Below are 72,089 nucleotides of genomic sequence, written 5' to 3'. Positions count from 1 at the left end.
ATTCATGGCCGCCTTTTGACCCATGAAGTCCGAGCTTCTTCGGCTGCCACCGTCGAAACTAAGCCCGTAACTCTCTCTCTCTCTCTCTCTCTCTCTCTCTCTATCTCTCTCTCTGTGACTCACTCACTTCGTTTTTCAATTTATGAATCTTTACATTCATTGAAAATTTTATGGTTGTGCTTAATTTTCCTGCAATTTGTTGTCTTGGTGAAGTGGATTCAAAATATAGTTTAGGCGCTAAAAAGTAAAGGGCTTGGACCGACTAGATTTCGGAAGTTCCCAGAAATTAGTTGGGAATTAGTTGTGAGTTTACACGGTTTCATGTGAAATAATTGGAATTTGAACCATATAACTTGGTGCTATGTTTATGATGTGAAGAAATGCTGATGGTTTTTAGAAAATAAAGGTGATTGCTTTAAATTAAGATTGGTGTAATGCTGCTTCTGTTGTTGACTTGAATCATTTTAGTATGTTGATTGTTTCTTATTTGGAAAACTGGGTTTTATGTTGGGTCATCAATGTAAAAACTGCTGTGTTTGTGTTTCCTTTTCTGCAATTGGAGTTTTCATCTTCTGAAGATAGTGTGATTCGACCTAGAGCATGAATGCCAAATGTTATCGCGTTGTTTCTTTAGAAATAAATGTGATTCTGTTAAACGTGGGAAGGAGATGATTTCCAAGTCATAAAGATAGGAGGGAACTTTGAGAATAAATTGGTTGAGATATTCATCAATCATCTGATTGTTAGGAGATGAGCAATTTGGTTTATTTTCCATTACATCCGATGCATACATGCAGTTCAGTCGAAAGATTTAAATAAATCACGATTGTCCACATTTTTCCAGAGAGATGAGGGGAAACTGTATATGCTTCACATAACAGGGTTCTGTAACCAAGTTGTGTTGTTAATTTCAGGATCCCGTTGTTAAAGAGACAAAGTTGAACATCCGCAAGAATATTTTAGCTTGTCCTATTTGCTATGAGCGACTTATTTGGAATGGTGATCCTGACTTATCTTTGTAAGTGGTTTGTCTCTTGATCTCCGAGCATGTTCTGCATCACATTATATTCACATATATACTTTATTTCATCATCCAATTAAGACAGTTTTATGATAGTTCCTGGGAAATTGCAAAGATAAATGTCCATTTTCTAATATGCATTTGCAGGGAATCTGTAGCTCGGTCTACTTTGCAGTGCAGCACCTGCAGGAAGACATACTCTGGTGAGGGTTCGCATCTTGACCTGACAATAACCGGTCGTGGCAAGGTGTATGGTGACCCTGTGGCAGCCTCTACTGAGATTTTCAGGTAGAAGATATGCTTCTAATTATGATATCTTATAACTCTGTTACACTTTTAAGCTAATGTTTCTACTGCTTTGCATTTTAAAACTCTTGAATAAAAAATAAGAAGAGTTAAGAATGCTAAGTTAGAATAGAAGCTCATATTGTGAATGAAGGTAGGAGTACTGAGCTTAGTCAGCTAGTTAGTTAAGTTATCTAGCATTGAAAGAGCTTGTTGCTCTTCACTCCCAACTGTTCCTGGGAAAAGTCGAAGAAATACTTGTAATAGCAGTTGACTGGGAGTAACGGGTTCCTCCTTCTCACTTCACAAATATTGAAATTCTCAACAATTAGTTTGAGTTTGGATAAGCATAATGTAGTATCTTAAGTTGAAGTATCTTGAGAGTCTGTAGCCAACTACACTGGTGAAAAAGTTTGCTTGGTATTGTCATTTCCAAAATATTATCCCTTTTAAGGGCCTATCGTCCATACAACATATTTAGAAAAATCCCAAGAATCTATAATAAAACTACCAGAAAACAAGCAAAGCTTTTGGAGAAAACATAAATACTTTTCCGTTAGTAGTATTTTGCTGCATCTAGTATTGTTGATGAAGTTGCAATAATTTTTGTCAGCATTCATGGTCAAATTAGTTGGAAATGCATACTCTGACTAATAGCACACTTTCTAATTCCGCATATGCTTGTAATATTAACTTTGCAAATCGAATTATCTTATTCCTACTCAACTTGAAAGTAGGTGTTTGTTAAAACAGGTCGCCTTTGGTATCCTTTCTCTATGAAAGAGGTTGGCGACAAAGTTTTTCATTTTGGGGTGGTTTTCCTGGCCCAGAGAAAGAGGTAAACGTCGATTTCACAACACTAACATTATCCTCTTTGTTTCATTGGCAGTATGTTGCTTTGCGCGAATGATTGTAATTTCCAGTTCACAAGAACTATATACAACACACACTCACACACACACACATATATATATATCATAGTATGTGCTAGTACTCGAATGATGGAGATGAACTGAGGGAGGATAGTACTATGGTATATTACAAAAGCTAAATCAATCATACTTCTGTTAGTTGGCATCCATTTTAAAAGCTAGAATTTTCTATATGCATCAAAATTGTGCTAATATGATCTCAGGAATATAGATGCAATTTCAAGTTTTGAAACCCTAAATTAATGTTTATTGATATAAAGAAACATCATTGTTTTTCTCAGATGTGCTTTACCCTTAATTAGTCACCTAAACTCCTGATACCAACTGAATCCCATAGGTCTATGATATTAGTAATTTTACCGATTTCACTCCCCTATTGATATAAATTCTATGCATGACGGTATTGTCCTGGCTAACTTGTTGCCTGATGACACTGAGTGCAGTTTGAATTGATCAAGGAATACCTCAGTCTTAGGTCAAGGAATACCTCAAGCCAGTCTTAGGTGGAAATATTATCGATGCAAGCTGCGGCAGTGGTATGTTTTCAAGACTTTTTGCCAAAAGTGGACTATTTTCCTTAGTCGTTGCTTTGGACTTCTCTGAATCAATGTTACAGCAATGTTATGACTTCATTAAGCAGGAGGATAACTTTCCTGAAGAGTATGTTCCTCTTACAAGAATCTTTCAGTTTCAGGACATCTGTGAAATTTTTGGAAATTTACTATAGTTGTATAAGTAACTTGTTTTGTTGCAGGAACTTAATTCTGGTTAGAGCTGATATCTCCAGGCTTCCATTTGCTTCAAGTACTGTGGATGCTGTGCATGCTGGTGCTGCTTTACACTGCTGGCCTTCACCGTCAGCGGGGGTAAGCATAATGCAGTGCCAATGCTTGTTGCTATTCTGCAGTCATTCATGGACTGTTTGCTAACCCTGTAACCAATTGTTGTTCCGTTGCTGTTGTTAAACTTACCTATTGTAAAAAAAATTGCAGATTTACTAGCAGGGCACAGATTGTTCTCCCCCTTAGCCTTGCGTACTTTGTTATTTCTTTCTTTCTGAAATTATGTGCTGGAATATACTGGAAAACACCTCTTAATCCCTTTTGTTTTTGGCAACACTCTAGTATATTCTCACTCAATCACCTCTTGTCGTCTTTGTCTCACTTTATAACAGGTTGCAGAAATAAGTCGGGTGCTGAAACCTGGAGGGATGTTTGTTGCTTCAACTTACATTGCAGACGGCCTCGTTTCATATATTCCCCTACGTGGAGCTCTACGTCAGGTAAATGGTTTTGTTTTGTGTGTGTTTGATCCCTACTCCTTCATTAATAAAATCTCAAACAAGTACAAGTAATTTAATGTAAAGAAGTTAACAAGTAATTTATCCTTGTTGAGGAGGCAGCAAAACATAACACAAACAGATGCTTGAATTTAATTGATACTGGAAAAAGTTTTGAACAAAACAAGAGAGTTACATCCTATGCAGCAGGTGGACTAAAATTTGGGTAAATTATATTGAGCTCTCCTAAGTTTGAAGGAAATGTGAGCTTTAACCTTGGAAAATTTTGTTGTTTTAAAATTATACAATCTCCCATTTTAGGTCCATATAAGTTATGATGTTGTTAAAAGGTCCAAAAGGCATTTCAGTTCATAAAAATATTTTAAAAAATATGTAAAATTACAATTCAAGGTATCAAAGGACATCTTTTGGCAATTCAATACAACATCTTGATGTAACCGTAACTTAAGTTAACAAATGAGTCCAACGTTGGACGAATGTTGGTCTCAGAGAGTATCAATAATTTTTCAATTAATGAGAAGGTATTGCAATTGCATTAAAACTTGGGGGAGGTTGATCGATGTAATTTACCCTTAAAATTTTGGAAAATATGAAAAGACAATTCTACCCGTCCCATTATTGAAATTTTCTTGCGGATGCTACGGTTATCTTTTCTGTGAATGATTTTCTTTGCTGATTTTGCCTTTGTGCAGAATATTGCACAATTCTCCGGCAGCCATGTATTTCTATCTGATACAGAACTGGAAGATCTGTGTAAATCTTGTGGGCTTATCGACTTTACGTGCACTCGAAATAGAAGGTTTGTGATGCTTTCAGCCATGAAACCTGTATGATTCAACCTTATCGATCCCGTCTAGTCGAGGTTTCCTGTATAGAATCTGCCTGGAACGACCGATACCTGATGTCAAACAAGTAAAACAAGCATACCAACTGTGATGAACAAGAAGTATTCTTCGATTATTTGTTGTAAGAAATAAAAGAGTGACTCTCTTCTTCCTTGTGATCTAGCTGCAATCCTTCTGTACCTTTGATTTTGAGAGATTGTTGCTGCCCGTCCTACACTTAAATCTGGTGAATTTTTTATTCTGATTTATACTGCTTCGTCTATTTCATTTATCATATATAGGTACACCACTTGTATGTAATTTACTCTATTTAAAAAAATATTTGTAAATAAAATAAAAAATGTAATATAATTTGAAATAAGAGAGTATATATGTATATATATAATTTATTCAAATTTTAAAATAAAATAATTTATTTCATACAATTATTTTTGAGTTGAAGCTCAAATGTACTCATTATGACTTATAGATAGAGATAATGATACGAGCACAATATGATACAGATATGACGTTACGTAAATTATAAAAAATTCAGGATATGACCTTGTTATGACACATTTATTGAAATTTTACATACAAAATTAATAATAGTATACACATTTACATATATATATATATGTAATTAGTAAATCATTTATAAAAATATAGATACACTATTATGAGAAATATGTTAATTTCAATTGCAGAATTAGATGTAAGCAAATGTCAGTTATAGATTATCATATTGTTGCAAGGAAAGAAAAGCATAAAAAACTATAAATGAAAAGGAAAATGAAGTAAAGTAAAATAAAATTGAATAGGATAATACTATTTTTTAATTTATTTTAGAAGCTTTTAATATAGTATAATTGGTTCATTCATAATATACATAAAAAAAAAAATAATCTTGTACAAAATGCATCGATACATATCTCATTTTTATCGTTTGTCTGTCGGATTTATAAAAAAAATATTATATAACACATTCAAAATGTATTATTTATATCTAATACGTGTCAAACACTGAATGATACAAAATTGAAAAAATGGTGGATTATATACAGTGAAGAGGACAGAGTGATGATAGAGATTGGAAAAAATAGGTTTCATCATTTAATTCTTATTCTCCGAAGTGACTGTGGCACTTGTCATTACAATCTTTCAAAATCCCCTCACTAGTCATAATCTTGTGTTTAAATTCATCTTGTCGCCATCCATCTTCACTATCACAAGCAAGCGCTAGCTGTCTAAGAATCTTGCTTTCTATGTTCTTTTCTTTTTCTTTTTTTCTTTTTAAAAAAAAATGTGATTTATTATAATATTATATTATTAATATATAAATTTTAAAAATAATTTTATAATTAATCATTCAAATTAACAAATGTGTTGAAACGAGGTTAAGAAATAAAAAGCTACTATAATAATGAACATGAACTCTTTAGCATTCAAGTAATGTCCTTTGGTTTCATGTATTTTAGCCGGTGCTTTATAAATTGCTTCGACACTAAATAAGAAATGATCTATCCAACTCATAAAAGGATAAGATTTCACGATCACATTATTTTTGGTAAAATCAAGTTCATCATGAAGACATTCATAAACTGCTCTACCTTAATTTTTAGCAGATAATCTCATTTTAGATTTAATAGTACATTCCAACATAGGACGATCATATTTGTTCAATTTATGTCTCTCAACTCGAATCCCATGAGGTGGGCCTTGGAAAGTTTTAATATAAGCAAGAGGGATCACAGATATTCCAGCCGTAGAGCACGTGGGTAAGACTTTGAATCAAATGCATTTCCTACAAAGGAAGTAAATATATTAGTAACAGAACCTTATTAAAAAAGGTCTAAATGATAAATTATACATCAGATATATTGATATTTTTCTCTAGGAATCAGCTCAACGTGAATCATCGTCCTTTATAACGATCAACATAGGTAAATTCATGGGTCCACACAGTTGTCTCTATACCAATAGAAGATTCGCCAGCACCACATTTATGTAATTCAAATTCACAACCTTTTAAATGTTAGGTCTCAACCTTACCAATCAAGTAAGGCTTCATTGACTTGCTTTCTATATTTGTTGCTAAACTAATATATTTCTATTATTCTCTATGTATTTGTGTACAACATATGCTTGAATGTGTTATTCGTTGTGATTTTAATTGAAAATCATTGTCAATGTACACTTATTTTGATACAAAAGCTCCGAGATACTGTGGATAATCATTTATTAGGAGACTTTGCCGCAATTTTCATCCAATTTTTATTGCAAATTTTACTTTTAGAGAGTCTTCATTTACAACAGGGTAGATTATATCGACACCCATTTAATTCAAATATAATTATATAAATATATTTTATTTTTGTAAAATTATAAATTCACCCATCAAAATTATAATTGTAATTCACATCGATATTTTTATAGAGACAAAAAATTATACAAATACTCCTGAGATAAATTATAGTGGCACCCCCAGAAGAAGGGTGTATTTATAATAATTTTATAAATGACGAGGGTTTGTAAAATTAGATTTACCCTTTACAATTAACCATTATGATATTTGGATGGCTCGAATTTTTTTCCATATAAAGTTGTAATTACATAATATTATTAATACTTCAGTAAATTGAATAATACATCAATTTAATTAATATATCAGTATAATAAAAATACTGAAATAAATTATAATAACACACATAAAATGAAATAATTATACACAAACATCTAGTGCCACTCCAACACATCATTTCAAATTGCAATAATCAATTTATCTACTGCGAATATATTGAACAATTTATAGCTATTCAAAAACCTATTATTAAATAAATAGTCAATTATAGAACACCCATTAATTAATTAATTTAAAGGACTAAATTTATAGAAAACTATCAATAGAGGACTAAATTTACAGAAAAAAATGATTAAATGTGATGTTCAATACTACTAAATTCATAAAAAATAACTAAATATATAAATAAAGTAAGTTATAAGATCAAAAATATAATTTTGTGATTCATATATTTATAATCTGGGGCGCACCATACAAAACCTGAAAACCATCGCTAAAATTAATCGGATTGACAAAATCAAACTGATCAAGCTCGACTTTTAAGCTTTGATGAGATGGACACGTATATCTCCCCACTTATCATAAGCATAAGTGGCATATGGTATATAATCTTTTAATAGTATAAGGTATCAACTTTGCTGCTAAAGTAAACCTAATCTATATGTTGTTGCATTGAATTATATAGTTGAAAGGACAAAAAAAAAAAAAAAAAGAAAGGAAAAAATGCTTCTTTCATTCTATAACTATGATGAGATAATACTTTCGATCCACTCTAATTCTAATTTTGTAATTGAGGATGCTTATTTAAAAAAAGTAGCATATTTTGTTCAATATGTCATAAAATGCCAATTTCATTGGAAAATTTGGGATTTCTAAAGCATTAGACCGTATAGGCTACTTTTCTTAAAATTATTTATATCAATTATAAAATTAAAATTAAAGTGGATCAAATGTATCATTCAAAAAATTATAGAACGAAAAATGCATTATCCAATGATCCTTTTAGTTGAAGACTAGACAAACAAAATATGCCTATATTACCAATATAAAAGAAAGATATAGCTGAACTAATAAAGAATTCATTTTCATATATGAGGCAAAATATTTTTTTAGTCGCATAAAATAAGGATATAATTTTTTTGGTATCACAATTATAGCAGGTGATGCTTTAGTTTTATAAAACTCAAAATCATGGCTTTTAGTCCCAAAAAATGTGATTTTAGTCATTTTTGGTCCCAAGATTATGTCTTTTTAGTTCCAAGCAACATCTTTTTAGTCCCAAACCTACAACCCACATAATTTTTTGGAACTAAAAATACGATAATGAGTTTTATGAAATTATATAAAAGTGACACCTGCCATAATTATGGTATCAAAACAAATTTTGCCTTTATTTTATGAAATTAAAAAAAATATTTCGCCCTCGTACATGTGTTCTAATTCATATTCTACGCATACATCGTAGTTAATTTAATTCACAATTAAACTACCAAAATAAGGAAAAACAAAAGAAAGAAAGAGTTAATCTATAGGACAAAGCCACGATGCATGATTACTATAGCTATTTTCCCTACCTTTCTCAGCAAGAATCAAACTGTAGCTACTGATGCGCTGCGAATCACACTACTGTTAGTTTTTCCATCAAAAGTTTTTCCTCAACCCCATCATTAATTTCTTACTATTTCTCCACTTATTCATCTTGTCAGATTATCACTATCCCGTACTCGTGCTGTAGCAGCAGGCGCAGTGATTTCTTCACTCTGAAAACCGCTAAGGTTGCCGAAGTTCATCGCCGGAGTTCCTCCCAGTTGATGAGGAAATGGATAATTGTTTGAGTTATTTGATGTGGAAAAGCGGAGACCGGCGCCGGCGGTTGTATTAGTGCTAACAATGTTTGTAGTGGGCACTGTGGAATCAACCATGTTGGAGTTCAGCAGCGATGGAGGAGGAGGAGAAGAAGAAAATGGGGATAAACCCTTCTGCGGTGAGGGCCTCAGAGGATAAAGCGGGCCAAGAGGGTCGAAACGGGTTCCAGGTCGTAGGGCTGAGAAAACATCGGGTCGTCGAGAATAATGTGAAGCCGAGAAGGGGTCGGCCGGGATGCCAGTGAACTCCTGCACCATTTGTCTGAAATTCGCGGTGTCAGTTTTTAGCACAGTGGTCGGCGCACGACGTGAAGCCCGAGTGCGTTTCTTGGGGTTCTTAATCACGACAGACGACATTTGATTGAGCCCCAATGAAGCGCGGCTCTCGGTTTCCGCACGCAGAGGTAGGGAAGGCGACGGGCTTGGGATCGGGAAAGGGCCGTGACCAGCAAGAGATTGAGCTCTCGATAATGGTAGTGATGCTGAGGAAGTTATATTACCAAATTCGGCATAATTGTGTTGAGATCTTAAGCTCCTAGACCAAATAAGATCACTGTTGTCATCATTACCATTCGACTGTCGGAAAGCATGATCAAGATTGTGCAGTACTTGATGTTGCGGATCAAAGAAAGTCGGGTTTTGATGAGTGACGAGAAAAGGGTTAAAATCCCCCCTGGAAGAATCAAACTCTTCATCACCTCCACTAGATGAATGTAAACTCCCACTATGTGCAGAATCCATCACCTCTTCTCCGAGAAATTAAAGGGATAAGACAGTGATTGTTGCAGAAGTTGGATTTTATGAAAGAGACAATCCGATCAACACACACTAACTATGAGAAAATGAGGGTTTTAAGAAGTAGCCATATGATCTGAAACAAACCCTAGAGTTTGTCTTCTTCAATTAGGGTTTGCAGAGGGGGAAGAGGAGAAGAAGGTAGAGGGTAAAAGTTGATAGATTATTATAGGTGGAGGCTCTGAAAGAGAGGCAGCTAAAAGGATTAAGTCTTGATCATGAAAGGTGATTACGGTGTCGTTTTAGTGGGTGGTGGGGGCCGCCGTGGGGGGCGGGAAGGAAGCCGCCGGTAGGTGGGGCGACGGGTCAAACTCAAACTCAAAAACACCCACATTGAAAGTGAGAGAAATGGTTGGCCATTTTGGTGTTTTGAGTGTGAAAGCAAGGAAAAAAAACGAGGGAGATAGCTAGGACGTGGAGTAAGAATTGAACACAAATTTAGTGGAAAAAAAGGAAATTATAAGTACAAATATTTTATTGTAATTATTTAACTAAATAAAAAAAGTAAGATGAATTATTTTTAAATATCCATAAATATATAGATAATTATTAATAAAATAAACTGATTAAAAATATAGTTTCCTTATATTAAAAAAGTAAGTATATTTAGAATATTTTAGTCAATTTTTAGAACTAGGATTCAATGCATTTTTTTTTCTGTGATTTGGATTATTTAACTTTTTTGTCCTTTAAATTTTTGAGATAGTATTTTTGATTCTATATCTTTTAAATTTTTACTATTTCTATTAGTTCTTTTGTTAAAGTTCACCTCCATCTCCAGAATGGGTAACTCTAGAGAAGAAATGGTTAAAATCATAAAAATTAAAATAATATAGAATCAAAATACTATTTTAAAAAATTAAAAAAATATATCAAATAACTTAAATTACGTAACCAAAACTGTATTTAAACCATAAGAACTATATATAGGTGGTGCTTTAAGTTTGCGTGAAATGAACTGCTTCACTCCATATCCGGGAAAATTTTAGTCCAATTGAATCGGCTAAACTCAAATAAATAATATGTCGCGTGAATAATATTTAATGTAAAATTGATATATAACAGAATTTTTCAGCTGGATTTCTATAAATAAATATATACAAGTCATCTTGCTTAATAAAATATGAAGTGTGTGATGAAACATTTGCATGTGGGATTTGGTTTAAATTAATGATAATAAATTAAATATAATCTAAATCGTGAATGGTGCAATGTATATAATATTGGCCGAAAATCACTAAAGATATTTGAGTTAATATTCACTGGAAAATGACTATTGACTATGGTTTTTATAGCTATAGATTAAAAATCATATCTGATAAATACTTTTTATTAACCACGGCTATTAAAATCGATGCAAAATATAGATTTTCACCAAAAAATTAAAAATTATTTGCTATGGTAAAAATATTTGGCTAATGTTTTACTCACCCTCTCAGATACCATGGCCAATAACCGATGCATGACTCTAATCAATGACTATTTATTACGACTATTTTGTCTTTAATCATGGCAATTAACCATGATTAAATATTGTATTTTTTGTAGTGATTGGAACACAAACAATTTTTAATGACCCCATGAGTTTATGATAATATTTATAAGATAATTAACTCTCATAATTTTATTTTATTAAAAAAATTTAAGATTTATTTACAAAATATTATTTAGCATCTTATAAACTGTTTATTAATTAAATATTTTACTAATTGCATGAGTTTATAAAATTGGAAAATGACAATTATGGGGGGAAACAAAAAGTTGAAAACCTACTGTACAAAATAAGCACACGCAACATATGTCGCAATTGCGATTATAAGTGAAGGAGTGAGTATTTTTTTTTTTAACAAATTAATTACAGTTACATTATGAATTTAATTATTAACAATCAATATACAATAATTATCAATATTAAATAGGTATAAGTCATCAATAACTAATATTGAAATTAAAGTTATGGGACCTCAAATTCGGCAATTAAATTAGACTTTATTGGTGTGAATGAGTGACTACTTGAATTCCCCATAATTATCACACGCGTTTGTATGACTAGTCATTGTATCATGTTGTCTCTGTATGTATATAATAAATAAATTTTCATGATTTAAGATATTTTATAAATAAGAATAAAATATACGAATCGACACATTCAAGGAAACAAAATCAACTAAAGTGTATTATTGACATATATAAAAAATCAATGACGTGGTGTCACAATCCGACATTTATGAGCGAAACAGACTTTTTTTTTTTCTTTTTTCATGAGTATAGATGAACGTATACCCAAAAATGTTAATCCAGCCAAATTCTTCCATCATCAAAACTAAACTCACTCCAAAGATATAGATAATAGTTATTTACATTACAAATAAACACAGTAAAAAAAAATCATGATGAAGAAATACTACTAACTACATGTAAACAAACTAAGTTTAAATTTTAAATTCTTATAATTATTAGCCACTATTTATTATTATTTTAATTATGGCCAAAGTACTTACCATGACAAAAATCATGACCAAAAATTAAAATTAAATGAAAACATTTGTCATGATTTTTAATCATGATTAATATTTTGGCTTTATCAGAAAAAAATAATAATAAATAGTCATTACACAACCACAATTAATTTTTATTAATCATAACTTTATAATGTATTACTAATATATTTGACACGTTCAAATATGCGTGCATATTTAATTTTAAATTTTAAAAAATAATTATTGTTTTAAAAAAATACTGTCGTGTAATAATAAAATATAAACCAGATTTGGTCCTAATCATGTTATCCTTCATGTGACTAACAAAAGTTTAAAATTAAAAAAAGAAAAGTAGGAAAAGTCAAAATTATCTGATGCGTGGATTTTGTTTTGTTTGAATAAATTTGTGGCGCATGTGAAGGTATAGAAAAATTATAGTAAATCATAGTTAGGTTCATGCACATTTATTATTGAGTCTACGCACACTACTTTAGCTGTCACACATGTTTGAATATTTCCTTCACAATCTTCACATCTTATTCATATCTACAATCTCCATATATATTTGAAATAATTACATATATTTATACCATCTAATTTATATTTTTCTAAAAAATTACACATAGATATATTGAAAATGTCATCATTTACACAAACTGTCCCTAAAAACATCAAAAATATTACGTAAACTATTCCTATTTTTTTGGCTACTAGGGTGATTTCATTATTTACACAAAAAAATAAAGAGTAATTTGTGTAAACAAATCATATATAAATCAGGGGAGTGTAACATTGACATTTAATCAGTTCAATCATATTTTAGTTGGCTGCAACCGGAAAAGATAAATAAATAAATAAAATTTTATATTATGTTGTCGGTCACTTATTATTATTGGTGGAGATGAAGGTAGAGAAGAGAATAAGACGGTGTTTAGTTAACAGTGAGGCTAAGAGTGGGGAGTAGGATGATGGTATTGCGCCAACAGGGTGAGGTAGTCGACCACGGGCTGCAAATAGAGAGAAATTAGATCTAAGAATGTTACATGTGGTTAGACTGACGAGAGGGACCAAAGAGCACAGGGAGTCGAGTCTAGAGGAGGTTTGGTTGGCTGGAAAAGCCGCCAGAAAAAAATTCCAGCGACAGGCAGTGGGGGTGGGATGGCGGCACCGGAGCCTGAACCTAGGTGGTCTGAGCAACACGATCGCGTTCTCTCGAATTTTGTTTACTTTGACTCCAATTTTAATTGTCGGAGTCAAATATTAACATTGTGAGAAGATTAAATATCAACATCGTAACTCAAAATGTTTAGAAATCAAAATTAATTTTGGCCCTTGGTATACAGACAAAATGTAATTTACCCAAATGTTCATATGATGGGTGTGATTCTCGAGGGTGTTAATATTGTCTCTTTTAGTATGGCTAGTGACCGATTCCCCTTCTTTTTTCTTTAAACAGTATTACATAATTGTATTAATGTTTTAATAAATTAAATAATTTATTAATATATTAATATAATTAAAAATAAAATAAATTATAATAAATTCATAAAGTGATATAAATACATACACACCAAATGAAATTCGAACTCATTTCCTCGAATATTGCCCACATTTATTAAAAAAAAAGAAAACTTGTTTGAATTCATACTGAAATGGATTTGAGATTGTGGGGTCTGGAATAAATGGCTGGCCCAATCCAACTCTATGTTTCTATAATCATGTATGTATGTATGTATATATATATATATATTGCTTGATAAATCCAATATACTTGAGCCCAAGCCCAATTTACGGGTAAAGATATATTTCTTTTTATGGTATATGGATGCTATCATATGTGGATTAGGGATATAAATGAGTCCTCCTATGAATTTATTGTAAAGAAAATTTTTATAGAGTTTTGATTTGGCTTGAATTATTTATATAATAAGTGTAAGATATTTATAATATAATTAATTTATTATACAAAATTAGGCCTCGAGCTTTTCAGTCAAATATTGAAGAAAAAAACTAAAAAGCTCCCGTCGTATTATGAAATACTAAAATATCTTTTTATAAAAATATTAAAAATTGTAATTTGTTAATAGTATATTATTTGATATTTACATATATTGATATAATATTAAAATTATTATAAAGAAATCAAGTTTTCCAATAGATATAACCTAGCTAAGCTTGAGAACTTGACTATTCTTACATCCCTAATGTAAATGTAAAATTACTAAAATATCAAATATAAGCATAGTAAAAACTATTATACATTTGATATATGTTATGATATGGGTAAAAACTAAAAAGCCGAAATACCCTTTTTGCCCTCTAAAACTAAGAAAAATATAATAATTGGGACCAAGTGAAAATAACTAAAAATAAAAATAAAAATTAAAGTTGGGAGAGAAAAGAGAGATGCTTTGGATCACGTGAGTAGTTTAATCCTTTGCGTATAATCCACGTGGAGAGAGAGAGAGAGAGAGAGCCTCTTTCCTCATTCCACACGTATCCCTTTTTGCCACCACTCACCTTTATACCTTCTCTTCCAACCCAAAATGCTACATTGCAACCACTATATCAGCAGCAAAATGTACAGTCATAATATTACAATTAGGGATAGTTAATAATATTTTATATAATTATATATAAATTCTGTGTGATTTAAAAAATTATATTTAAGATTTTTAAAGTTTGTTTCTTAAATAAGTCCTGTCGTTAGTTAAAATTCACCAAATTATTGATATTAACCAAAAAAATAAATAAAAATTTATATTTACCCTCAATTGATTTATTACCGACATGTTGCAGGTCAAATAAGTTTGTATAACGGTAAAAATATACCTTCTCATATGTATTAATGTGTGAAGATGTATAAGGATAATTTGATCATAAAATGATTTATTTGACGTGCAATAAATTAATTTAAATCAATCGGGGGTAAATATGTAACTTCATCCAATTATTTTATTAATATTAGCAAATTTGGTGATTTTGATTAATGGAAGAACTTATTTTGTAGATAAAAGTAAATCTCATAAGTACTAAATATAATTTTTCAAATCATAGGGAGTTTATGCGTAATTACACTAAATCTCATGGGAAGGCAGTGTAATTATCCTTAAATTTATTAGTATTTCAAAATTAATATATTTACTTAATTAAAAAAAAAAAATAACAATGATAAAAGATTGAGTTTGCATTTATATTAATACATGTATAATGTTAATTTAATAATAATTTACAATGATATTTATATTCATTATTACTGTATTTATGCCTCCACAAATAGTTATATACCATTAATAACAATTCTTGTGAACTTTCCAAAATCTAAAATAAAATAACGTATTCATAATTGGAATGAAATTCATATGTCCACACTAAATGCGTGCTCAAATATTTATTGCAAACTCAGAAATAAACAATGTCTTTGATCTGTTAGTGGGTCGGTCGCTCCTTTTAAACGGACCCTCCACCACCAACCGCATACGCCAAAGGATTCGGGTTAATTATACAGGAAACTCTTGCTATTTTGTGTAATTATAGGTAAATTTTATGTGATTTAAAAAATTATATTTATTATTTATGATGTTTGTTTTTATGTAACAAATAAATCTATTTGTTAGTCAAAATTCACCAATATGTTGATACTAACAAAAAAGACGAATGAAATCTATATTTAAAACCTATTAATTTACTGCAGATCAAATAAATTTAAATATGAAACACTAAAATATCTTCTTCTGAAAATCTATATTTAGACCCGCTATTGATTTATATCTGCTCACATGTATGTATTAACGTGTGAAAATGTATAGGGGTAATTTAGTTATAAAAGATTTGTTTGACCTGTAATAAATCAATCGAGAGTAAATATAATTTTTTTTAATTTTTTTTATTAATATTAATATATTTGATGAATTTTGATGAGCGAATGAACGAATTTATTTATTAAATAAAAATAAACGTGAAAAAAATTATATATGTACAGGCAGTGGAATACAGGAAGGAGGTGAATGATGCATAATTGAGTGAGGAAATTGGGATTCAAAGATTGTGGGCTGGGGGGATCTTGGCAGCTACGACTTTGATGGTGCCCTCACCAACCTTATTGTCGTCATAATTAAGTAGCATGTGTTTCAATTACCTTAAAATGAAACAAAAAGAATGTAATAAATTTTGTCATTCTGTTCAAACACATGATAATCCATCTCATTTGAAAAAGACTAATTTTGTCTTTTTATTCTACCTCAATAATCATTCAGCATGTGAAAATCCAGCAAAACAATTTTCTGAACCAAATTTTACAACTCTTATTTGTTCCACAATATGGCTTATTCAAGTGACATACATTTCCATCACAAAGCAAAAATAAAATGAATCATACTGATATGACTTGTGACTTGATCTATGTCCCATACTGTGAATTCTTATCTGCTTTAATTTTTTATAAGCCTCATAATTTTATTCTGAAAAGGCATTTTTCTTAGGGACAGAGGCTTTGAGATTCAAAATTCGCTCAAACTCCTTATTTACAATCAATGTGAAATGTTTGTCTACATTACATATTAAAAAATAAAATATGAAAATCATGCTTAAAATAAAATAAAGTACATATAGAACGAGGGTGGTTGTTTGGTGGATAGAGAGCCATCAAGGAGTAGAGTATATCTAAATCTAGTGGAGCAAAAGAGAAAGAAAGATAGAAAAAAAAATATATTAAAATTTTTATTTTATTTAACTTTCAAATCTATCATATTTGCTCAATGTACTGTCAATAAGGCTTAAATATATTTGTGATCCTAAAATTTTGATATTTTGATTTTTTTTATTTTTTTTAGAATTGTAAAAAGATTTTGTTAACTTTTTATTATTTCACAATTTTTATCCTTTCGGTGCTGAATTTTGCGAAAAAACATGTGCCCCTCATTGGATTTTGCAAAAATCATCTAAATTAACTTTGATTGTTCAACAATAGTCATGAAAAACTCTAATTTGAATTAGCTTTGATCAGATCGAAACCAATTATATAATATTGTAATAAATTTATCGTGAAATTAGTATACAATTAAAAAAAAATAACAAACATATGGTAGTATAATATCATTGCTAAATAATGATTTGATACCATAAGATTTGATTTGGGTAAAAAAATTTATCATTACCGACTCATCATTTGTTTGTGCTACCACTAATTGGGTTGGGCGACATACGCTGATTATAATATCAAAGATTCTGATCTCCAATTGCTACTTTTTGTAATATTAGTTACTCATATATTGGTCGACTCATTAAAGTAAAATTAAAAAAAAAGCAATTATCCTTGTCTTGGAATTCGATGTCTTTATTCGTATTCCCTTTATTAATATTTTTTAAATCTAAAATATACATCTCCTTTGGTCTAATTATACTAATAGTAGTTATAATTAGAAATATTTTCTTATTAAAAATTATCAATATTTTTTAATTTTAACAACATCGACAATGTAGTCCGTAATTAGTCTCCTCTATATAAATTATAATTTAATTTATTTTTTAAAAGAACGTACGGAGTAAATGGGCAATTTTTTAAATTTTTTATTCAGCCTCGTTCGGTTTTTTATAATTTTATATTTTTTTAGAAAAAATAGTAATAACAAAATTGATAATTCTAAATATGTATTTCAAAATTACGTAATTTCATCAAATATAAAAAATATAATAAATTTTCAAATAATAAATAATATTTATAATTATATGAAATTTGATGACAACTTCTTTACTCAAAAAGTAATTCCAAAAGCGTAGAAGGTTGACTGGTTTTGGGGCCTTGTTGAGCCAACTTTATGTACATTTTCCTCCATCGCACTGTAAAGCGATAGAAAGAGTTGCATCCACTTTTGTCGGCATACTCACTCAATTTTGTGACTATCGTTCTCGGAAATAGGAAAAAGGAAAACGAAGTTTTAGCAGACGACAGTAATTTCAAATTTATGAGAATAATTAATTCTGTTTTTCATGTAATTTATGTACTAAAAGACATACATTTCTGGGAACCTTTTGAAGCGTGGTCTCATTTTCAGTTTGGACACATTTGTTAGAAGCATTGTGGAACATGAACCAATATGTTTGTACTCATCTCTGTCCACATCAAGTGAGGTTTAAGGTGTCTTATCCATTCAGAAACCGGTCAAAAATATCCAGAGATGTCCCTTCAATTGATTCACGTCGACATGCAAGAAACTGCAGTGACAATACTATTTGAACATTCTTGATCATAACTATTTTTCAATATTTAAGTTAGTATGATCGTAGTAATAAAAATAATCCTGGAAAAAATAGCAAGGGCAATTAAAATTGTGATTGTTACATGGAAATGTGTATTTACGTATATGATTGAATGTTATGATTCCATGTAGACTATTTATACAAATTTGGTAGACTATTTATACAAATTTGATTGTGTGTGTGTGTGAGAGAGAGAGAGACTAAACATAAAACGACAACCATAGAAAAAGAATAAATAAAGAACAAAATGAGAAATGTATAAAAAATTCTTAATTGAATCAAGTTTGAGCGAATCAAATCAATGACACAACAAATATGCTATCCCATGTTATTGGTAACTTGTCTTGAACTTCACACAATTATACAATAAATGTATTATATTTGTCATATAATTGATCATGTTCTAGCCGAACCTAATTAGAGTTAGAAGTTATCGAAATATATATACATACCCCATCATAAATGCAACTGGTAACTATAAATACCTCATAGACTTTTGGAATAAGGAATTAGAGACACTAGAAAAGAATTCCTATGGTTTATAAATTGTTCAAGTGTGTTTAAATCGGTTCTCAAATAATACAATTACTACAATACCAACTCAGTATCAATATTTTGCGGCATCAATATGTGCTAATTATGCTAAGAGTAAACGACACATCACGCAGTGAAAATATAAATTTCGTTATTGCCAATAACTACAATAGTTTGTATGATATTTGACTGAAAATTTAAATATATCTCGATTAATAATCTCTATAAGTTTAGCATATTATTATACATGGATAGCAGAAAACATTGGGACATGCATATTATTTGCAGGAATGTCAATGTGTATGGATCAAATTCGGACTCAAACCCAACCTTTTTTTTGAACTGGAGTTTAGAGTCGAGAATTGGATCTCAAGATGGGTTGGTGTATAATTTGGATCGGGACCTAACCCAATTATTTTAGTATTTTATAAAAAAAATGTGTATATTTTATTTATGCTTACATATAATATATAAAACCAATGACATTATAAATGATATATATTTTAAATTTTTAATATTTTAAACCTTCATATGCAATTTTTCAATAATATTAGTCGTATATTTATAAAGTCGTAATATTATTTTTTAAAAAATATTTAAAATTTTAAATCGGGTATATTGGGTTGATTCGATCTATTCTGTCGAGTTCCGAGTTGGATTTGAGATTCAAGAAATTCTTGACGGGTCGGATATGAGGTTTTACTAACTATTTGAGCAGGTGTTGAATGTGGCATGACCTAATCAAAGCAGGCTGATTAATGCAATGCTGGCAGCTGCCGTCTTCTGCAGTTGTGTTAATTAAGAGAGTGAGTATCGTAGGATTGCATGCTGGAGCCGGCACCGACTGTTTGTTATTTGCATGTATGGTCTAAAAGACAAGTAGGAAACCCGGCGCGGCAGGCCATCATTTATTAATAAATCTGTCGACAGGTCATGAGGACTCGGAACAGGACTGCAAAAAGGAGAACGGCGACCGATTCCTCCTTATTTGACCATGAATTACTCTTACTCTTACATTCTTGTCCCTTATTCTTTTACTTTGTTTTTTCTCCCTTTATATATTTATTAGACTCGTTGAAATTTAACTTTACGGAAAGAGAGAATTTTCATGTGATTATTTGTTTTTGAAAAAAAAATTAAACTATTAAATGGGAAAATTATTAAATATTATAAATTTCTAATACGAACTTTTTATATGCTGAAAATTGATATTATCTTTAGTGAAATTTAGCATGTGACAGTGATATTTGAAATCAATATCTCTTATTTAGATTGACTTTCTGAATATATAGCATATTTTTTTTTTCAAAATACAAGTTCTTAATAACAAGAGTAATATATTTGTTAAAGGATCGAGTCACTTTAAAAGATTAAAATACTATAGAAGTTTCATTCATATCGTAATATATATATATTAATATTGCAAACTCAACTTTGGGCTCAATTTTCGACGAGCTGGTTATCTATATTGATATGAACAATAAAGGCTTCCTACACTCATAAACAACAGCTAATAATATCGTTATACTAATTTTAAATATGATAATTATACCCCTAATTAAATATGTTAAATATTAATTGTAATTTTTTTTTAACAAAAGTGAGTCCACGTCATGTTAATACTATTTGACCAATTCTTTTATTATGTGAATAATACTTTAAATTGGCTTTGCTATTCTATCTTTCTTTTGTTTTGAAGCATGAGTTGTTCGATTACATATTTTATTTTTATTTATAATATATTTTAAAATATGAAAAATTATTTATTATATGTACGTAAGAACCATGTGTAACAAACTAGAAGTATATATTTAAATAAAGACAGAAGGATTTATGTGTGAAAATCACATAGCAATTAAGGGATGCAATTTACCCCCTATAATATTAGAAATGTGCAAAAAATACTTTGTGAAAAATAAAATAGCAAATTAACCATAGCAATTAATGTGACACAACTTGAGCAATTTTCGAGACAAGACAAAACACGACCAATATTTGCCTACTTCTTTTTTATATCTTATCTGCGTGGCTTTTTGTTTTTAAACTTTCTTCACTTATATATATAAATATAATATAAAAGAAACATGATTTGATAATGAATAGTGGTTTTTGCCTTCATAATCCCAACATCAAACCTATACAATTTATTTTAAAATATTTTAAATTACCTCTAAAAACAAATTCAAATATACACTCTATACTCAAAACACATACTTATTTATCTCTATATTTTTCTCTTTATTTTTAAAACACAAAACAAAACACTAAAAAAATAAAACCAAACATAAGAGCAGCTAGATTTGGTGTTCGTAGTTGATTATATTTGTTTTTGTCATATGGCAAATTAAAGATCCACCCGCCCTTTGAACGAGCAGCAAAACAGTTGTTTTTTGTACACCAACTCAATCATAACTAGTGTTTTATATGCAAGAGCTAATTATATTATTATATTAATATTTGAACCAATTTGAATAATATATCAATATATTAGTATAATTAAAAATTATGAAATAATAAATTATAATCAATTCACATGAAAATGAGATAAATGCCCACATACATAACGAAACTCAAATTCATGAATTGGACTAAATTAAGAGATTTCAATCTTAATCACCAGACTAAAAACTCATTAGTTAAACTTAACTAGTCTTACAATTGAAACACGATGTTTGAACTATATTCAAATGTTCGAACTAAAATCATTAGTTGCCGATGTAATTATTTCATGAGTAGCAGACCTTTTCTCGTAGGATGCCATTAATGTCGAACACAGATTTAACGTGTACATGGAGTCTGACTTCAAATGTAATATTTTTGAATTATATATTAAAATTTTGAAACTTTTAATGTATCGTCTCCCAAAGCAATCAATATCAAATGCAATAATGAGACTTTACATTATACAGTATCGTCAGCCTAGTGGTTAAGATTGAGATCTTATGAATAAATTTGATGTCATCAGTGTAATTTCCATCAGACGTGTGGATGTTTGTCTCACTTAATGTAAGTTTATTGTAATAAATATTTATTTCATGTGGGTTTATTATATTATGAATTTATTAACAAAATTCATGTATTTATCAATTTATTAATATTGATAATTTATAATCAATATTTGTATCGCAAAATAATTATACAGTGTCTTCAACGAATATATATAATAAAGATATATGTCAACAACGTTGTTCTTGTAAAAACTTGAATCTTGGCTTAAGTTTGAACCGAAATATAATGTTTTAGAGTACCGTAAACATTAAGAAATTTGAATTGCATCATTGTCAAAAACCATGTTCATTCCGACGTACCATTAGCAAATTCATTTTTTATAGCATGCAATTAACTATATTATTTAATATATCGATAATTATTGAATACGTTCAAAATAGAAAAAGAAACGAAAATTAAACTACTATAAAAGTAAGGGTAAAATTACAACGACCTCCCCTGAGGTTTGGTATAATTACTAATACCCCCTTATTGTTTGAAAAATTATTAATACTCTCCTGATTTTAACGGTCGTCTAACAATTAAGCCAATTCATTAGGTTTCCATCCATTTTTATGGTAAACTGACCAAAATGCTCTTGTGGATTAAAATTACAAGTTTATTTTTTTTTAATTTTTTATGGACTAAGTAGATAATTTTTTTTTATAATTTTTAAAATCTTTTCACCCATCCCGTTTAATATTTTTTTTTACAAGTTTTTAATTTAAATAAAAATAAAAAAATACAATAAGGGCAAAGTTGACAATTTTATATCTCCATGCAAGAATTACATAATTTCATCAAATATTAGGTAGGTACTTGTAATTTTTCAAACAACGATGGGGTATTCGTAATTATGTCAAATCTCAAGAGATATAATTGTAATTTAACCTAAAAGTAAACATATATCTGTGTTCCTAGAATTTAAACTCACAAATCTTGTTATGAGATCACATCAACTTTAACAATCGAGCAATGCCTCGTTAGCAGTGCACATTACCCAAAATTCTTAACTACAATAATCTATGCAATAATTGTGTAGTGGCATCGGACACCAAGACTTTTCAACACAAAAAGACATGTATAAAAGCAATTAGATGATGCTTTTAGAATAGGAAAAAATAAAATGGATATGATGAGAAGAGGTCCTACTTGTTCGGTTGCAGACAGTCTTAAATTTGTTCAAAGTATAGTCTTATTACAATTAATTAATAATCCATTTGCAAGAACCCAACCCACCACTACCACTAATTGCTAAACAAAATGCTAATTAGTATCTTTCTTGCGCTGTCCCATTTGAAATTTTGTTGACAGGGCGGTGAATTGGATTCAAATTCTTTATTTCAATTTCATCGTAGTTTTTTATTCTATTTAAATGTAAAGACATAATTTCTGTTTAAATAGAACAACTTATGTAATATTTATACATATATGGTATATATATATATATATTAAATAGAATAAAGAACATGATAAATTACAACGAATTCCTACCGAGAAATTATCAGTTTTCCAGATTTTATGGCCATCTAACAACTAGTTTAACTCGATGTTAGGTTTTCATATTTTTGTGATGAATTAATTCAAATACCCTTATGAATTATGAAATATAATCTAGCTTTCTTTTAAAAAATTCCTGATTTTTTTTTATGGATTAAGCGAACAATATTCTTAATTTTTACAATGTTTTAACCAATTTGTCCATTTGTTTCTATTTTTTTTTAATAATTAATAAAAAAACAATGAATGCAAAGTGGATAGTTTCAGGCTTTCATAAAAAAAATACAGAATTTTATTAAACATCATAAGAATTTGATAATTTTTCAAACAACAAATAAATATACGTAATTATGACAAATTTTTAAAAAGCTGGTTGGAATTTATCTTAAAAAAGCAATGTAGAAATTAAAATAGAAAATCAAATTTGGACTGTTGAGGCAAAAGAGATAAAGTTGGTTACTTGGTATCCACTCTATGAGCACCCCAAGTTTATATATAAATTCAACTTCCATGGAGTAGACCCATAACATTGAATGAACTCTTCACTTTCAAGTCATATATTTCTTGATTTCCTCTTTCTTACAAGGCAATTCCAGTTTTGGTTCTTACATGAATTTTTGAAAAAGAAAAATTAAATCAATTTTTTTCAGTTTAAATGTAGCTGAAAATTACATTTCAAGAGTGCAAGAAAATCTTGGGAGAGTAGATCAGAGTTCATAATGGCAGAAACTGCCAAGTATGGATTGGAAAGTGAGATTGGGTGTGGGTTTATGGGTGCATTTTTTCAGTTGAAGGGATTCAGGCCAAGAAACTCTGTAATGTTTCAGGACAGTCCATGTTCCAAGAAGCAATTGGATACCTCAAAATCAGCTAAACCTCAGTCTGTTCGAGGCAAAAAGACTCTGTCCAAGCCGGTTCCAGTTAGGCCAAGATTGTCGAATTGTCGTGATCAGGACCGAGCAGGCAGAGCTTCCGATGCTGCAAGAAGCTCGACGTCGTCCTCCAACAACTCTGGCTCAAACAAAAGGTTGACAAGACGACACACTCAGGAACCAACCTTTACCTCTAGTGAACTGAGCTTGGCACTTGCTGATCAACGAAAGATCGATGCAAACAGCAGCCTTTATCGAGCTTCAACGGGCAATGTCATGCTTTTAGGCCATTTGGGCAGCTTGAAGCAGCACGGGAAAAGCGGTAAACATGATCAGAAAGTTGCGGTCGAGGGAAACGTTAGGAAGAGGGCAGTGGACACAAGCTACTACCAACTTGGGAATATATTGCATAGTCCGAGGAATAGATTGAATCCCGATGTTATCAAGTCATTAGGAAATGAGAAGTACAAGCAGGGGAAGTATGAGGAGGCATTAGCGCTGTACAACCAAGCGATTGCCATTGATCCGAGCAAAGCTTGCTATTACAGCAACAAGAGCGCTGCGTTGATGGGCTTAGGCCACTTTGTGGAGGCCGTTTCTCAGTGCAGAGAGGCTATTCGTATAGATTCTTCGTACCATAATGCTCATTGTCGGCTGGCGAAATTGTACTTAAGGTAGAAAAGTGACAAGAATGTTAATGATTGGAAAGTGTTTGTCCTTTTTCTGTTGTTATGAAGTAGTTGTGATTATGTTCTGCAGATTGGGAGTAGCTGAGAAAGCAGTTCACCACTTCAAATGCTCGGGACGGAAGGCCAGCCCTGAGGACATTGCTCAAGCTCAGGCTTTCAAGAATTGCCTTGACAGGTGCATTGAGGCTCAGAATCATGGAAACTGGGGAAAACTGCTTGATGAGTGCCAGATGGCCTTATCCCTCGGCGCAGATTCAGCTCCACAGGTTAGAACTCAGACTAACAATCTGTATAAAATTTACTCCAAAAGTCTCAGTATGTGTATTGTATCTATCCCGCATACACAGAGTCGATCAATCTAGTGACTTATGTCTAAATTATGCATCCCAAACGGCAATACCGCCACATGACTGTTGTTCGTCTATAGATTTACGCGATGAAAGCAAAGGCCTGGATGAAATTCCATAGACACCAAGAGGCGTACACCGCTTTACAAAATTCACCACTTTTCAACACTGAACTCTATGCTGAGTTGTTAGGCTCCTCTGCTATAGCCAGTCTGTTAGAAGTCCATGCCCTTGTTTACATGGCTAACGGCAGGTTAGTTGAACATTTACGACCCAAAATCTGTTCAGAGTTTTACTTTAATGTCCAATTTGCTTTTACACAACTCGTGATTGTGAATTCCCATTGAGGGAACGCTATTGACACTTAAAGTTCTACGCCGCATCAATAGATTTGAGGATGCAGTGGCTGCCGTTCAGCACGCCATACGTCTTGATTCCAGCAATAGCATGAACTTAACTGCAGAAACAGTAAAATCCGTGGCATCAGCTCGATTAAATGGAAACAGACTATTCAAGGGATCCAGGTTCTCAGAGGCTTTAGTTGCATACAACAAAGGGCTGGAGAAAGATCCATACAACTCCATTTTGCTATGCAATCGTGCTGCTTGCCGATCTAAACTAGGACAGTATGAGAAAGCAGTGGAAGACTGCACCGCAGCCCTTACTGTCCGTCCTTCCTACAGCAAGGCCAGACTGCGTAGAGCTAATTGCAATGCTAAGGTGACCTTCTAATCTTGATAAGTGCAAACACAAAACATCATATGTGAATAGTCGGCCTAATTAAGTCGTCATCACTTAGTTTCTAATTCTTGATGTAGTTGGAAAAATGGGATGCTGCAATTCAAGATTACGAGTTGCTGACACAAGAAATCCCGGGAGACGAAGAAGTGAGGGCCGCCCTTTTGGAAGCGAAAATGCAGCTCAATAAGCTGCAGGTGGCCATGGTAAGAAGACACACACTATTTCCAACCTTGTATCGGTATCCAGCTCAATGTAATGTGTTGTTGTACCTAGGAATAGCAGGATGTTTTACATAGGCTGAACTGATTGTTTCAGGTTAACATTGAGGACAAGTGCGGCACTTAGCCAAAGCAGAGGTTGTGAAGTTGTTCAGACATTTAGAATACACACAAATATTAAGGAAATTCCAGGAGACAGTGCTGACAGGTTTAGCAAAGTATAAGGTTATACTGCACCTGATTGAAGGACAAATACAGATCAAACAATAAAACAGCATAAAAATGCATCAAAGCTGTAATGGATACATAGGCAGAATGAAACAAAATGGCCTCAATTTATGATTGTCATTTTTTTCCTTTTTCCGGGAGTGTGAATTACAAAGGATTTTTTTTAAATTTGATATAATTATAAATATTCTCTTGTTATTTAAAAATTACATATAACCTTAGAAAATCAATGACCGTCTAACAAATACCTCCTACAATGAGTTGTCGAGAGGGAAAATTTATTAGACGGTCATTAATTTTAAGAGGGTTCTTGTAATTTTTCAAATAACAAAAATGTATTTATAATTATGATAAATTTTAGAAGAGAACTTTATAATTTATTTATTATTTTTTTTGAGGGGGGTAGGGGTGGGGATTGTGTACAGGAGTGCTTTTTGTTGTATGGGAGCAGGTGATGAGTTTTTGTATCTGTTTTTTTCCCCTTTCTTGGTGAGGATTTTTTTTATTTATTATATGAATGAATGGCACTATGTATTCTTTATTGTGTAGATGGATTGGATATGATTGAAATGAAGAACAAAAACTGATTGCTTTTGCTTTTCTGATAATTAATTGAAGCCAAAAGAGATGAAGAATTGTCCTTAGTCTTAATTAATTTTTATGTATGAAAATACTAATGTACTTATGTAATCTCCACGTAACCAAAGATAATTAATTAATGTACTAATGTTCATAAATTAGACGGGTCAAAGTCGTGGTTACTTCCGGAGGTGAAATCGTATGTTTGTTTTGTGCCCCCACCGTAGGAATAGAGCCCAAATGTTTCATTAGGCCCATTGGTCCTGAAAATATGTTTTGACATTTCTAAATTTAAATAACTTCAAGTAGTTTCATTTTAATTTTTGAACTAAGTTTCAACGAATATAAATAAATTTTAAATTTTTTAAAAATAAAATCATTGAAATTCTTTTGTTAAATCTAAATTCATCAATCCAAATATGACCTTAGTTCAAGCTCCATAATCTTAAACATATATTATTTTATATTTTATAAAAATCTAATTACTCCACATATCTTTAGATATTATTGAATAAAATGACTAAAAACTATCTTAGAAAAGACTAAGAGGTGGCAAATAAACATTATCTAAATAGAAAAATTCTGAGTCGAATCATATATATGGTTTAGATTTTCATTTCAAATTTGGATATAAATTCTTACCTTGAAACTTTTAATACAATTTGAAAATTTTTATCCAAATCATGTTTAGTTAAATCTAATCAAACATATAATAAATGTGATATATTTATTATATAATTGATTATTTTTTTTTAAAATTATATATTAATTATATAATTAATTTAAATTCGATCAAATGGAGTCGGACCAGAATTTCCCCAGCACCTGTTATTCTTGGGTGCTTTTATGCCACTTTCTTAGCTTAGCTTTCTTTCTTGAGCTCTCCACTTTGTTAGATTGAGTGGTTACCTATGTATGGAAGTAAAAGAAACAAACCTACTGTCCGCTGAAACCTTTTTCCCAGTTCGAATATTGTCTGTTTGATGGAACCTGACTTTTTAAACTATCCTTGAGATCTCAACTGCCATAATTTCATAATTGAAAAATTATTTGTTTAGTATTTTAAGTTTGTTTGTTCTTCATTTTAGTTCTTTAAATTTATTCGTTTTAGTTTTAGTTGGATAATTTTCAAAATTACTTAATTTTAATTCTTTAACACAATTTCGGAGAATTTTACCCCTGCACAGCTTTTCAAAAGCAATTTTAGTCTATATATATGCATTTATTTTGCATCTCGTAGTTAATGCTCGCCTAAAATGGTATAAGAGTTTAGGTTAAGAAATATTTATTATATTACACTTAGAGCATTAGGATGGACTATTAGTCTTTATCATCAAAAGTGCAAAAGAGTCGTCAATTAAACTAAAGGACCAAAGCTATGCAAAATTAATAGATAAAAAATTAAATCTAATTTTTTCAAAAATAAAAAGATCAAAATGAATTCAAATCAAGTTATATGTCGAAAATTTTCTATTTTCCTTTCATAAATTCAGAGAAAATCTACATCTTGTTGTCCTCCTGTCTGTACCGAAAGTGTTTGAGATTTGAGACTCTCTACTCTCTGAACACATCTGATTTCCTCAATTCAAAATTGAATGTTTACTTGGAGTTGTCGGACTGAGCTTTGTCATTTTATATTGGATTGGATTTTTTAGATTCAAGTCGAAGTTAACATTAGTTTCATATGTAATAAATCGATTGAGGGTAATATAATTTTTTTTTATTAATATTAGTAAATTTGATGAAGTTTGACTAATGAACGGATTTATTTGTTATATAAAAATAAATATTAAGAATATAAAATATAATTTTTTCAAATCATATGGAGTATGCGTGTAACTGCAACAAATTTCATTGGAGGACAAACTAATTATCCCAACAAATAAATACAAGGTGTGGATAATGGAAATGTCGTAAAGTTGAGGGCAAGAAATGAGAAAAGTCAAGAAATATGTTGCTATACACAAGTAATACATTTTCAAAACAGAGCAAAAGCATACAAAAATACCCTTGAAAAAACCTGATCAGCAATGAACATTTGATCAGGTTTTTACACAGAATTCAGAATTTAAATCAGTCCAATTACTCACCAATTATTCATAAGAAAGAAAATTTAAATCTTAGTATCAAGAAATAAAATCAGGAAAAGGAGAAAGAAAAGAACATATATATGAAGAACCTTAACTGATGATGATTCTTGATCGATGATCATCTCTTCGAACTCCGACTTCTTGATAGCATGTCTTTGATTCCTCCGACAACCCAGGTTTCCTTTGCAATATCATTTGAAAACTTGGAGAAATCCGCTCCACATCTCATCACCACCAAATTCTGCTTTTCCTGCTCCTTTCCGCCGTCGTCTTTTTCCTCCAGCTCCGCCTTCTCTTCCAGCCAGCTTTTCGCCGGAGCAGATCGGCACCGCATGAGCAACAGCGCGTTCGGCGGTGGAGCACTTGGAGCCTCATCGTCCTGATGATCAACCGAACAAGGCCTAATTATATTCCCTTCCCTTTCCTCTCCTGTGATGAATTCTTTTCCTTGATTTTCTTGTAAAATCATGAACCATTTGGAGAAAACAGCTCTAGAGTCATGATCGCTCTCCTCTTTAGATCCCGACTTTCTGTAACTCTCTTGGTCATCTTCGTCCTCCTCGTCGTCCTCCTCATCGTCGTCTTCGTCGTCCGATGTGATTTCAGCAGCCGGAAACGCCCCGAAGCACCGGAAATCGAAGCGGATGTTGCGCAAGCATGTCAAGAATTGCATCACCTCTTTCTTGAACCCTAGAGCTTCAATCCATGCAGATCTTTTCTTCTGTTTCCTGTTATTGTGTAGCCTCTCAATCTCTTCCATCACTGACTGCCAATTCTTGCATGAGCTTGGCTTAGGCCTAACTTTTATTTGCCCCGCACAAGTGACTTTCGGTGATGTCGGCTCTGATATATCTGAATTATGGTTCTTGGATTTAGCCCACAAGAGAGGGCTAGCATGGCCACCGCCGCCACCACCACCACCTCCACCTCTATTAATACTAGATTTCCTCATGTGGTGGCGTTGGCGCTGGCGTTGGCGGTGCTGATGGTGGCGAGTGGACGGCTCGGACGGCCTAGCCGGGCTGCAGATAGGCTTTGGCATTAGGCTTAAATGAGCTCTAGAAGGAAAACAGACCAGCAAATCAGCTGAAGGAGGGCCTTTGCCTTCTCTACCTTTCATGGTTAATGTTGTGCTAAATTTTCAGCCTCAGAAGTGCAGAATATAGAGATCTGTTTCGGGGAAGTGCTTTTAGCTGTAAGGTGGTGTGGATGAGTAAATTTAAAAGAAATGAGAGGGGAAGCAATGCAGGGACAGCTTTCCCTTTGCGACTTTTTGTAATGTGATAGCTTTTTTTCTTTACCATCTGTTGAGGTTGAGGTTGGTTGGTTTCTGCTCTCACTCTCTTAGAAATGGGGCCACAGCTCACAAGGAGGTGAGCTTCTCTTCTTTAATTAATGTATACTCTCAAAGCCCTTTACTTTTTAGGCCAAGAATGAGAGATGTACTCTTAAAGTCCTTCATTTTTTAATTTTTTTTAACCCAAATCATATTCCATTGATCTAAATTAATCAAAGAGCGAATATGACATACTTGTTATGTAATTGGTTATTATTTCTGAATAGTGTATCAATCACATAATAAGTATATTATACTTGTTATATAATTAGTTCAAATCTAACTAAATTCAATTTGAGTTAGAATTTTGCCCAATTTTTAGGCCAAAGGATGAGAGAGAGAGATGGTGGGCACGAGGCTTGTTTCATGATCCTATCGTGCTTCTATCGATTTTGGTGAGCCCATGCCAGGTAAGTCTCATAGCAATAGTGCAATAAAGTTGCAACCGCAAACAAACTCCTATGCGTTCGTTCCTCAACATTAATTATAATTTGCATGTTTGGTAAGAAACCGTAAATCCAAATTAAATGTTTGTAGGTTTAAGACACGTTGCTGTTACTGCTCATCACCTCTGGAAAGTGGTATATATGTGTCCGTATACACACACACACGCACTAAAAGTGCTTTTATAGTTTAGGCTTCAATCAGTTACTTTAAGTTCAAGTAGGGGCATAATAGGTGCGATATTTTTTTTTTTTTGGTTAGGTATATCGTCGGTTTGGGTTTTCCCCCCCCCCTTTAATTTCAGATAATTTGTCTACTTCATTTCATAAAAATCTTTCTTTGTATTGAATTTGATAAAATCCAACTGTTATCACATCATAGGTCAAATCAATTATATTAAAAGTGTTATTGCACGATCAATCATTTTTGTTAAACGATCAGTACAAAAAATTTATTAATTCTCAACGAAAATTTTAGCAAGAATGATTTCCCGATATTTTATAGAGGCTAGCAATGAATTCTAGCAACACTTAAACTTTGTTGTAAATTTAACAACGCAATATTTCTTTTCTAATATTAATTTTGATACGTACCATAGTAAATCAAATTAATATCACCGAGAAATTTATTCTCCTTTTTTATTTCAGTTGATATCTAATGTCATGAATTCTTGAATTGTGAAGATTAATGGCATATCAATAGTAAGTTTTTTATTAGCTTTTGTTTGGTAGAACTTGATTCAAATTAAATTTTTAATTAACTAATATAAACTACGTCACGCGTATATATAACTAATCCAATTATAATATCTTATATACCTAATATTTATATATTAATTAATAAATATAAAATATGACTTCATTTTATAAAATGAATGCGTTCTGTTTAATCAATATGTGGTCCGTTTCTTGATGTTTGATTCGTACAAATCCATACTCTAAAATCCAAACATAAGTAGTAATTATAATTCAACATCAATTATGGTTGATTAAAAGGATAAACCCTAAGAATCGGGATATGTTGGGATGAGATAACAGCATTGAGGTGAGAAATGTGTATACATTATGCTGGATCAAAAGCATAAACCCTAAGGGCCGGAATGTGTTGGGATAGAGATAACAACATTAAGGTGAAAAATGTGGTTTACTGTTCTCAAGGAGGAAAGAGAGAGTGAGAGAGAGAGAGAACACCGAAAGTGTAGTAAAAAGGAGTAATTATTATTTTATATAAAGTGATTAAGAGGACATGATGAAGGAGTTGATGGCACTTGAGAGCACTGGCAACAATGGCCCCTCCATATATACATTTCTCTCTCTCTCTCTCTCTCTCTCTCTCTCTCTATATATATATATATTGATTGCTTTGGGATTGGACTTATCAAGTATTACAATATAGGGTCCTCCAATGGACAAGATCAAGATACCATGTCTTTATTTTATACATACCCTACAAGTTTTAATTATTTAGTGGGGGGAGGAGAAACAACTTAGAATCTTTCTTTTGAAGAGTTTTGCTTTTTTTATTTTTAGTTCAAATTGCTCCTTTTTCTTTATTTCTTTTGCTTTTATGATTGGATTTTGTAACATGTAATGTTACAATTTTATTGAGGTAACGCGTAACGTTATTTTCAGTTATGGAATTTACAAGCAGAACTAAGATATGTATCATTTTTTCTTAAGAGGAGTTAGGATTAGTGTTCTTGTGATTAGCAAGCATTCACATATATCGATTTTCAATTCAATTAAATTCACAGGAGAAAGAGCTTGAAACTTTTGCCACCTATTGTCATTCGAAATTATGGAGGGCTATTTAATGAGAAATTGTATTCTTCGTCCTATATTTTAGGGTCGACTCGCCCTATTGATTATGATATTTTTATCAATGATTTCATAAATTACAAAATAAAATCTCAGTTTTAATCCTCTCGTTAGATTCCACTAGTTTCGTTATGGAAAAGACACACCCTCGATCCACCATATCAAAATTCATTTAAGCATGCAGATGCACTAATGCAATCAACCATATCAGAATTTATCCTTAGAACCAGGACATGTTACTCTTGCCCCATTCTTCATCAGTATTATTAGTTCAAATTTTTAGCAGTACGTAAATTTTGTATTTTCGAAAATCATTATATAATTACATAAGACCCTCTTTGTTTGTGGTCCATAACATGGACTAAAATGTTTGAGAGCATAGCAAAAAGGTGAAAATAACCAAAAGCTTTGACTTCTCTGGAAATTGAAATTTAGGGTTTCGATGTACGATCTCCAATGTGCTTGCATTGCAACCCCGCTAATTTTGATAAATAGTTTCATATTTGCATAAGTTTATATATAACTACGTACCAACAAGGAAATAAAATAAAGTTGGAGGAATTGCAACCTAGTCCTTCTCTTTTTACGAAATTAGTATGTAGTACCATGATGACAAAATATGCTAAAACGAAAACCCTCCAATTAAACTAAACTCTCCAATCCTTAGTCATGATTAGCGGATTCTCTTTTGCAGTCTTACTTTTGATTAAATAATCGTATGGTATGTGACACATATATATAGTCCAATGTTTGGAAATAAAGACTAAAATAAACGTGCTATATATATAAACGTATAATTAGAAATATTTATTAGATTTTTTATATATATGAGGAATTAGGTACTTTAGAACTATTTTAATCTTCAATTATGATATATGAAAAGAAGAATAAATAAAAATAATATAATTCAAGATATAACGAGAGATAAACGTTAGGTAGTGTTAAAGGAAAGAGACGAAAGACAAATTGAGGAAACGAGCGTTGTACTTTTAAGTAGAAATAATTTCATCATTTCACTATGTATTATGGGCAAAATGTTCTTTTATGATAAACATCATTTTTTCGAACTAAAAATGTGTGATTATGAATTTTATGAGATTAAAAGAAACATCTGCCATAATTCCAGTACCAAAAAAATTCTAACCTTATTTTATAGAATTAAAAAAGCATTATGCCCATGCATTATAGTATAGCATTTAGCAATATATGGCAAACTCAATATGTTTGTAAAAATATTTAAAAAAATCATAAATAATTTATATTTTATTTAATAAGTTGATTATCGATTATGAAATATTGGAATTATGAAATAGTGGCTTCTAAAACATAAAAGTTTAAAAGTTTAGGGAGTTTGAAGGGTATTTGAATAAATTATTAAAATAATATTAAAATTATTATTATGATTAAATTTATTGAAAGAAAGTAATAAATAAAAAAGTAAATTTAATATTCAAAAATTGGTACGATCACAGAGTTTTTTTATAAATTACTAATTACTAATGGGTCAATTATTTTTATTATAAAAAACTTATATAAATATAATTTAATTAAAATATATAATAAAAGTATACATCCGCAACTCTACATTAAAATTTATTTTTTAAAATTTGGGCGTGTCGTGGATTGGAATCGCTACTCATTTTTATTTTTTTGTTTAATTTTATTTTTATAATTAATTTAATAATATATTAAAATCTAAAAAATTATAATATTAAAATTATATTAATTTAAAAAATATAATTAACTATACAAATTTAATAGTGTATATTTTTTATACAATTGTAAAAAAAAAATGAATTATACAATTATGATGTTAATATAAATGTTTGTGGCTGAAACAGTTGCATAAGGTACGTTATCATCTTCTGAACCAACTATTCCACACAGAACTACTCAGCAAATATTGTAATACTCTATACCATTTTTTGAACAACATTTCCGAAGGTGCCCGTGGATTCCATTGATGTACCAACCATGAAGTATGCAAAATTTTGTGATAGACTTGATGTGAGAATGTTTTTCAAAAATAAAAAAGCCTTAATAGAGGCGGTGAAAGATCACTTGATACGACATGCACGTCGCGAGTACTTTGTAACTAAGAGTTCGAAAGTCAAGTGGAAAATGGTTTATAAGGAGCGTATCCTAGGTGTATATATATATATTTTTATATTTGTTAATACATATTTAAAAAATTTTAAAAAAAATTTAAAGTATAACCTGCAACTCGTATTATTTTTATTATATATTTTAATTAAATTATATTTATATATATATATTTTGATAATAAAAAAAGAATTAACCCAATTACTAATAGTACAGATTAAACGAAAAAAGATGATGAAAGTAGAAAAAGAAAAAAAAAAGGATTAAGGAAAAAACTTCTATAGGCCCTGAAATTACGTCCACAATGTTTCAGCCCAACTGATACGGAACTTAAATGGGCTGCAATCTGCTTAAAAAGAATCAGGCTTTCTGCAAATGTCTCTGGCTCTATCTGTTCTTCTTCCTTGAAGTTGATGAAGAACCCTAAACACTCAATTGAGATCTACCCTTACTGGGCATTTCCCGCTATTCAGAATCCATTCTAACCTAGGGGGATTTTGAATTTCGACGCCATTTTCACAGGCAAGTTATTTGCATATACAATTGCAAATTTTTGTCATGATGTTTATACATATGCGTAAATATCTTGTCTACTTCTCCAAGAATAATTCTTTATCGGTATGCAAATCCCCTGTTTCTTTCTCTCTTCCAACACTTCAGCTTTTCTCTACTTCTGCGGAGAAACAACGTACTACCACCACTGCACTTTCTGATTTCTTGCTGCATAAACACCATTTCTCTCCTGAATCGGCTTCACAAGTCGCCTCGGCTTTAACCCGTCTGAAGGACCTGGAAAAGTACGACTTCATACTGTCGTTCCTCAAAGACAGTGGTTTTTCAAATACCCAGTTGGAGAAGATCCTGAAATATAAGCCTGGATTGCTCTCAGCAAACGCTGACATAGTCATCAAGCCCAAGATCAAGATTTTCCAGGATTTGGGTTTTTCTGCTAAAGACACTGCTGAAATAATCACGAATGATCCGGATATTTTGTACCGTAGTTTGAATAATAGAGTTATCCCGTCATTGTCTCTGTTAAAGGCTTTTTTTGGATCCAGTGTGGAAGTAGCTAAGGTTTTGAGGATTTCCGGGTGGTTCTTGAAGTATGATGTTGGAAAAACTATGGTTCCCAATGTTGAATTCTTGAAAAGCTGTGGGATAGCCATGGAGCAGATCAGTTGGCTTATGTATAATTTTCCTCGGGCACTCTTGAGTAAGCCGGAAAGATTGAGGACATATGTTGACAGGATTGATGAGATGGGAATCAGTAGGAGTTCCAAAATGTTTATTCATGCTATCCGTGTTCTTGGGTCGATGACTATAGAGACTTGGGAACAGAAGTTGAAGGCTTTTCAGAATCTAGGTTTCTCCAAAGATGACATAGTGGCAGCATTCCGAAAAGCTCCTCAGGTTTTCGCTGTATCTGAAGCAAAACTGAAGAACTTGAAGAAGGTTCTGCTTGCATCTGGGAAATATGATGTTTTATGTATCATTAACCACCCGACGTCACTCATTTGCAGCATCGAGAAGAGGTATAAGCCACGGCTACAAATGTTGGGGATTCTGGAGAGTAGGAATTTGATTGAAGATTGGCCTAATTTTCCAGCATTATACAAAATGTCTGATGAGGCGTTTTTTAAGAAATATGTTGGCCCTTATTTAAATGAAGTTGGGCACCTGAGTATGGTTAAGAGAGCGTTCAGAGTCAAAAGAGACGCCGAACTTATATTATCATCGAAAAAAGTGAGATCACAACCTACCATCAGTTCTAAAATTCTGTAGCAGCCTGTGGAAGCAAATTGAGCAAAAATAGTTAGTTCGCTTAAATTGTTTGCCCAAGTTATTGCTACTTAAAAGTTCGTTTGCTCTTCGTATTGAAATTCTGCCGTCTTTCTTAAGCATGATTTGCAGCTAAGATACTCATTCTCCTAACTGGCTACGACAATTTTGTCTCAGGCCTATAGAAAGTTCTTCATCTCCTGTCCTTCCCCATTGTGATTGCATATGTGGGTTATTTCCTACTCCTCAACCTGGGCAAAGCTGACCCCAAAATCAACTTCATGATATACTCCACTTAATCATTGGCCTGTAAATAACGTCGAAGTTGTGATCTATAAGGCGCCTCTGTTGAATCTGAAAAGCACATGATAGTGTTTCAGATTGTATATATCAACTTAATAGCACATGATAGTGTTTCAAATTGTATATATGGTACAAGTTCATGTATAGTTGAAGGTAGATCATATATAATGAAATGGTTAATTTAAAAGAGTCTAAAATAATCATTTGAATAATCTTGAATTATTCAAATGAGGTCCTAGATGAGAAACCCAAAGTATTAACTAATTAAATTAATTAAATATTTGAGTTTTGGAATTAATTAATAGGATTACTTAATATTAGGTCCAGAAATTAAATAAAGAATTAATGTGGATTTTTGAAATTAATTGATTGGATCAATTAATTGCTAATCTAAAAATCAAAGTGTATTCAACTCAAATTGTGGTGAAACATCAAGAGAAGACCTTGATGGACCCTTAAGGGACCATAAGGACCTACCATGCATTAAAAACCTTTGATTATGAGTTTGCATCCTCATGAGCGTAGCTCACCTACCTTTCACTTGAAACAAGTCACTCCCTTTGTATATAATGGGAGTGGTGGCCATTTGCAAGTTGTTAGAAAAAGGTGTATGTAGCTATGTTTCTCTCCCTCACTTTCTCATCACTCTTCTTCCTTAAAAGGGTTGTGCATTTTTCATCTTTTTCTCAAGAGCTTGAAATTCATTGACTTTCTTAAGAAACTAGAAAACTTTCTACTTCATCAAAGTGTTGTTCTAGTCTCATTCTCTTGAGTTTCCAACATGACTAAAAGAGACGTAAGTTTGAGTTTTGTGTGAACTTGCTAGAGAGAACATATCTTTGTTCTTGTGTGTACAAAGTAAAAAACTATTGTTGGATGAGACCTTTTAAAACTAGAATACTCCATTACTCTCAAAGAGGTATCTACCTTTTGACTTGTATCAACTAGTTGGTGTGCAACTAAATAAATAGCCTAGTTGGCGTGGAACATAATCCCATTTTAATATCTTATTTATTATTTTCGTTGCTCATTTTACATCATCCTCGACTTGTATCGATTTTTTCAAGTGACATTAGAGCTCGATTTGTACACTTGACTAGTTGAGTCATATGTACTTAAGTTGTTTTTTGGTTCTTTTTTTTTTTTTTTATGTAGATGTACTTACGTGTTTTTCTTTACTTTAGTAGCATGTATGTTATTGATATTTATTTTATATGTTAAAAAAGCATGTGAGGGCAATTCTTGGACTTGATTTTGGCTCTACGACGCTGGCATACAAGCGAGCTTGCCGTATTCAGGTTGTAATTCCTCTTTTTTCCCAGTATCATGATTACTGCACTTGTTCGCCAAAATCTCACCCGTTTGTCTTTTAAGAATTCTTCGTCTCTGTGCGAACCCCATCATCTTGTTTTCTCGCTTTCTCCACATCAGGGGAAACACAACCTGTATTCGACTCTCCTGTTTACTTTTTCTTGCTGCACATACACAATTTCTCTCCTGAAGCGGCTTCACAAGTTGCCTCTGTCGTAACCCGCCTGAGAAACCCGGAAAAATCCGGTTCAACACTCTCGTTCCTGAAAGAAAGCGGCTTTTCAAAAACCCAAGTGGAGAAAATGGTGAAATTAGGCCTCCATTGCTCTCTGCAAATCTTGAGAAAAGTATCGAGCCCAAAATCAAGATTTTCCAAGACAGTTTCGGCCAACGACATTTCCGAGATAATCTCAAATGATCCGTGGATTTTGAATTTTAGCGTGAAAAACACACTCTAGAGATTTGGAAGGCTGGTTGGTCTCAGAAATGAAAATCATATGCTGTTCCATGCAACTCCTATAAATGACGTTAATTTGCTAAACTCATTGTTGGATTTCTTGGATGCTGGTTGGAGTTTCCTGTGGTGGCAATCTTCCTACTGATGAATGATTGTAATATTTCTTGCAGACTGGTCGGAGTCCCCTGTTCTATGCTTCCTACTTGGTTAGTATTCAAATGTCGGATTCTAGACCCTTAGATCATTTTGTAGCCACCTAAATTCTTGGAAAATAGCCAGAGAGTTGCCTGATTTCTTGCAAGGAGAAAATCATCATAGTGTTTTTGGCCTGAGAGTTTCATCTCTCTTTACCTCTCACCAGGTCTCAATGTCACTGGTTGAGGCCATGAAGGAAACATGAAATTCTGTCAGTGTAAAGTCTTTTAGTCAGGACAGAAAGCCTTCTGATTTTTACTAAATGAAGTCTTTGATGCTGAATCCCATAGTTCATATCCAAAAGAATTTGTAGATCAGACAATTGAATTTGATCAAGTAGATTTACATGTCTGAAAGTACATTTCCACTTAGCCCACAACAGAGTGAGGCATTCACTTCTTGTTATGAATATATTGTCTACTTCAGGTGATCAATCAGAACCACCCAAATTTTAGAGGACCAAGTTCATTAACTTGAATAAAAAAAAGCAGATCAGAAACGTGAAGGCCAAGGTCACTCTTACTAGATCGGTTCTTGGTGGAGCTGAATATATGAGAACCTCATGCATGGTCAAGACAAACTGCACTGGTTCTCATACCAAGTATGAGGACATGAGATTCCAACTAATTTTCATGTGAGAAGGCATTGGAGCGACAAAACGGAGGACATCTGGTTTCAAATCATGCTCGGGATTTACACGATAGCCTCCTAACTGTTGCTTGTGGAGCACAATAAACTTTGCGATGTTTGGCAATACCATCTCCCTGCAATGCAAATGCAAAAGGGGAACTTTTGATAAGACACTACCTTTTTGAACATCCAAACCCTCAGGCCTCCGCAATTTGTAAGGCTCTCCAGTTGTTGGCTCGAAATCCACTCTTGGCATTTGCTTCCATCTTTTATGAACGAACCAGCCATATTTGTAGTCACCCACTATTGGAGTACCAAGAGCTTCAGCACAATGAACTCGAAGCTGCAACGAAGCCAAGCAATAGATTGAATAAGCTCCAAATTCATTTCACAGAAGAGGCATATAAAGATTTAGTGAAAAGACAGCAAATTATCCATCCTCAATTAGATAAGAGGACTTCTTGTCAAGTAGTTTTCTTTTACACATCCTACCAGCTTTATGCTGCTCTAAAGCAAAAAAATCTACATATATAAGATTAGCTGTAGATACCCCAAAATATCCTATTCAGAATAAACAATTTGCATTAATCCAAGTTGTGAATTTCATATTATGTCATGATTAAGGTCACTACTACAGGCAATCCCGGATATAGTAAGAGCAGTTCCTTCTATGAAATAACACATAGTCCGCGTGGCTGGAAAATAGATTAAATATTTACATTATGCTATTCTTGAATATTGAAGTTGTTGACCTCAGTCTAATTAGCATGTATTCCAACAGATGAAACATTATTGACATCCATGAACCTGGTGTTTGCGCCTTGTATGTGGACGCAATTCAATCCATGAACATCCATTGATTGTGGGGCCAAGCACACGATATTCAGTAATTGCCTCTTGTGCAGCTTCTAGGCATGAATTGTGAGCTAGAACAACCCTTTCTGTTTTGCCGTCATTAAGAAGAACCTGTAATGAACATCATCAGGTGATTTTCATGTCATAACTACAATTTCCCGAAGCTATTAAGTTTTGGAAGAAGACCTTTGTGAGTGGGGTGCAAATTAAGCCTTCTTTTTGCTTGGGCAAGCCTATTACCAATGCCCAATACCTTTGGTACATGGCCTCACAAGCGTCATTCCAATCCTTGACAACCAAAGAAAGAAAAAAAGAAAAGGGTAAAGTCAAGGTTTGCAAAGACCAGTAGCACTGTAATGATCCAAGCAACACCATAAATGATGGTCTGGTAAAGAACCAGCAACCCACTTATTACATTATTTGCTTAATTACCTCAGACAAAGATTCTGCCTTCCTCCCGTCATTGAACAACCACTGAAGATAGGAAATGCTTTCTCTTGATCTTCCCATTAGCAGAAGGCCACTACTCTCTCTGTCAAGACGATGCACCTAAAAGAGCAGTTGACAGAATTTCACAAAGGTTCAACGGGTTAACAATGTATTTATGCAAATTAAATGAGAATAGGACAGTGCCCTAGTAAACAGAAACTAACCAACTTTGGACCCTCATCGTAATCATATGTTAATGCTGCTGCTGCCAAGGCGTCCATGCTATTGTGAACTGACAGATTACCCTATTTTACATGCTAGTCATTAGGCACTCAAACGGCAAAAGAACATCCACAAAAACCATCTGCAGAGACAGATGATTTAGAATGTCAATGATGCTAACCTTTACAGGCAGTTTAGGAGGTTTATTTAACACTAGTATGGCAGAGTCCTGAAATTGCAACAATACAATAATTAATTATGAGCACAATCAGCATAGTAACAATACAAGCTAGATAGATAATCATAATTTGACCATGTGGCATCCTCTATAACATGGAATCTGTCTTTTTAGGACTTTATAACCTGGAATATATGCATTGGAGAAGCTGAAAATATCTAACAGCACTGGATGGGGTAGACATTGACAGCCATTTTATGTTTTCCCATTTCTGATGGGGGAGATATGTAACCAATAGATATGCATGAATGCATCAATATCCACCGGACTGCACTTACATGCTGAGTCTAACCCATAGAAGTTATTGTAACAACAGATGCATTCAAAATTTCAACATTACCACCAAAAAAAAAAAAAAAAAGGCCTTGCCTTGTACTTGACAAGTCTCCGCAAGTACTCAATCTCATCAGCATTTGGGTACAGTGTTCCACTCGGTATAACATCAAACCTCTTGGAAATTTTACATTCAGCAACAGATACTGGTACATAAACTCTGGCACCCACCTCCATGACGTCACTATGTTTAAGCTGCACATTAACTGTTCCGACTATAAAAGAGGTAATTCGAATATTTAGCATGTGTTTGAACTCAACAGAAGAACAAATAGAAGAGATCAAATGTCCAAGCTTTGTTCTCTTCCAATAATTGTTTAGTTACATAGTCTCTGATAAAAGCATTTTTACCTTCCTCATGGAATCTGTTTGTCCTTGGTGACATCCTGATGGGCCTCTAGAATCAAGAGATTCCATCTGCACCTGTTTAATACCGATAAGTTATAAACTCCATGTTCTTCACAATTTAAGAGAACACTTCTGCCATCTAGCTAGGTAATAACATAAGGGATGCTACTAACTAACTATGACGAGAAGATTAGAGTGCAAACTTGTGGAAAAGCTGCAAGCTCTACCAACTTGCAACTTTATGCCTGCATTTTTTGATATTTTCTATACCAAACTTTCTAAACTATTTCACATTAATGCATCATGGGGAGAGCACATCCAGGAAGAAGGCAAATACAATAACTAGAGGCATTCTCCTTCTTGATCCTACTACATACACGTAGTCCCACTACCAAAATTCAGTAGCAATTGTGTGACTTTCGACAATTTAAACTAGTCTTACATGAATACACCATCGTGGCAAACAAAAAAAAGAAGTTAAAAAGCAAGCCAAACATTGAAGAGAGTAACTTTACAAAAAAATAAAAAATAAAAGGAAACAAATAACGAAAGATAAAATTAACGAAGCAGCAAAAGAAAATGAAAAGATTGGACACTGACGAGGCCTTTATTGAAATGGCTCTGAATGAGTGGAGGAGGGATGTCATCAAAGTAATACTTGAGCCAGCTAATGGCAGTTACATGCTCAGCCGAGGTTGATTTCCTCCCGGGCAAAGAGTGGCCGGGGAATGGGGGCAAAGATAGCAGCTGCCGAGGTTTTGGACCCTCTTTGGGGCGCCCCAAATGAGCTATATTGTTCGTCACCCGAATTACGTCCGGGGACGAAGCCGGTGGCGGCGGCCGGATCTTTGACTTCGAGGTACGCCGAACCGCCGATAAGACTGCCTGATTGAGGAACTTCTTCCGCATAAATTTGAATTCGAGCTTGAATCCACTGGTACAGTTACCGTGTGCTCTGATTCTAAAACCCGATACACTTGGTAATTCAATCAAACACCTTACAGGCTTCTAACCGTAATCGAGTGAGAAGGCACCTTCGCCCTTGTATGCTCCTACTCTGATATTACAGTTTCTCGCTTCCCCCCTTCGTTTTAACTTTTATGTCTCTATAGAAAGGCAGAATTTCACTTTCGCCCCACCAAATTATGAATATATTCTTCGCCTGCCCCAACAAATAATTTTTCTTTTTTTTTTTTAAAAAAAAAAGTTCCTCTCTTTTCTTTTTACTTTTTGGAAAAAAAAGTCATCACAATTATATTTTTCTAAGTTTTTCTCATATCTCCAATATTTTCGAAATAATATTGAAATTAAAATATTAAATTTTAAATCCTCTTTTTTCTTATTTTCATTGAACAAATAATTTCAAAGAATTAGAGAATCAAAGAATTTATTTTGAGAAATAGCAGTTGTGTTCAACACTTTGTTTCTGATGTACTTTCATGCCAATTTTTTTATTGAAAAATGTTTTTACTGTCACAGTATTTGGGGCTGTATGCTCTTTTTTGTATATTTTTCATATAAATGTATAATTACAAATATTGCATTTAGCATTGTCATCAGTGATTACTCCATGTTTAGCCTTATTTATAGCAAAATATTGTCATTCATTGTATTTTTACTCTTATCAATATGTATACTGAAATAAAAAAGACCCTTCGCGTTTACAAACAATGGTTAATAACGTTGCACCACTGATTTTTATAAAATAAAAAATATCCTTTAATTGATGAGATATCTAATTTATTCTACTTTTCAAAGTTTATATTAATTTATAAATTAATTTTTTTTATGTTTTTAAAATTTTTAATATAATATTTTGGTTATGTATTTTGCTCTTATTTATAATATATTTAAAAGTGTGAAAACTTATTTGTACACAGGAATAGTGTGCCACAATAGTTAATTTAAAAAATTAACATTTTGCTTGCTATACTAATATAAAAAGAAGACACTTCACGCTCACAAATAACAGTTAATAACACATTTTCAATAATTTTTTTGAATTTAAATTTTCAATTTTATTCTCTTCTTTCCTTTTTAATGTAATATATTATTTATATATCTTATTTTTATTTATAATATATTTAAAATTTATTTTCATGTAGAAACAGTGTGCCACAATAATTAGTTAAAAAAAAAAAAGAAAACCTTGACTTGATTTTTGGAAAGGAAAAAGGAGGAGAATAAGAAAAATGAGTTGAGAAAGAGGTTTTTAAGCAAAATGTTCAATTGAGACCGCCTTGGGGCCAAAATGCAGATAGATGTAATGTAGGGGTGGAAAATATGAATATAGATGTGATTTTTTCTTTATTATTAAGGAAAATCAAGACACGGCTTCCCTTCTTTCTGAGAGAGAGAGAGAGAGAGAGAGAGAGAGAGAAAGAGCACGAACCTCTATTACCATGATTTCCCCTGTTTATTCCAAGTTCCAGCTCCGAACTGTGAAGAACCCTATATCCTTTGCTGTTTAAGCAATTTCCCGCAATTTGTCGCAGTTTCAAATCAGATTTGAGGTGAAAAGCAGCTGAGAAAGACTCTTCGACTAAGACATTGCCTTTGTATTTGTATTTCGTTTGTCGACTCTTCACATTGCATTAACCGGGTGGGCTTGTTCGCAATTTTTCTTTGCGGCGCTACCTTCTGGCAAGCGAGTAACTTTCGGTTCTTGAATATATTTCATTCGGATTACTAAAGAAGGTTCGTTTTAATCAAGATGTCGATACATATTCGCAGAGGATTGATCTATTTGTTTCCGCAGAACTCTTCTTTTCTATGCAAGTCTCGTGTTTTTTTCTCTACTTCTAAGGTAAAGCAACCTCCAACCACACCTACTGTTTCTGAATGCTTGATGCAAAAGTACAATTTCCATCCTAACGCAGCTTCACGGTTTGCCTCTGCTTTAACCAGTCTGAAAAACCCGACAAAATCTAGTTTGAAATCCTGGCCACAGTTGCTCTCCGTCAACCTTGAGAAGATTGTCAAGCCCAAAATCAAGATTTTCCAAGAGTTTGGCTTCTCGGCCAATGATATTGTCGATATCATCTTGAAAGAACCGTCAGTTCTGCATTCTAGCGCAAACAAGAGATTCATCCCCTCATTGACTGTGTTGAGAGGTTTATTGGGATCCACAGCTGAAGTGGCTAAGTTTTTGAAGATTTCTGGTTGGTATTTGAAAAATGATTTAGAGAGCTCTTTGGTACCTAATATCAAACTCTTGCATAGTTGTGGGATACCCATGAAGAAAATCAATTGGCTTATGCGTTATTTTCCTAGGTTTATCCTGCAGAATCCGAAAACCATGAAAAAACTTGTTGAAAAGGCTGATCGACTGGGGGCCGATAGGAGTTCCAAAATGTTTATTCATGCTGTTCGGATAGTTAGTTCGTTGAGCAATGAGACTTTGGAACTCAAGAAGAAGACATTTCGGGATTTGGGGTTTTCGGAAGATGACATATTGAGAGTCTTTAGGACACAACCTCAGGTGTTTGCCACATCAGAAGAGAAGATTAAGAATGTAAAAGAGGTGGTTCTTGCCACTGGGAAGTATGATCTGTCATGTATTGTCAACAACCCAACAGCAGTTACTCGCAGCATCGAGAAGAGGTATAAGCCACGTTTTCAAGTGTTAGAGATTTTGGAAGGTAAGAATTTGATAACAAACTGGCCTGGTTTTCCAACCCTTTTCAAAATGACAGACAAGAACTTCTTTGAGAAATTTGTCCATCCCTACTCAGATGAAGTTGGTGAGGTTTATATGGCAAAAGGTGGCCTTAGTGGCAAAAGACGGGTGTAGTTGTACCATCCTCTGAAAGAACTATAATTGAGTCATTAGTAAATCAACTCGGGATCACTAACTCCTGCTGGCCGTGGGTTAATTTTGTGGCTTCAGGTGGAAACTAAGTTTATGAAGGGTACTTCCTCTTATTTACATTTTCCTTGTCTCTATCTGGTATTAATATTGAAGGATGTTATCCTTTCGAAGCATGTTTTTCAGCCAAGATTCATAGCTTATTTGAGTAACTAGCTATAAGTATTAGTTTTGCTTTGAAACTAAATTTTTTATATCCCTTCTCGACCAGGGATGGATGGTGCTGAAACTCATTTCTTTTAATATGAAAACTTCTTTAATCTTCATTGTCTTGTGTGGTTCAGTCAGCAGAAATGGCCACATTCAGAATATGTCGAAGTTGGAACCAGTAAGATGCTGTCTTTATAGAATCTGAAAAGCAGCCGTAAAAAATGTAAGGACTACCCTTAGTTATCTTTTGCATCTTTCTTTTATCATTATGGACTTGGTGATGGAAAATGTTTACAGTAGGATATCCAGATATAGCTGTAAAATGCACAACTGGCAGACACCATAATATTTGTGTATTGTGCCTAATATTCCTGGTAGTTGATAGAGAAAGTTGACATGAACGAAATCAATATTTTACAACTTGTTCTAGAAGACATGAAAGAAAATTGATGGAAAGATTGCCAATTCAATTCCCAGAAAATTTGTAGGCTGAACTTAAGAACATGAATCATTTGCCAGAGACTTTTGTAAAATATTAGTAGGTAGGTTTGTAAAGCTTTAGGACTTTTTTTCATTACTGCACTTAGTTAAAAGACTAACCAAAATTAGAGCATGTCTAACCTCCATATTGGAAAGAAATTACCTAAAACCTCCACATTGGAAAAGATAGAAAACCTAAAACATCAAGTCCTTAGATAGCATTTTGACACATTTTTCATGATAAAAGTGATCTTTCTATTTCGTATAGAAATACCTAGGTTGAGCTTGATGGCTATCGCGCAAACAAATACCACTGTGCCATAGGCTATATATCTAATGGTTTTGGTGTAACTCAAATCTTTAGATACAGCAGCCTAAGAGCCCTATTTCAACTGCAGCTTTGCTGTTGGAGCAATTGTTGAAACAAAGGCCAATGGTCCTCTCTCCAACAATTGCTCCTCATAAGAGCTGAAACTGTGACCTTTGGGGCTCTGATATTAATTGTTTGGACTGAGCACCTGCAGCTATGCTAAAATCTATTGCTGATGGCAGTTATAGAACCAAAATCTTCAAACCGTACACTAGTCTAAGTGTCATGCTTTTATTGTGGTTTTACCAAAAGAGCAACTACCGCCACATAAACCAACACTGGCAAGACAAAGTCTACACAAAGCTTTGTGAACAATCAACTTGGTGTGTCCGAGCTGTTATCCATTATCCGCCTCCGAATATAAAACACACAAAAATAGGGGTGTGTGTGTGTGAACTGTATCTTTGTTGAATACACCCCCTGACGTGTGGTCTATTTACACAAATCACCCCTGTCTTTTGCATAATTGGAGAAACCACCCCTCAGCCAAAAAATAGGGGTAGTTTGTGTAATGATACTAATACTTTTAGGATGTGTGTGTGTAATTTTTCAAAATAGTAAGGGGTGGTTTGCGTAAATGATAATGATATTTTGGTAGGTGTATGTGTAATTATCTAAAAAATAAGGGTGGTTTGTGTAAACAGGGCATAGATTAAGTGGTGTACATGTAATTACCCTTAAAAATTCTGTCAAATGTATGGTTACTAAGAAGATATCCATGTGAAGTGTGGTGGGGTAAGATTGCACACATAAATATAGAGGAAGAATCAATTTTATTTGGTTAGTAATTGCTTGGCCTAAAGCATGTTAAGTATAATGATCACTGCAGCTATGTTCATGTAGGGATGCAATGGGCTGGGGCCCTGCCCCGAACCCACTTCGGTTGGGGTGGGTTTGGTACACCTTTTGTCAGGTTCGGGCAAGTCCAAGTCCAACAAATCAAAACCCAGCCGACGACGGGGCGATTCTCCGGTTTTATCCCGGACCTGCCCGACCCCAGCGCGCTAGATTTTTTTAATAAATTTTTATATTTATATACACATATGTAATACTAGTTATTAGGAAATTGTAGTATTGAATGTAAATTCTTATTCAATTTTGCATATATCCAACTCTATCTAAGAAATTTAAAAAATAAAAAATTCATTTATTTTATATTAAAAAACGATGTTAAAGTACCTAAATTTAAAATGATACTACCTTTTGAAAAAAATAAAAAATTAGGTGAATGTAATAATTTATTCTTTGTATTATATAATTCATTTTAGATAAAAAAACTATATTAAAGTACCTAAATGTAAAATGACATTACTTATTAAATAATTAGATGAATGTATTGTATTATATAATTCAATTTAGATCGAAAAGTATGTTAAATTACCTACATCTAAAATGATGTTACTTATTGAAAATAAAAAATTAATTGAATGTATTGTTTGTGTTTTCCAATTCATTTTAGATCAAAAACTATATTAAATTTCCTACATTGGAAAAGATATTACTTATTCAAAAAAAAAAAGTTGAATATATTGTTTGTATTATACAATTCATTTTAAATCGGAATCTATATTATATTATCTGCATCTACAATGATATTACTTATTGAAAAAAACTAAAAATTTAGTTGATTGTATTATTAATTTGTACTTATACAATTGATCTTGATTGGAAACTATATTCAATTACCTACATCTAACGTGATCATACTTAACGAAAATATTACTTATTAGCAGGCCGGGCGGGTCTCGGGTCCTGGCAGACCCACCCCAGACTCATCCATATGTTCATTGTTAACCTTCTTATGGTTGTCAATATTTGTTATCATTTTGCCCCCTTTTTATGTAGTGTTGTATCTCTTATGAAATGATTCACTCTGAAATGCTGATAGTAAGTCATACATGCAAAGCGCAGTTAAGAGCAACTTGCACAAATCCTAAAACAAGAGTTACAACAGTAATAAAGAAATGGCCAAGATGTTCTTGTATAACATGAAATGATTTATCTATTGCAACACTCACCTTTTCTGTCTCTCTGTAGGGTAGTTCTGTTTAAAAACTTTTGTACTGAAGTAGATGCTGCCACTGGTTTAACCATGTCAAGTTTGTGCTCCTTTTGACCAATGCAGATTTCTGTTGCAGATGATGCTCTTTTCAATATCCCCATTGCTAACTGAACGGCCTTGTTGATTGATGACAAATGGGCAGAGCAAGATTTGTAGTATTGAATTTGCTAATATAAGTCCCATTTACTGCTTGTTTGTTTGAGTAGGTTAAGTCAAAAGGCCATGAACTTGAGAGGAACTGTGATCGTTTTGCTATACTCAATTGAGAGCTTTAGTGATTTTGTTGCTTTTAGCTCTTGTACAGAAATGGTTTGTGTTTCATCTGTCAAATGGGTTCCATTGTAATGGTTGTATCTTCACTTGTTAGGAAAATTACCCTATTTATAGTTGTAGAGTGGATGACTTTTGCCATAGTTACTTGATGAGGTAGCGTGATTTGATTGGCCTTCATGATTCAATTGGAATTTATTTCCTGAATCACAAGATGTGACTGGTATTTATTTTCTTATTGGCAAGACAAGATTTTTGAGTCACTGGCGATTAACATGACGGTAGGAGGCTTCCTTTCCTGATCTTGTTTTGCTAAATGAATTGTAAGTGGTGATGATTGAGTAGGACGAAGTTTTAAGTGATTACTGTTTTCGCATGTCCTGGTGGATTTACCTTGTTCAAATGCCATGTCTACTGCATGATTTGTTTGGTCATTACTACGATCAGACTAATTTGTTTGGTTTTCATTGTATGATGGACAATAGTTTTTCTGGGTCATGAGTTCTGCAAGTTAAACGGTTCCCAGAATGAAATGGCGAGAGAAAATCTATTTACAAAATGTAATGTGTCTGTCTGTGTGTAAGAGAGAGAGAGGGAGAGATTGCAACAGTGTTGGTTTATTACATCCTAATGTTGTCACCCTGTCTGCATGCTCAATCTCTCATCACTCACCCATCAACGGTTTACTCAACGCACCATCGATACACAAATGTGAGGACACTAACAAATCTAAGTTCTCTTCAAAACAAAAACCAACAAATCTAGGTTACGAACCTAGGCCGAATTTTTCTCTTACAGCAAATCTGTCCGTTCCTACATTTGGCTTAACCATGCCATCATCCCTTTTCATCTCCGTTCCTCCACTCCCCCATGGAGGAGCCGGAGAAATCTCAATCTGATGAAAAGGATGAAACCCATCGCTCTCTTTCCCATGAAACCAGCACCCTACCGGACAAAACAACAGATGCTGCCACCTCCACCACTGCCCCAATCACCGAAGCCCACTTTCCAGTCAAGGACATACGTCGTTCAGATACCGAAAGATCAAATCTACCATGTCCCCCCACCGGAGAACGCCCACATGTTAGAGGAACGCGCCCGCAATCCGCCCAAGAAGAAGAGGTCTTCATGTTGCTTGTGTTCTTGCCTATCCTCACTGGTAACGATCATCAGTCCCTTCCCCCTCATTCAATCATATTTGCACAGGAAAAAAAACGTTGCTCAATCAGCCACCACTAACAATCGTTGTTTCATAGCGTTTTTTTTTTTTTTTTTCTGAATTATTTACGAGAAAGTTACATATATATGTGCTCTATCTAAAATACCAAGTATTGCTTTTCTTCATGCAGTGTGGAGGTAAAAAACCGGGCTAAGCGATGTCGCTTATGACTAACGAAAGTCGTAGCACTGGCTGATTTTGTGAGGGGAGATTGGCGAGATGGAGCAGCAAAATATGCGACAGCAACGACGCACTATTTTGCTTACTGATTCGAGATTGTTGTAACTTTCTTTCTTATGTTCCTTCGTCTTTTTCCTGTATTCTTACAGATGGTGAGATAGAAATCAGAAAAGATCATACGTTACTTTCGGATCAAACGAATTATACACTACTTTTTTCATGAATTAATGATGAGCTCGTGTATTTGGAAACTTTCGTATGATTCTTATGTTATATATAAATGCGTACTTACATGCATACTTGGATTTGCAGGGAAGAGTCATAAATGTAAAATATAGAGTCCTTTTAGCACTAAAAATAGTTGAGAGGAAGAGGATAGTAGCAGATGCTTTGATACACCAATGAAGTCCAAACCTCTATAGAGAATTGGAATAATAAACAAAATTTACTATTGGCAATAATTTTATGGGCTATAGATTGAAAAATCATAGTAAATAATTATTATTAATATGGTTAAATAAAAAACAATGCAAAAATTTAGATTATCCACCATGAGAATTGTATTTGTCATGATTTTTAACAATGACAAATATTTTAGCCACACTTACAAAAACTAAGAGTAATAATCATTACGTGTCCGTGATCAATGACTATTTATTTTTAATAATGATAATTAATTATAATTAAATATTAAATTTTATCTAGTGCAAGCACATGTGGATGTTATTATCTTCTATGATAAATATGAATTTTGGTATGTGGATGGTATTATCTTACACATGTTTCTATAATTTTTTACTCGTCGAATTTTACTCAAATTCTTGTTGACTGATTATTCACTTACTACGGACAACTTTCTCTAACACTTTTCATGCCTTCTTTTGTCCATAGTTATAAATTGTCCAATAACATACCATATGGATTTGATATTCATAGATCGTAGCTACCAATACTTCTTTCGCATTCATTTGTATATAGCTAATATGGTACCATATAAAGAAGTGTCATTGATTCAAAATAAGAGACCCATGGGCTCACAGAAGCCCAATGAAAGTAAAATCCGACTAAAACTTCTTTTCAACCCTTAAAACCATCACAAATTTTAATCTGTAATGATAAAATAATAAAATTATAAACTTATTCCGATATAGTCAAACATAACCATTAACAAAGACGATCCTACAGATCAACACAAAATTCTATCGTATCACCACCGCCCATTTGATCATTTTTTGTCCCCTATTTTCAATCATTTTATGAGAAATTCGTGATTAAACGATAGAGTCAAAATTAGCAATTTCTTGAACTAGTATAAAAAAAAAAACTCAATTTCTAACTGGACTGTGATTCTTTAATTTTTCTTTTTATTTTGTGATACGTTAAAACAATATTTTGACATTTTTCTCGATTAAAGATTTTAATCTAGGTATTTGAAATCTTAATTTAAAAATAAAATCGAGTCTACTGCTTATCAAGGGAGATCAGACAACACGCGTACGTACATTGTATATTATGATAAGAAGAGGAACAGATTAGTTATTCCAACAAACCCATAATCGGAGAGAGTGTGTTGATACGCTAATTATAACAACATCCTTAGATTATGGACACGAACACCATCAACTTCCAGCATTCCAACATTTCCTTTGTCTGCTCCCTCCAACCTCGTCACTTTAATCACATGCATATCGAACAATCCAACGTGCCTATACTAACACCCACAATTTCTAATCATCGTAACCATCGAATCTCCTATTGTCTTTTTTTTTTTTTTAAATTATTATTTAATAATTTTAAAAAAAATACAGCCTAGCAAGGGTCAAGCATCAATGTGGGGGCCCACAGATTTCCTTTCCCGACACGTTTACATAAAATTTATAATTTTTTTTTTTATAAATTAGGTTTAATCAAATTAAACTAATCATATAGCAAGCATGATACATTTGTCATGTGATAGGTCAGGCTCCTTAAACTATTTATTCATCACACAATAAATATATTATACTTTTCATATAATTAATTCAAATTCGATAAACTCGATTTGAATTAAAATTTCTCCAAATCTAGTACAAAAATGACGGACATAGCCGGCCCTAGGTTATAATAAGCAGATCTAGCTGCAAAAACATAAATAAATAACTTTGGGTAAAAGCATATTATATAATTAGATATTGTTGAAATGGATCTTGAATCCAGGTGTTTCACATCATTGTTGCATGTTTAGACTTTATAATGCACAGGCTAATTTAAGTTCCTTAGTGTATATTCTTTAATTAGATCTTTTTCTTCTTTTTTTTTTTTTTGGCTTGCCTGCAACCAGCAGAAAGATTGAAGCACATTTTATTTTAATATTGCTAATGAGAAGTACCCCTTCTTTATTTTAGATTTTTAGAAGATCTAAATGAGATTCTTGCGTAAAAATAATTTTTTGTTGGGGGGAGTTAGTAAAATAACGCATATTTTATTGCGATCAGCTGTAGGTTAATATGATGAAAATATAACTGTCAGCGCGTAAATATTGGAGTGTGAAGCTTGATTGAATGCTTATTAATGAGTTACAATTATAACTATCAACGCGTAAAATGATGGAGTATGGAGAATGATTAGATGTTGATTAATGGGTTAAAGTTATAATCGTCTGCACGTAAAATGCTAGAGTGTGGAGTTTGATTAGATAATGGTTAATGAGTTAAAGTTATAATTGTCGGCACGTAAATGATGGAGTGTGGAGATTGATCAAATGCTGATTAATAGGCTAAAATTACAACTGTCATCACGTAAATGTTGGAGTGTGGAGTTTGACCCAACATTACATTACAAGTAAAATTATAATTGCATAATTTTATTTGTAATTCACTCGAAACAATCACTGTAGAAATCGATCTTCAACAACATGAGAGATTTCTCGGAACCACCTAAATATTGAATTAATTAAATTATGATGTTGAAAATAAATGCAAATTAATGTATTTGAAAATGAGTTTAAGGTGGGAGTTGTAGTGACTTGTTCCCACCAATAATTGGTGTTTATATGGATTTATTTTATTTTATTTCTACTTAAGGTTTAGTGGAAGCCAGTCTTTATAAAAGAGAAGTAGCTTTTCTTTTTATTCTTTTATATTTTAATTAATATATATATATATATATATATATATAGAGAGAGAGAGAGAGAGAGAGAGAGAGAGAGAGATTTCCATGAAATGGAAGCATGTTGGTGCCCGAAAACCCATGTCTTGAACCTCCCTCCCCTGCCAAAAAATAATAAAAATTTAAAAGTGGGTTTAATTTTCTTTTTTTTTTTTGGGAGGGGGTGGGGAGGGGGTTGATTAACAAAAACAACTTTGAGATTCCTTTCATCTTTTGTTGAGGTGGGCTCTCATCAAATCTCCACCAAAGTGCTCAGTTATATTGACATTCTTTATATTTTTTATAAGATTATAAAATTGCAACCACATTTATTGATAGGTAAAAGTTTATACAAACACACCCTAAAAAATATTACATAAACACCCCTCTGAAATTGTACCTGTAATTTTGCAAACGACAAGAGATGTTTATATATTTTGACCTAACCTCAATAGGTGTCAATATAACTTATACTTTGGTTTAAGTTCAATTATGGGTCTTATTTATATGTATATTGTATATCTTCACTGCAATAAAAAAATTATGTTTCTGATAAAAGATTAAGTGATAATTTTAAAGTTGTCACTAAAAATATATATTAAGAGACATTAATTTTAATCTTATCTTTATATAATTATTAGTAGCAATAATCATACATTATGCTGTCACTATAGACAATTAATGACAACACAAATATGGTGACAATTATATATATATTTTATCACTACATTATCACTATAGACGTGCTACTAATTATTTATAATAACAACTTCATACATAATTTTTTCCACTAAATTATTCCTAGTAACAACAACACTTTCTTAAGTAACATCACCATTAAAATTATGAAAATAATCAACAAAACATAAATTTTTGTCACATATATATATATATATATAACAATAATTTTAATACCAACACTTAAATTTTTATTTCTAATATATTTTATAGAGACAAATTTTCTAAAAAATTCCAACAAATATTTTCAACAGCCATAAAGACCACATCAGCATCACCGTAATAATTTTACTGATGGTATTAAATCAATTGGACATTTTCGATACCTTTTAAGCATTAAAAAAAATACTCACGACACTGAATATATACTTTAAGAGGGATAATTGCAACTAACCCTAACAAGAGTTCACTTCTAAAAAGAAGAAAAACCGTAATAAGAGTTAGCTAGTGTCCTTACTATTACTGGTTAAGGTCTTAGGTAAGAATCATGTAAGAAAATAGTAGTGTAATTGTAGCCAATAATTGTTGTATTATAGGCCTAAGACATGGTAGAATATCTAAGTTCAATTAGTTGGAAAGCACTGATGAGAGCAATAATGAGAACTCTGACTGCACTTACCAAGAATGTGGCAGTACCTTATGATCAACTCCAGTTTCCCCAATTTATTATTTTCTTTGATTCCCATCAAAATTAGGTACTCTTCCACCTTTTTCCTTTTTCCCCACATTTCAAGAAACCATTGAGATCATTTACTTACATATATAGGAACTAATTCAATTCAATTTTGTATTATTGTCTGAGAATATTATTATGGGAATATCATAAAATCACATGCTAATAGAACTATACAAGAAATAATTATATATTATAACAAAATATAGTATTAGATCACTGTTCATAATATGCAAAATTATCTTTTCGATTTTGTAAGTATAGGTCGTTAATTAGCATTTTTTGTCTTGCAACTTACTCTATTTACACATTAACTCCTTTTTTTGACGAATTTAGTCCTGAACATTTCACATTTGGTCTTTTTTTTTTTTGACAAATTTACTCATATGTGTTGATAATTTTATTAAGATGGTCAGACTAGTGTAAATGAAGTAAGTAACAGGATCAAAAGTGCTAATGACCTACAGTTACAAGACCAAAACTGTAATCTTGCCTAATTTATACAAGATGCATTGCAAACCTAGTGCACAGGTAAAATTATAATTTTATAATATTTTACAAATAACTTAATACAAATATCTTTAATTGAATTCATACTAAACTCTATATGCATGTTAATAAAAAGTCAATCTTGAGCAAGTGAATTTACAGGAAAATTCTCTAAATCATGTAAATCTTATATCTTACCATTATCCTTTTTGGTCAGAATTTGACAGAAAATGATTCCTAACAAGGTAGACGAGTCGAAATTTGCTCACGAAATATAGTTGAGTTGGCTGAAGCACTAAAAGCCAAATTAAGAGGGAAAAATGAAAAGGAATTTGGTTGATATTAATATTAATTGTAGAGTACCCAATCGATAACAAGAAACATGCAGAAACCTTACAAGTTATCCAAATGTATATATATATGTATATATATTACTCTTTATAATTAAATCATGTCGATGCATCTGATGCCACTACCATTGTACTACATTTATTCTTGCTACTACAATCATTGTCAGATCACTTCTTTCTTTTCTTTTCTATTCTTTTTTCCTCTTGATGAATCATTCACAAATCACTTCATATATATAGAGAGATAGGAGAAAAATACAATTTATCATGATACGAGAAATTAGCAAAAAATTCTTTGTTAAAAAAACAGTAAATTTTATTTTATTTTTCAAAATATAGAAGAACAAAAGAACGGTAAGGTAACCTTTTAATGTAGATGTAAATAAGGGAGAAAATACATTTTTTATCCTATAACTTTAAGGGGCATTTTCAATCCATTTTTTATTTCAATTTTGCAATTAATGGTGACAATAATTTTAAAAAATTAGTAGCACATAGTTATGCAGAAAAATGCTATTTTTGTTAGAGAATGGGGATTGTTTTACATAAAAAATTGACATATTTCGGTAGAAATCTGGCCAAATATATATGCTACTTTTTAAAATTATTATCCTTAATTGCAAAATTTGATATCAAAGAGAACTAAAAATATCATTCCACCGTAATTACGAATCAAAAGTGTCATTCCACCATAATTACGAAACGAAAAATGCATTTTCCCCATACAATAAGCTCTTTTTTTAGAAAATTGTTGGAGGCTGTATTTTCTTTTCCTTCTCTTTTTATAATCAATAGAAGTTGTTTATTATCAGTGTTTTTTTTTTTTTTTTCTCCAAAGGGTAAAATGCAACGAACAATTTCATGGGAGTTATCGAGAAATATTTGATCAATATACATGCAGACCACATTAATTAATACAAAACATTGTGAGTAACTAAGGGTTTTTTGCATTAAATTATAAATAGATTACGGATAAACACAAAGGGCTGATCAACAATAAACATTCCCTGCCAAGTACATACATAATTGTTATTGTTGTTTGGTAGAATGTTTTCTGACTCCCAAGTGTCTTTACAACTGTTAAGATGCCTCGTAAATTATAGGAATCTTAAATAAGTGTAATAAACAAACAAAAAAACAATAAATGGAAAAAAGAGGATCGATCAAGATTCAGGAAAAAGAACACTGTCTTGACCGGCGCCTAAAGTTACACACCTTTAAATCAAAATGCATGTGCATGCCATCCCTCATCTCAGGAACTATCCCACGTGTGACGCCATCATAGGTTCGTACAACCTTCAACGGAAAAAAAAAAAACCACACACCAAGGAATAAGTGAAAAACAGAGATGATTCGGGTAATAATTCTTGGGAGTACTTCTGTGTTTTCAAACAATTCATTAAAATTATTAATTTCCGGCGTACGAGGGTTTTTACCTGGGGTGAAACCGTTTAGAGTGCGCAGAAGTCGATGGTTGTAGGGTTTTTTTAATCGGAAGATTTGTTGGTAGTTTGTATGGCGACGGAAAATTTTGATATATATTAATTGAGTTTGGCTGAGGTGTAACAAATCATATGGTTAGTATAATATATTTGTTGTATGAACGGTGTACAGTTTAAGGAGAGTGACTAATTACATAGCAAGTGTAGTATAATTACTATGTGATTGATTTGGTTCGACCAAATTTGAATTTGGGTAAGAATTTCCCATGTAATGACATTTTAAACTTGTGTTGTAAGGCTTGATGCTATGTGTATTTAGGATCTTTACGCGCGACCTAATTAACTCCAATACTTCCGAAACCCTAATATACATGGATGCATTTTGATCGTTTGGTTATTTTTCACATATATGGTTCACGTGGAATTGTATAGTTGGAAAAAACCTATAGATAGCAACCATGCATGCTCCAGGTGTAATTACATCTAAACTCCCTATTGTTTGAAAAATTACATATATATAGCATCCCTAAAGTTTGTTCTGTCTAACAAATAAGTCCATCTGTTGGTCAAAATTAACTGAGTTTGTTGATATTAATAAAAAAAATAATTGAAAATTGATGTCTACCCTTGATTGACTATATTACTGACTTATTGCAGGTCAAATAATTCTTTTTTACTATTAAACTACTCTTATAACAGTGAAGATATACCTCCTCACATGAATTAATGCGTGAAGATGTTCGAGGGTAATTTGGTCAAAAGATTTATCGACCTGGAATAAATCACCAATAAGTCCATTTTTGGTAAATATAGATTTTTTTTTATTAATATCAGTAAATTCGATGAATTTTGACTAAAAGAGAGACTTATTTGTTAGACGGGAGCAAACTTTAGAGGTGTTAGAAATTTTTCAAACCACAGGAGGTATACGTATAATTATACCAAATTTTATGAAAGACGAGTGTAATTATCCCTAAAAACTATATATAACAACAAATACATACTTATACATATGGACACATGTACATCTATGAACATATACGTGCATAAAAATACGTATGTGGCATGTATATCCTGCAACTTTGTGGGGCAAGTTGCAATTTGGAAGAATTTCCACTGATTTTTGGGAATTTGCACAAACAAATCTTTGTTGGACTTTCGTAATTATTCTGATACCAAATTAATATTATCACATTTATGATATGCTGAAAAAATGTGGATGGTTGGAGAACTGCAAAAGACAGGGAATATAATCATTCCTACTTTGCCCATTGCCAACCCAAACATTTGCAGGATCAGTATAGTGAATGTTCCCTTGCCAATAGATACTCTTTCATTATACTCCTCTATTGCTTTTTCTTATCATTATTATTATTATTTTCTCTTTTTCCCCTCAAAATCCTCTATATTCTTATAAGGTCCCAAAAGTTTTAAGCTATATAGAGAGGGAATAAAAGCATAATACATGCATAATTGGCTTAAATATATTTGTTTTCCCATAACTTAGGTTATTTAATGTTTTCGTCCTTTTAACTTTGAAAGGTGATATTTTGGTCTTGAATCTTATGAATTTTGCAATTTCAGTCCTTTTTTTTTTTTTTTTTCTGCCGAAGTTTATCCTTCTCACCAGAAAAATGAGTCTGCATCTCATGTGGCCTTTTAAAATTAGGACTATTATTCTTATTGGTTCATTTCTATCAGTATTTTTGTTCTTTAATTTTCTAGAGTAGCATTTTTTGTCCTGCATGATTTTAAGTTTTGTAATTTCAGCCCATTCTTTTTTCAAAGTTCACCCTTCTTGCCAGTCATTTTATATTTCACGTAAATTTGATATATGTTGCATGCATAAAAAGTCTAGTAGAGTACTTTAGCACGTTCACTACAAGAAATAAGGTCTTTTCTTCGTATTGAATTTCAGACAAAATTAATTCTGTTGCATTTTCTATTGCAATTAACATATAGAAGCCACATACAAAAATTATATCATTCATTCATGACTATTGCTCTGATTATAGCTATAAATCATGATAAATACTTTGACTACACACACACATGTATATATATAAAGAGAGAGAGAGGGGGGAAATTCTATCCCAGATGGAGTTTGGCCGGACCTAAACTAATTACATGGTATGTGCAATACACTTGGGTTGTGATTGATGTATAGTTAATGAAAAATAAAAAATTACATAACAGAGTATATCAAACTTGCTCTATGATTGATTAGTTTAGTCAAATCTAATTTGAGTAAAAAAAATTAAAAAGAGAGAGAGAGAGAGAGAGAGAGGATGGTTTGATGAAATGATTCTAGTAGCATTTTGTATTAAATACAAAAATTCCCCTTTGGGATTAAATTACAACTACAAACTAAAGAAAAGTACATAAGTTGAATTACCCCACCCCTCATAAAACCAGCAGGACAGGGCAGTTGATTTGTGTCATCATCTACGTTAAAGGGAAGCACTCAGCTCTAATATTGCCTTAGTAGGGACAAGGACAGGGACAGGGACAGGGACAACCTCTTTTCTTCCACTCCACCAACCCTTTTAGAAACTGCATAACCTGTCAAAATGAAATGAAATCAATTACTTGTTAACATTATCATCTTCATATATATGCAGATTGCAGATTTCCATCATCCTTCTCCTTCCTTCTTCACAATTAATTATATTACAAACAACATTACGACAAAATCTCCAATTATTTTTCCATTGTACTTGCCTCGGACGGTTCTTTCAACGTGTACGGAGCGTTCGTTTCTTTAGGACTTTTCGACACTAGAATCCCTATGCCTTGTCCTCTGTTCCTCAAAACCTGATCAATAGACCAAAACACGATAATTATAACCGTGTTATCTTAACTTATGTCAATCTTTGCTATAACTTCTCATCTAACATAAGTAATAATGAAAAGATAACTAAAGTACGATAATTTACCTTAAATGCATCCTCATCCGTACGATCATCCCCTATGTAGACTGGAAAAACATCGTTTGTTTCTGCATATCCTAACAATAAAAAGAAAAGGGATTGACACGTGAGATTCGATTTACGATTAAAAACGAGAGGCAGCAGGGAAAGATAAATTTCATCAGGCACTTAATTACCTAATGATTCCAACAAGAACTCAAGTGCATTTCCTTTGTCCCATTTTATAGTGGGACGAATCTCCAACACTTTCCTCCCTTGACTCAATCTCAGCTGTTGATAGTCCTTGATCACTGATTTAACTTGATCAGCTAATTCACCCCACCTCTGCAATAATGCAAATTTTCACATAAGTCGTTTCCTTTTTCGACACGAAACGGTAGTTTCCTGTACACCGGAAGACCGTAGAACTCTGTACGTACCTTTTCCTCGACGCAACGGTAGTGCACAGACAGACAGAACTTGTTGTTCTCGACTTTTGCTCCCGGGATGTGCTCAATTTTCTCTATCAAACATTTGTAGACCTGAAATAACATAAAGTAAAACGTTACGAACTAAACGGAACGAACTGTAATTTTTACAGCGGTAAAATTTCCCTAGGGAGAGTAAAATTCAGAGTAAAGAGAGACACGCAGACCTCATCTATCATCGGCAGGAATTTTCTGGCAGGTTGGCAGAGGACAGTTTGATTTCCCTGTGTAGATAAACACCAAATTTCATGAAAATTGAGCAAGAAAACTTGAACAAAACATAAGTGATGAGTGGCCATCACTCACTTTTCGATGTCCTTTGGCTGGTCCCTTGATGTCCATTCCATGACTACCCGCGTAATAAAGCTCGGACAGTTTTACAAAATTATAGACCTGCGAATTTTTAGCATGAAAAGTTCCGGTCAGATTGTAATAAACCCCGACATCGGAAATTATTGTTGTTGGATTATAGTATTTATACATGCGTTTATGTGTGAAATGGAATGTACCTTAGCTCGGCACCTCCCGCTCACAATGGCCGTCGGGAAAAGCTTGGCGACGTCCCTTACGGCTTCTCTCATCTGATCATAGGAGAGAAGAGAGAGAATTTAAGTATGAATGAATAAATATTTTGTGCTTTTTACGAGAGTTTTTGGGCTACAGTGATCAACTTGAACAAGACGACGAACCTCACTAGTCATGAAAGCACGGTCTGGATCGTCGACAATGGGCGATAAAGTTCCATCATAATCAAGAAAAACAACTATCTGCTTCCCTTTTGATGCATCCATTATTTCCTCAAACATGCTCAGAGCCGAGGGATGGCGGAGCTGTTAGAATAATACACAGGCACGCACTCTGTCAGCTACGCGCATAATCAATAATACCAAAGACAAACGTCAGAAGTATGGTTTTCCGTTCACTTACAGTCCAAGAATCTTGATGTTCAGCGTCTGAGGACCGGCGGGTGGGGGAAGAAGCCCGCATTGAGTCGAGGAAAGCGTTGATCCCGGCATCATTGCCGTAGCTCTCGAGCTTCTTGAGCAACTTCTTCCTGGTGAAGTACTGCGAGACCAGTTGCGGCGAGAAGGACTCGGAGAGGGCAACTGCTATAGCCCTCGTCAGGCCTGATTTTGCATCGGAAATCACCATGTTTGCTTGGTTTGTCATAACCACTCTACTTCCCAATGCAAAGAGACCTGGAGACCTGCATTGATGACATATATATATATTGTATATATAGTCAAGACAAGAAACAACATTAATTTCATCAAAAACCAAAAACATTAGACTTACAAAAACCTGTCAAGAAATCAATGATAGAATAATGAGAGGAAAATTACCCGGAAAAGGGATGGAAAATTGATGTAAAAAACAGAGGAGAAGGAGAAGAAGAAGAGGGTGTTGATGTTGCAGAGAGGAAGAAAACAAAGGAGGGAGGAGACAGAAGTCGCAAGTGACAAGGAGAATGTGGGTTGCTGTCCATTTATAAGTAAGTTGAGAGCAGAGAGGGGAAGAAGTATCCCCACTTTTTTCCTACTTTTTAACCATTTTGTGCGGAATGGTATTGAGGTAGATGCATATTTTTTTCAAGTACTTTTTTGGATTCTTTCCGACCTCTTTTTTTTTTATTGTTTATTTCAATTATTGAAAAGATTTTTGGGTTTTTTTTTTACAAAAAAGAAAAAATTTAGTTTCCAAGATTTCACAATTTGTTCTTTTTTATATGTGGTTTGTATGAATTCATTTAAAATATTTTATAAGTTCGTAAATTTATAAAATATTTTCAGATAAATTATTATGGTTAAAAATAAAAAAAAAATTGAGGTGAATATCATTTAATCACGATTCCATAATAATTATCGACCATTGTTTCTGCAAGTAAGATTAAAATATTAGTTGTAGTAAAAAACTATAACAAATATTTTCCTGATACGAATATTGATTAACTGTAGTTAAAACTTATATTTTCTTGACACACGATAGATAATATTAATTTAATATAAATTTTTCCAAAACACCCTTTGAGTCCTGAGTTTTGAGTCAATTAAAATTGTCATTGACGTGTTAAGACAACAGTTGCAATTATTAATTTATTACATGACTTGCAGTAAGACGATCTCCTAAAATCACTCTATACACATCATTTTTCCAAGAACTTTCTTTTGGATTCTTATGCCTTCTTCTTCTTTTTTTTTTTTTTTTTTCATTTTCACTATTTGTTCTAACAAATTACAAATTTGCCCCTCATGTTCAAGGAAAATGACGCATATAAATCATTGCCATCGCGAGATAGGCTTATGAGAATATATGAGATCGTATAAGCTTTTATATACTATAGGGTGAAATTTAATATACTCGTATATACGTATTAAAAATAAATGTAGAAATGAGTAGATGTATTGTACAAAATATTTAAATCATAATTTTATTTTTATACTTTAACGCACAGAAACACACAAAATTCATATATCGTATACTTTATGTCTTACGGAGAGAAGAATAATTACGCATAATATTGCATGGGATATTGGGAGCAAGAAAATGATAAATCAATTAAAATGGTAAAAAATATTTACATAATTAGCATGATAATATTTGAAGAGGGTAATGAATTATTTTATTAAATTTGCAACATTGGTTATTATTATTATGGGTGAATAGCAATTTTCCCCTGTGATATTGAAAATGAGCACATTACCCCCTATGAAAAAAATATAGCAATTTACCCCCCTGTATTTTTTAAAATGAAGCAATTTACCTCCTCATAAATGGAGGTAAATTGCTTCATTTTAAAAATCACATGGGGGTAAATTGTTGTATTTTAAAAAATACAGAGAGATAAATCGCTATTTATTTTTTTTTATAAAGGAGTAATTTATTCATTTACAATATCACAAGGAGGTTGCTTATATTTTTTCCTTATTATTATTATTATTATTTTAAAAGCAAACATTGTCTGTCCCAAAGGGGTGAGTTTGCCTTTCTTTTATAAACGAGTGTTGATAAAATCTAAAGACAAAACCTTTTGTTTGGCTCGACTGTTGCATTGATTAAATACATATAATTTCTTTCACCTTTAAGATTTAATAGAAGTAGTTTTTTTATAAAAATTAAAAAAAAATAATGGCAAGGTTTATATATTAAAACCCATAATAGTTCAATTTCTCTATTGTTTAAATAATATTTAACATTTATAACAATAATTACAGAAACCACCCCAAATAGTTAAAAATGGGTAATTTGTGTAACAATGTTGATATTTTTAGGGGTGTATTTGTAATTTTTTTAAAAAATAAAAGTAGTTTTTATATATATGATGTATGCGCTTGTCTTGTATATGTGTAATTTTTCAAAAGATAGGATGCTTTGTTGTAAATAGACTCTGAATCAGCAGTGTAGATATAATACCTAAATAATAAATAAAAATGATTCATCGGATATTTATTTTGATTAAAATCAAATAATCCTTTTGTGCTTTTCTAGAGTCCATTATTCAATATGTAGCTTAATTAATTGTCGAATTAATACTTCTATGAAAATGAATTCATTGCAACAATAGCTTTTTAATTTTCAATTTTCAGCCTTCAATGAAATTTCAATGTATTTTAAAAGTTCATAAATGCATCGAGATAAAGTCGTGAAGATTACAAAATTCCACATTAGAATGATTCAAAGTAGCGATTTTAATTGCTGCAATAATTGCTCATGCATAAATCGTTGATCATTAATACTTAGATGGCCATGAATTTATATAACTCCTTAAACTACAATTTTTCCTTTTCTTTTTCTTTTTTAATTACATTACATGATAAATTCAATTATCAACTTTTTTTACTAATAACCGGAAATAAAGTTCAGCAACTCATTTCGATATGCTAAGCAAAATTTCAATTCAACTAATACTTCAATATGACTCATAATGATAAATAAATTATAATAACACACATAAACCGACACAAACACTCATATAAAGTGAGACAAATATTCACATGTCCTGTAGAACTTGAACCCATGATCTTGAACTTGTTTATAAACAACTATAACAGTTAACGTATTGACACTCGACAACCAACATCAAGTATCTATAACTAACAAAAGGATCAAACTCACAGCATTTATAATTATGGGTTCTCAAATTCGCATAATTTTTTCTGCATAATTACCTAATTTTCCAAATTTTAAATTCTTAGGTGATAAATTTGAGCGCAAAAATCACATTCTTTGAATATGTTTTTTAATTAATATCATAACATTAAAAATTCTTAACAATTACTTATAAAATTCAAATAAATCAGTTTGTCAATGTTCACTAATAAGTCAATTACTGTATATTATTGAAAAAATAAATAAAAGGGACTAACCTTGATTATACTGACTTAAACTCGGAAAGAAGTACAAATTTTGCAGAGAGTGGATGCAAAATCACAGCATCTAAAGGGTAAGAAACCCTACTGATTGACCTGCAAAAACAATTTCTTACCTTAATGGTTAAAGTTGATGTTTCTGACTTAGTTCGAGATTATGGGTTTAAGTCTCATTAAATGTGTGGATATTTATCTCATTTTTTTATGTGTATCATTTATTATTTTATAATTTTTAATAATATTTATATATTAATTAAATTAATATATTATTTAATTGCTCAATTTATTTAAATAATAATGTAATAATATAATTATCGTTTTTATGTTATGAAAAACCCCTGCCCATTGAAATCTTAATTAAAACTAACAACACACGACCTAACCTGTTTGCCCGCAAACCAGCAGCACAGATTTTTTCTGCACATGAATTGAAAAACCTAATCCGATTAATTCACCATTAAATTATACATTGAGTCAGACAAGACAAAAAGAAAAATGTTCCTTCCTTCTCGATCTTTAGTACCGATCATCGACAAAAATTGAGCTTACATTTTATTGTGAAAATTCGGGTGACTTAAAAATGAAAATGAAGAAAAAAATAGAAATTATTATATATAAACATTTATAACTTAAATAATTAAGACGTAAACATTTTATTGAACAATTAGCTGTTATTCGATGTGTATTAGTTGAAATTTCTAAATAATATTTTTGGCAATGTAGTTGAAATATATCTGAAATGGTTATCCTAATGTGGGGATAATCTCCAAATAAAAAAATTATTATTGGCTATAATATTAGTAGTTATGGTTAAAAATCATAATAAATGACTAATATTAACTACGATTAAATAAAATCGATGCAAAAGACTAGTTTTTTCACTATGAAAAAATTATTTATCATGACTAAGAGACATGGCAAATGTTTTAGCCATCCTCGCAAAAACAACGACCAACAATTGTTGCTTGACCGTGGTCAATAATTATTTATTTTGACTATTTATTATTAACCATGATAATAAAATATTATAATTCTTCTAGTAAATACATAACCCCAATTTTATTTCAAATTATAGACATACTAAGATTGTCAACTTTTGATTCGAGTCCGTCCTACTCAACACTGGTATGATATTAACCCAATTATATATATAAGAACTCCACGTAAGTAACCAATCGATTATCTAGAAATCTATTGTTTATGTGAGATCGTATACCTAGAAAATCAATAAACATTCGTCCTCTACACTTCATATACAACTTTTACTACTCTAATACTTCTTACAACTTTAAGCGTTTTTTCATTACAACCTGTCTAACTTAGACATTAAGGATTATGACGGCCGCCTTTTTTCTCTACGAGATTTTTTAGCAGAATCGGAATAAAAAATTATATTTGAAATGAGTCAATCAAATTGTCGTAGGAAGCAAGAAAAATATATAATAACAGGGAATATATTAGAACAACTTTTGTAGGTTTATTTTTGATTAGGTGGAAGAATAATGATGTAAAGAATTAAGATAAAGGTAAAGAGCTTTGGGGGGTTCCATGTGTGAGAGTGAGAAAGGTTTAGGTAACTTGGGGGGAATAACTAACCTAACCTCATATACATATATTTGAAAAGTCTTTCGACCTTTTTAATGATGTCCATGTCCATCTCCATGTCCATACATATATATATTACAGCATGGGAATTTGGGAAAGCAAAAGAGATTCGTCGGTGGGAATCATGTTGAAATTTATGAACACATGTTTGAACTTGAATTTCATTTCGTGTCTGACTACACCTACACTCTATGCATCGATAAATAATATTCAAATTCAGGCTCATTATAGAGAGTTTAGCGTAGACAAATTCAAGTTAAGGTGTGAATGTTTTTGTTGCGGTTAAAACTTTATTTAAGTTTGATTTTAATTGTTATTAATTGGGTTTTCATAAAAAGGTAATCAGATAGGTTAATTTATAGTGATTCAAGAAATATAATTCAGGTTTTAGTAGTTTAAATTTACTGTAAAAAGATAATTATTCTTTATTTTCGATTTTCAAATTTTAGTGACGCGAAAATTTGAGTTTTGATAGGAGTAATCAATGTGTGACATTGTTTTAATTATGACCAAAGTATTAATTTGTTATAATCTTTCTGGATATGATGTTATAGTTTTTAACCATAACATATGTTGTTAGCCGTCTTTCTAAAACAATGGATGATAAGTTGCGAAGCTGTAATTAATTATTACTCGTTGTGGTTTCTTTTCTTTTTTTATATACTTTTTATCATTGATAATTAGTCATGAACAAAAATTATATTTTTTTTGTATGTCTATATATATACATGTATGTAGTTTATTTTCTATTAAATAATGTAGATATTAATCAGCATCAACTATGTACATGATGGAGACAAAGGGCAAATCAAATCATTTTCATAAAAAGCAACGAAAAAGATCAAGCTCGCACGTCTTGTAATTAATTTGTACATACTAAATTACCCATAGTTAGGGCACATTAATTACTTCGAGTAGTATTGACTATTGATTGGGGGTAAAATAAAAATTTACACCCTCCTCCCGACCACATTACTTACTTAGAGTAGTATAAATACCTCTTTTGTATCATTGTAAAAAGATATTTTTAGAACACAATTGACAGACAAGGTTGAATTAAAGAGTAAACAATTTCTAACTAGTAAAGTATAAAGCAAGTTCGGATCATCAGCTCACTATTTTTTCCCGTTAATACGACATAAACAAATACAGATTTTATATATTATCGGTTTAAATTAATTACATAATCAATTTTATCTCTGTCATAAAATCATTTTAATCTAACCAAGATAACGAAAAATGAGAAAAATCCATATAATATTACTTACCATATAAATTGACTCAAATTTTAACTACATAAATTGTAAAACGCACACAAAATGGACATTCTTGAAAAGACCAAAACCATTTTTCAACATTTCTCACTTGTGTCGTAGATGGTACCTTTTGAGTTCAAAATTCTTACATCTAATAATGTCTTTGTACAGTCAATACCGGAGGCGACGAAGATGCTCCTCGCTGATTACCAAGCGGTGGGGGTACCCTTGAAAAGGTTGTATTGTCAAAAAAGTAAGTTAGGCAAAAACTATAAGATGCTAGTTTAATTAATCAAGGCATGAATCTTTGATTTTAGACTTCGGACACAAAGGTGGGAATAACTTTCTCATTAAGCAACCACCTTCCAGCTTCTCCTTCATTAATTCCACCCTCTCAAAACCTAACTTCCTTATTATTACAACCCCCTCTTTTAAATTATTTGTCGTCTAACAAATACTTCCTTACAATGCATTGTCACGATATGATATCTGTAATTATGGAAAATCTCAAAAGATTTCTTATAATTTACCTTAATTATTAATCGTTTACGTCCTTTTTTACTGGTCCACTTATTTTCATAGAAAGATTGTTATATCTATTGAGGTCAGGCAAAGTTACTGTAGAAATTTAAGTTTTGACCAGAATTAGAGATTTCGATTTGATCATGATTTTAATGTATTCTGAAAATTAAAAATGAGTGTATTATTGTAGTAATATTAATTTTTGCAGAACATAGTCAAAAAGCGGGATGTAGAATACTTATAACGTGATATCAGGTCCAACGCCGTTCGTGGAATCCAATGGTCAAAAGTCAAGTTCAAAGACTTATACTATCATTCGCAGCTTCTGAACTTTCCTTTTCTTTTTTCCTTTACTTTTACCAAATTAAATATTTTAGTGAAAATTAGTTCAATAATTAATTTATTATTGGTTTTTTATGATCCAAAAATACTGTAACAAAATATAAATAATAATTATATTTTTTTCTAAGTTAGATTGCAATGTTCAAATATTACTAAAACCAGCCTCATTTTTCGTGCGGGTGAACTCAAATATTGGATAAATAAAATCATAGAAATTTTAATTAAACACAAACTTAAAATATTTAAGATTAATTTACAGGTAATTGGCATTTTACATTTTTTAATTATACCATTTTAGCAATTCACATTCTTTACAATTAAATAGACAATCAATGATTCCTTTCCAAATGGTAAGATTGAAGTTTCATAACTTTTGAATTTATAGATGTACAATTCATTACATCATTCAATATATTTATTTTTAAAAATTACTTTAAAACATCAATAATTTACAGCGAATATGTTAAACGAAATAATAAGCCACTAGCAAAATATACATATATTCACATTTGTGGAATTCGATCACAATCTTTTTGAATATGAAGTCTCAATTTTACTAATATTCTAGCAAAACTCCATTGCCCATATATTTGATTTGTTAATGAATGCTTTATTAATTAATTATTTTTGTCTTTAAATTGCCTATATTTTTGTTCTCTCCAACTACCAAGCATTATTCCTTGTTTTTTTATTACAAATATTTCTTATTTCAAGTAATTTATTGCTCACATATATTGCTTATTTTTCCTAAATTTATAATTTTTTATTTTTTTTGGAGTAATAAATTTAATTTTCGCACCAAATACTTTAATAAATAAATTCTCACTTAAGTTAATAATAAGATATAATTAGCTTTACAAAACTAGAAATATATTTAAATATTTACTTTCTAACCCCTAATGAAATCAACTAAAAATGTAAATTGTAAAATGGGGACGAATCGAGTTATTTAATCTATATTATATATAAAGGGAGAGCACATTTTTAATGTACCACAAATTATAAAAAGTGAACACGAATAGGACGTGCCACAAATTATTAAATTTTAAAAGAAAGTTGGGAATTATATATTTTTAAATCACATAACTGTAAAAACTACTAAAGAAATTCTAAAAAAATGGACCCACAACGAAGAAGAGAAACGCAGACGTGTGGTGGGCCCAACCTCGCTTAGGATTTGACATAGATATGATTCATCTGGGCCCACTAATCATGCTTCAGGCCCAAATGCTCTACCCACTTATGCCACCAAAAACCCTCCACCTTTCCCATCAAAATATTTATATATATATAATCCCACTTTTTTCAAGATTTTGTGGGTTTAATAAAAGGAAAATTATAGTGATGGAAATTAATGATTTTTTTTATAAATGTACAACATCTTAAAGCATCTTGGCATTAATGTATGTACACAAGAGTTTAGGTTAGGTAGGCCCCATGCATTTGTTGTTTTAATGATTTTAATGCCTTTTCTATTTTCGGGAAAGGGACAAAACACTATTTGTTTGGGACCAATTTTTTCAATTTTACAATCATTTCAACTTAAATTATTGACATGCTTTGTTTGTGTTTTCAGTATAAAGAATTTTGAATGGTTTCGATTTTAATTATCATCCCGAGTTAAGATATGTCTTCAATATTATAAATCATATATGATGATATTTGTAAATTATCTAACAATACAATTTTTAGATCAAGCAAAAAGAACCAAATATATAAATTTTTGACAAAAAATAGCTTGATTTTTACCAGTTAAGCATATTGAGATGTAGAGTCTGACTTAACATTACATTATAACCAATAATAAATTTAATATGCTACACACTTTACAGATGGTCACAGTGCAAATAGTTGATGTAGTTCTTTTTTTCTTTTATTATAATATACGCAAAACTATTTTGATAGAAATTATTTTCTTTTTTTTAATAAAATTAAGAATTCCATTAATACGAGCGAAAGCCTATATATATATGACATTCCTAGCCAACAAGTGTGCCACTCTGTTAGCATTCCTTTAGTAGAAATTGATTTTGAGCAATTGTAAACGTACAAAAAGTTGTCAAACCAAGTACATCTCTATGTCTTGCGTTTACTTTCCTATTACATTTTTTTATACTTAATGTGTTAAAGTAATTCAGAATAATTATATTTACACTTTCTGATCTATGGTTTCTCTATACAAACTACTCCCGTCTTTTGGATAATTACACATATACCCACTAAAAATGTCAACATTATTTACATAAACTATCTATGCTTTTAAAGAAGAATTATACATACACCCCTCAAAAACATTAATCTCATCACACAAACTATCGTTGCTATTTAGCAGTCGAGGATGATTTCTAAAACAAAGCAAAATATAGAAATGATTTATGTAAATAGTCAATAGATCATGCACTCCTGTTTTTTTATAAATTACATTTACACCTCCTACAAACGTCAACATCATTACACAAATTATTTTTATTTTTTTACTATCAAAGTAATTTATATAATTATAAAAAATAAAAAAAAAAGTTCATAATCAAATAATAGATAAAAGAGTGTAAATGTAATTATTGGAAACAATTTTCTAACATAGCCAACATGTATTGGGTTGGGGGTGCTTTTGATGGTACAAGACCACAAGTTATGCGCCCACAATTTCAAATGCCAATGGTGTAAAGTCATAATTGGTCGAAATATTAAAGTAGCAAGAAATAACAAAGTGGTTGGTGTACTAGGTTAATGTCAAGGAACACCATAATTCATATCATAATCTGTGCCTTTGCAACATTATATTAAGAAATCATCAAGATATAACTATTATTATGCTTGTGGGTCTTTTTCACAAACTTCAACTGTCCTAAAATATTTCAAATCTTTGAGTTAATTATACTTAAATTTCTCCTAACAAGTTATAAAATTATATTTTTCTTAAAAAGATTTTAAAATTTCAAATTTATATTTATATCCCATTTAAAATTATGTCTGATTTGTTTCCAAATTCGAAATTATTGTAACTATTTATTAAAATGAACTGGGAAAAAAAATAGCAACCATCTCGGAATTCCATTTTTTCCTTGCCGTCTTTCTATTTTTAGCCTATTTATGTGTACTTCTACTTTTATACTAGATATTTTTGCGTTCATATAATAAATAATTTTTAAATTTTAAAATATATTATAAATAAGAGTAAAATATATAAACTAACACATTACATTAAGAAAAAAAAGGAGAATAAAAAAAGAATAACTTAAAACTTCTAAAGCTA

At 31.8% G+C, this 72,089-nt stretch overlaps 7 protein-coding genes across 11 annotated transcripts in view; 4 read left to right on the top strand and 3 right to left on the bottom strand.

The window, feature by feature from the left end:
- LOC105158950 (uncharacterized methyltransferase At1g78140, chloroplastic) overlaps nucleotides 1–4,645 on the top strand; it is a 4,972-nt gene extending 327 nt beyond the window's left edge. The window contains exons 1-9 of the mRNA XM_011075873.2: nucleotides 1–66; nucleotides 915–1,018; nucleotides 1,169–1,309; nucleotides 2,060–2,144; nucleotides 2,288–2,296; nucleotides 2,714–2,898; nucleotides 2,993–3,104; nucleotides 3,413–3,520; nucleotides 4,231–4,645. The exon at nucleotides 1–66 is cut by the window's left edge and continues 327 nt beyond it. Coding sequence (XP_011074175.1) covers nucleotides 1–66; nucleotides 915–1,018; nucleotides 1,169–1,309; nucleotides 2,060–2,144; nucleotides 2,288–2,296; nucleotides 2,714–2,898; nucleotides 2,993–3,104; nucleotides 3,413–3,520; nucleotides 4,231–4,371 — 951 coding nt within the window. The 3' untranslated portion in view covers nucleotides 4,372–4,645. The remainder of the gene's footprint in view (nucleotides 67–914; nucleotides 1,019–1,168; nucleotides 1,310–2,059; nucleotides 2,145–2,287; nucleotides 2,297–2,713; nucleotides 2,899–2,992; nucleotides 3,105–3,412; nucleotides 3,521–4,230) is intronic.
- Nucleotides 23,877–26,539, top strand: LOC105158949 (TPR repeat-containing thioredoxin TTL4). 2 transcript variants are annotated; one of them, XM_020692245.1, is made up of 6 exons: nucleotides 23,877–24,909; nucleotides 24,995–25,190; nucleotides 25,352–25,524; nucleotides 25,661–25,991; nucleotides 26,071–26,215; nucleotides 26,328–26,539. In XM_020692245.1, the coding sequence occupies exons 1-5, from the start codon at nucleotides 24,083–24,085 to the stop codon at nucleotides 26,197–26,199; spliced, it is 1,656 nt and encodes a 551-aa protein (XP_020547904.1). In that variant the 5' UTR covers nucleotides 23,877–24,082; the 3' UTR covers nucleotides 26,200–26,215; nucleotides 26,328–26,539. The 2 variants fall into 2 exon arrangements, with proteins under 2 accessions (XP_020547904.1, XP_011074174.1); XM_011075872.2 differs by having other exon boundaries at nucleotides 23,878–24,909; nucleotides 26,090–26,215.
- On the bottom strand, nucleotides 28,947–30,486 carry LOC105158948. Its single transcript, XM_011075871.2, has one exon. The coding sequence runs from the start codon at nucleotides 30,245–30,247 to the stop codon at nucleotides 29,246–29,248; it is 1,002 nt and encodes a 333-aa protein (XP_011074173.1). The 5' UTR covers nucleotides 30,248–30,486; the 3' UTR covers nucleotides 28,947–29,245.
- LOC105158947 lies at nucleotides 35,136–36,707 on the top strand. The gene has a single exon (XM_011075870.2). It carries the CDS (start codon nucleotides 35,386–35,388, stop codon nucleotides 36,607–36,609), a length of 1,224 nt encoding a protein of 407 aa, XP_011074172.1. The 5' UTR covers nucleotides 35,136–35,385; the 3' UTR covers nucleotides 36,610–36,707.
- On the bottom strand, nucleotides 39,141–43,016 carry LOC105158946 (RNA pseudouridine synthase 3, mitochondrial). Of its 3 annotated transcripts, none has more exons than XM_011075869.2 (9): nucleotides 42,528–43,016; nucleotides 41,931–42,002; nucleotides 41,616–41,774; nucleotides 41,190–41,237; nucleotides 41,011–41,091; nucleotides 40,790–40,906; nucleotides 40,544–40,645; nucleotides 40,310–40,468; nucleotides 39,141–39,845 (listed from the first exon to the last, which is right to left on the bottom strand). In XM_011075869.2, the coding sequence occupies exons 1-9, from the start codon at nucleotides 42,834–42,836 to the stop codon at nucleotides 39,465–39,467; spliced, it is 1,428 nt and encodes a 475-aa protein (XP_011074171.1). In that variant the 5' UTR covers nucleotides 42,837–43,016; the 3' UTR covers nucleotides 39,141–39,464. The 3 variants fall into 3 exon arrangements, with proteins under 3 accessions (XP_011074171.1, XP_020547844.1, XP_020547845.1); XM_020692185.1 differs by having other exon boundaries at nucleotides 41,616–41,794; nucleotides 42,528–42,661; XM_020692186.1 differs by having other exon boundaries at nucleotides 41,616–41,785; nucleotides 42,528–42,661.
- LOC105158945 lies at nucleotides 44,641–50,710 on the top strand. The gene is made up of 4 exons (XM_011075861.2): nucleotides 44,641–45,838; nucleotides 46,080–46,168; nucleotides 48,921–50,286; nucleotides 50,477–50,710. Exon 1 carries the CDS (start codon nucleotides 44,641–44,643, stop codon nucleotides 45,718–45,720), a length of 1,080 nt encoding a protein of 359 aa, XP_011074163.1. The 3' UTR covers nucleotides 45,721–45,838; nucleotides 46,080–46,168; nucleotides 48,921–50,286; nucleotides 50,477–50,710.
- LOC105158943 (probable trehalose-phosphate phosphatase H) lies at nucleotides 59,637–62,245 on the bottom strand. 2 transcript variants are annotated; one of them, XM_011075860.2, is made up of 11 exons: nucleotides 62,085–62,245; nucleotides 61,669–61,948; nucleotides 61,431–61,571; nucleotides 61,251–61,322; nucleotides 61,048–61,134; nucleotides 60,909–60,965; nucleotides 60,694–60,795; nucleotides 60,451–60,598; nucleotides 60,281–60,351; nucleotides 60,066–60,158; nucleotides 59,637–59,906 (listed from the first exon to the last, which is right to left on the bottom strand). In XM_011075860.2, the coding sequence occupies exons 1-11, from the start codon at nucleotides 62,225–62,227 to the stop codon at nucleotides 59,826–59,828; spliced, it is 1,275 nt and encodes a 424-aa protein (XP_011074162.2). In that variant the 5' UTR covers nucleotides 62,228–62,245; the 3' UTR covers nucleotides 59,637–59,825. The 2 variants fall into 2 exon arrangements, with proteins under 2 accessions (XP_011074162.2, XP_020548039.1); XM_020692380.1 differs by having other exon boundaries at nucleotides 60,281–60,342.

The sequence above is a fragment of the Sesamum indicum genome, linkage group LG3, assembly GCF_000512975.1.
Source record: "Sesamum indicum cultivar Zhongzhi No. 13 linkage group LG3, S_indicum_v1.0, whole genome shotgun sequence".
Classification (NCBI taxonomy): Eukaryota; Viridiplantae; Streptophyta; class Magnoliopsida; order Lamiales; family Pedaliaceae; genus Sesamum; species Sesamum indicum.
This window is presented reverse-complemented; position numbering and strand designations above follow the sequence as displayed.

What these genes read in the sequence shown, in the direction of transcription:
- LOC105158943 (XM_011075860.2), bottom strand. Translation starts at nt 62,227, where the DNA reads ATGGACAGCAACCCACATTCTCCTTGTCACTTGCGACTTCTGTCTCCT. An exon ending in ATTTTCCATCCCTTTTCCGG is followed by an intron (nt 61,949 to 62,084) that starts GTAATTTTCCTC and finishes TCATCAATGCAG; the next exon opens with GTCTCCAGGTCTCTTTGCAT. An exon ending in TCCTGCCGATGATAGATGAG is followed by an intron (nt 60,796 to 60,908) that starts GTCTGCGTGTCT and finishes ATGTTATTTCAG; the next exon opens with GTCTACAAATGTTTGATAGA.
- LOC105158945 (XM_011075861.2), top strand. Translation starts at nt 44,641, where the DNA reads ATGTCGATACATATTCGCAGAGGATTGATCTATTTGTTTCCGCAGAAC.
- LOC105158948 (XM_011075871.2), bottom strand. Translation starts at nt 30,247, where the DNA reads ATGAAAGGTAGAGAAGGCAAAGGCCCTCCTTCAGCTGATTTGCTGGTC.
- LOC105158949 (XM_011075872.2), top strand. Translation starts at nt 24,083, where the DNA reads ATGGCAGAAACTGCCAAGTATGGATTGGAAAGTGAGATTGGGTGTGGG. An exon ending in GTTTACATGGCTAACGGCAG is followed by an intron (nt 25,525 to 25,660) that starts GTTAGTTGAACA and finishes CCGCATCAATAG; the next exon opens with ATTTGAGGATGCAGTGGCTG. An exon ending in ATAAGCTGCAGGTGGCCATG is followed by an intron (nt 26,216 to 26,327) that starts GTAAGAAGACAC and finishes TGATTGTTTCAG; the next exon opens with GTTAACATTGAGGACAAGTG.
- LOC105158947 (XM_011075870.2), top strand. Translation starts at nt 35,386, where the DNA reads ATGATGTTTATACATATGCGTAAATATCTTGTCTACTTCTCCAAGAAT.
- LOC105158946 (XM_011075869.2), bottom strand. Translation starts at nt 42,836, where the DNA reads ATGCGGAAGAAGTTCCTCAATCAGGCAGTCTTATCGGCGGTTCGGCGT. An exon ending in AGGCAGAATCTTTGTCTGAG is followed by an intron (nt 40,646 to 40,789) that starts GTAATTAAGCAA and finishes TTGGTTGTCAAG; the next exon opens with GATTGGAATGACGCTTGTGA. An exon ending in TTTGCACCCCACTCACAAAG is followed by an intron (nt 40,469 to 40,543) that starts GTCTTCTTCCAA and finishes TGTTCATTACAG; the next exon opens with GTTCTTCTTAATGACGGCAA.